The 72,089-nt window shown below is 33.0% G+C and overlaps 4 protein-coding genes and 1 pseudogene across 6 annotated transcripts; 3 read left to right on the top strand and 2 right to left on the bottom strand.

The window, feature by feature from the left end:
- The first annotated feature begins 29,928 nt into the window (after window positions 1-29,928).
- LOC112758141 (mannosylglycoprotein endo-beta-mannosidase) lies at window positions 29,929-35,160 on the top strand. The gene is made up of 11 exons (XM_025806740.3): window positions 29,929-30,224; window positions 30,351-30,489; window positions 30,597-30,824; window positions 30,951-31,009; window positions 31,227-31,275; window positions 31,632-31,862; window positions 32,341-32,510; window positions 32,632-32,836; window positions 33,142-33,810; window positions 33,908-34,135; window positions 34,250-35,160. The coding sequence occupies exons 1-11, from the start codon at window positions 30,076-30,078 to the stop codon at window positions 35,030-35,032; spliced, it is 2,910 nt and encodes a 969-aa protein (XP_025662525.1). The 5' UTR covers window positions 29,929-30,075; the 3' UTR covers window positions 35,033-35,160.
- A 438-nt stretch (window positions 35,161-35,598) lies between these two features.
- LOC112758140 (pentatricopeptide repeat-containing protein At3g05340-like) lies at window positions 35,599-40,252 on the top strand (annotated as a pseudogene).
- Window positions 40,174-45,021, bottom strand: LOC112758139 (mitogen-activated protein kinase kinase kinase NPK1). 2 transcript variants are annotated; one of them, XM_025806738.3, is made up of 17 exons: window positions 44,394-45,021; window positions 44,092-44,133; window positions 43,733-43,798; window positions 43,524-43,634; window positions 43,356-43,436; window positions 43,196-43,273; window positions 43,000-43,082; window positions 42,762-42,846; window positions 42,590-42,690; window positions 42,323-42,362; window positions 42,085-42,141; window positions 41,959-42,005; window positions 41,716-41,869; window positions 41,380-41,613; window positions 40,952-41,283; window positions 40,807-40,886; window positions 40,174-40,639 (listed from the first exon to the last, which is right to left on the bottom strand). In XM_025806738.3, exons 1-17 carry the CDS (start codon window positions 44,697-44,699, stop codon window positions 40,536-40,538), a joined length of 2,001 nt encoding a protein of 666 aa, XP_025662523.1. In that variant the 5' UTR covers window positions 44,700-45,021; the 3' UTR covers window positions 40,174-40,535. The 2 variants fall into 2 exon arrangements, with proteins under 2 accessions (XP_025662523.1, XP_025662524.1); XM_025806739.3 differs by having other exon boundaries at window positions 40,807-40,871.
- A 10,851-nt stretch (window positions 45,022-55,872) lies between these two features.
- LOC112758138 (aminopeptidase P2) lies at window positions 55,873-61,889 on the bottom strand. Of its 2 annotated transcripts, none has more exons than XR_003179509.3 (13): window positions 61,503-61,889; window positions 61,302-61,427; window positions 61,084-61,203; window positions 60,352-60,627; window positions 59,967-60,139; window positions 59,496-59,750; window positions 58,936-59,087; window positions 58,273-58,463; window positions 57,973-58,076; window positions 57,714-57,868; window positions 57,119-57,211; window positions 56,470-56,550; window positions 55,873-56,332 (listed from the first exon to the last, which is right to left on the bottom strand). XR_003179509.3 is itself a non-coding variant. In XM_025806737.3 (13 exons), the coding sequence occupies exons 1-13, from the start codon at window positions 61,854-61,856 to the stop codon at window positions 56,264-56,266; spliced, it is 2,154 nt and encodes a 717-aa protein (XP_025662522.1). In that variant the 5' UTR covers window positions 61,857-61,889; the 3' UTR covers window positions 55,873-56,263. The 2 variants fall into 2 exon arrangements, 1 of the variants encoding a protein (XP_025662522.1); XM_025806737.3 differs by having other exon boundaries at window positions 57,968-58,076.
- Window positions 61,890-66,443: 4,554 nt separating this feature from the next.
- On the top strand, window positions 66,444-69,823 carry LOC112758137 (SUMO-activating enzyme subunit 1A). Its single transcript, XM_025806735.2, has 10 exons — window positions 66,444-66,694; window positions 66,787-66,838; window positions 66,922-67,117; window positions 67,219-67,298; window positions 67,406-67,522; window positions 67,961-68,011; window positions 68,692-68,758; window positions 68,937-69,040; window positions 69,120-69,224; window positions 69,303-69,823. The coding sequence occupies exons 1-10, from the start codon at window positions 66,606-66,608 to the stop codon at window positions 69,411-69,413; spliced, it is 972 nt and encodes a 323-aa protein (XP_025662520.1). The 5' UTR covers window positions 66,444-66,605; the 3' UTR covers window positions 69,414-69,823.
- The last annotated feature ends 2,266 nt before the right edge of the window (window positions 69,824-72,089 follow it).

The following is a 72,089-nucleotide window of genomic DNA, read 5'->3' as shown; positions in this document are numbered from 1 at the left end:
CAGTTTAGCTTGAAGTGTCCAGCCTCCTTGCAGTGATGGCACGTCACTTTGCTCAAGTCGATCTTGTGTTCCTTTGAACTCAAACCCTTGTATTTGTCCTTGTTCTTCATCATCCTTCTAAATCTCCTAGCAAAAAATAAAAGCTCATCATTTGAAATACCATCACTAGACTCACTCTCTTTCGGTTCTATTTGTGACTTGAGGGCTATTCCTTTTTTCTTTGAGTCTGTGTTTGTGTGTGTGGCTTCATAGGCAAGGAGTTTTCCTCTCAACTCATCATAGGTTATGGGACTTATGTTGTTGCTCTCGATTAGGACAGTGGCAGTGTTTTTTCATTCTTTTGTGAGGCTTCTAAGGAGTTTTCTCACCAAGGTTTGTTCTGCATAGTTTGTACCCATAGCATCAAGGTTGTTGATTATGATTGAGAATCTCTCAAACGCTTCATCAATGCTTTCTCCATCCTTCATGCTAAACATCTCGTACTCTTTTCTCAGTATATCAATCCTCGTTTCTTTGACTTGTTTAGTGCCTTTGTGTGTAACCTAGAGTTTTTCCCAGATTTCTTTGGCTGTCTTGCATCTAGACACCTTCCGATACTCTTCAAAGCTGATAGCACAGTGAAGAAGGTTGATTACTTTAGCATTCAGCTCTATCTTCTTCTTATCATCTTCATTCCATTCAGCTTCTTCTTTTGGAGTCACCACTTCATCAGCACTTATTTTTGTTGGGATCTTGGAACCGCTCACAACAATCTTCCATATGTTGTAGTCAATGGATTGGATGAAAATCCTTATCCTTTCTTTCCAGTAGGAGCAGTTCTTCCCGTTGAAGAAAGGTGGCCGGTTGTTTGACTGGCCTTCAGTGAGGGTGTAGGCAACTGTGGTAGTGCCCAAGTTGTTCGCCATTGGATCTTTGCTCCAAGCGGTTAAGCTTGATTCTTGAGACCTTAGCTCCTGATACCAATTGAAGGTTGTGGTAGGCTTAGAGAAGGGGGGTTAAATCTATGCCTTCCTTTTAAGTTTTTGTTATTACCCTTTTAAAGCAAACTTTCAATTTAGGTTCTGTTTGAACTTAGCAGCGAAAATTTATGAGACAATTTATTTTTGTCTCATGAATATCAGAAAACAGAACTCAGCAGAGAAGAGAAAAGCTAACACCAGCATGTATCCTGGTTCGGTTGCCTTGTGCTATGCAACCTACGTCCAGTCTCCTCCACAACAATGGAAGAATTTCACTATAGTTAACAGTATTACATACACCAATTTCACAGGATTGACCCAATCCTTTCACACTCAAGTTCTAACCTAACTTGACATTGGTTATGCTAACACCTAACTATTCCTCTTAGTGCTAACCCAACTAAGAAAGGGATACCTTATAGATACAAGATACAAGACACTTAATGAACCTAAAGAAATCAGAAAATAACTCTAGGCTTTTCTCTCAAGTGTATCACTCGGCCTTTTTTCACTCATGGCTTTTACTTGAGCTTTCTCACAATGCCTTTTCTCACAAGAAATTATAGAAAGATAAACTTAGAAAAGTACATTACAATCAGTAAAACATGAAGGAGATTGACTTCATCAACAGCCTCTGTGCTATGCGAAAAATCAGATTAGCAAGCCTCTGATTCAGTTCTTCATACTGGCAGAATGCACCTTTGACTAGGTTATACTGTCCAGTTAGTTGAACTTCTTCAAAGAGCTCTCTCAGAACAAAACCACTATTCACTGGTTTTCTCTCCTTAGTTTCTGAATGAACAGCAAACCTCTTTTATCTCCTTGCATGTTGCTGGGTTCTTCTTCCAAGGTCAACACCTTGAGCCTTGAGCTTCACCAACCCACAGATTCACTTTTTTTCTTTAATCCCCATAGTAGAAACTCTCCTTCTGACTTCCTCATCTTGACTGAAAGCCATAAAGCAGTAACCACAAGAGTCTTCTAATGGTTAACTTGATCTGAGCCCTTGAAAACTAACTTGGTCCCTAAGACATGTTTGAGACTGTGGATTTACAGCATAGAGGAACATAAATCTTCTTTTCCATATAGCTCAAAACGGAGATACAGAGGGTTGAAGATGAAGAGAAGAAAGTGTGTTGCATGTAAGAGGAAATGGATTACCTTGAGCTTTCTGATCTTTTCTTGATATGGTTGATTAGACCTCATCCTTCTTTGCTTAATCTTCTCTTTCTTTCCTCTTCTTTGAATAGCTTAGGAGCTAAGCACTTTCTCTTACTTCTGTGATTTGACATGGTCAGAGGGAAAAGAACGTTGCTTTGGTAAAAGCAAGTGAGAGGGAATGAAGGCTTCAATCTTGTATGAGAAGCTTTGTGGGATGGACACGGGCTTGGATCGGGTTTCCATTAAGCAACCCGTTTGGCCCATCTAGCTTCTTTCCTTGCTTTTTCTTGGACTTCTATTTTTTGCTTTCAGCCCACCATTCTTGCCATTTGCTTTACATTCTATTTGGGCTATAAAATTAAATTTTGGCCTGCAACATATAATAAATAATTAGTAACATATAATTATTAACACTCAACACTAATTATTTATTTTGCCCAAAAATAATGTTTGTCATCACTAATTAATTTAGTTAATTTCTTAACTCAACAATCTTTATCAAGCATCCTTGAAAAATGATGACAAAAGAAAGGAAACAAATTTTGTTTCAAATGATGAAAATTTCACCACTCATTATGATGTATCTAATTTCTTTAAGGATTCTGAAGGAAATATTGGGTATTTGATAAATGATGGAATAGTTTGATATGTGTATGTGTTTGTTAAATATTCATGTGAATAATTTTATTGTGCATGTACTTCTACTCATTTTATTATTATTATCATTTGTTTTTGAAGAAAAATGGCAAGGACATATTCTGAAGATATTTGCCTTGCGGATAGTGCAAGTTCGCACACTATTCTTAAAAGTACTATATATTTTACCCATCTTGTGCCAAAAGAAGAATATGCTAATACTATTATTGGCTCAGGCAATGTGATAGAAGGCTCCAGAAGAGCTATAATTTTGTTTCCCGGAAGAATAAAATTTATAATAAATAATGCACTATTGTCTACCAAGTCTCGAAGAAACTTGTTGAGCTTTAAAGATATTCGCCGAAATGGATATCATATTGAGACAATGAATGAGGAAAATCATGAGTATTTATGTATTACAACTCATGATTTAAATAAAAAGGTTATATTAGAAAAGTTGCCCTCACTCTCATCTAGATTATATTATACCAAGATTAGTGCAATTGAATCACATGCCATTGTAAACCAGAAGTTTACTAGCCCAAATGAATTCATAACTTGGAACGACCGATTGGGTCATCCGGGAACAACCATGATGCGGAGAATTATTGAAAACTCCCATGGACATTCACTAAAGAACCAGAAGATTCTTAAAACTAGTGAATTTTGTTGTGCTGCATGTTCTCAAGGGAAGTTAATTTTAAGGCCATCACCAGTAAAGATTGGATTTGAGTCCCCTGAATTCCTAGAAAGGATTCAAGGTGATATATGTGGACCTATTCATCCACCATGTGGATCTTTTAGATATTTTATTGTCCTGATAGACGCATCTTCGAGATGGTCACATGTGTGCTTATTATCTTCTCGCAACCTGGCGTTTGCGAGATTACTGGCTCAAATTATTCGATTAAAAGTACAATTTCCAGAAAATCCAATCAAAGCAATTTGTCTTGATAATGCTGGTGAATTTACTTCCCAAGCCTTTGATGCTTATTGTATGGCTAATAGAATAAGTGTTGAACATCCAGTAGCTTATGTTTACACACAAAATGGGTTAGCAGAATCGCTTATTAAACACCTCCAATTAATTGCTAGACCCTTACTTATGAGAAAAATCTCCCAACCTCGATTTGGGGGCATGCTATTTTACATGCCGCAGCACATATTCGTTTGAGGCCAACGAGTTACCATCAGTTCTCTCCTATGCAATTAGCATTTGGTCAGCAGCCAAATGTTTCCCATTTAAGAATATTTGGGTGTGCGATATATGTTTCAATTGCACCACCTATTCGCACCAAAATGGGACCCCAAAGAAAATTGGAGATATATGTTGGATATGATTCTCCCTCTATAGTGAGGTATCTTGAGATACAAATGGAAGATGTATTTAAAGCCCGGTTTGCGGATTGTCATTTTGATGAATCAAAATTTCCAACATTAGGGGGAGAGAATAAGCTTCCTGAAAAGGAACTTAATTGGAATGCATCATCGTTGATGCATTTAGATCCTCGATCAGGGCAATGTGAACTAGAAGTTCAAAAGATTATACATTTGCAAAGAATAGCAAATGAATTGCCTGATGCATTTTTCGATACAAAGAGGATAACCAAATCTTATATACCAGCAGAAAATGCCCCAATTCAAATTGATGTCCCAGTAGAACAAGTAACCACTGAAGCAAATTCACACCAGAAGCGTGACAGGCATGTCGGTTCCAAAGATAAAAATCCTTGAAAGCGAAAAGAGGTAAATACTATTCCTGTTGAAAAAGACATAGTAGAGACACCTGCAGTTGTCCAAAATTATGATATAATGTTAACGCCAGAAGATGTTTAGGTACCTGAAAATTGTGAAAATAACGAGATCTCGACAAATTATGTCTTTACAGGAGAGAAATGGGATCGAAATAAGACAATTGTCAATGAAATATTTGCATATAATGTGGCATTGAATATCATGCATGAAAGTAATGATCTTGAGCCAAGATCAGTCGAAGAATGTCGACAAATGAATGATTGGCCAAAATGGAAAGAAGCCATGAAGGCTGAGTTAGACTCACTTGCAAAACGTGAAGTCTTTGGACCTATAGTCCGTACACCAGAAGATGTAAAACCTATTGGATACCGGTGGGTATTTGTGAGAAAACGAAATGAGAAAGATGAAGTTGTGCGCTACAAAGCCTAACTTGTGGCACAAGATTTTTTACAAAGACCCGATATAGATTATGAAGAAACGTATTCCCCTGTAGTGAATGCGATAACATTGCGTTATTTGGTCATTTTATCTGCATATCATAAACTACATCTGCATTTAATGGATGTGGTAACAGCCTATTTATACGGCTTATTAGATCGGGATATCTATATGAAAGTCCCTGAAGGACTAAAGATATCTAAACCATCCAATGAATATTCGCAAAGGTCATACTCAGTCAAATTGCAAAAATCTTTATATGGTCTAAAGCAATTTGGACGAATGTGGTATAATCATCTTACTGAGTATCTGGCAAAAAACAGATTCAAGAATGATGATATCTGCCCATGTGTTTTCATAAAGAAACCAGCATCTGGGTTCATTATAATTGCTGTGTACGTTGATGATTTAAATATCATTGGAACTCCTGAAGAGATTCCAACAATTATAAAAACTCTAAAACAAGAGTTTGAAATGAAAGATCTTGGAAGGACTAAATTTTTATCTCGGTCTGCAAATCGAACAATAAAAAATGAGATCTTTATTCATCAAACAACATACACAGAAAATATCTTGAAGAGATTTTATATGGATAAGTCATATCCATTAAGTACCCCAATGATCGTAAGATCTCTGGATGTGAAAAAGGATCAATTCTGTCCTAAGGAAGAAAATGAAGATATCCTTGGTCCTGAAGTACCATATCTTAGTGCCATTGAGGCACTAATGTATCTTGCTAATAATACACAACCTGATATATTATTTGCTGAGAATTTACTAGCAAGATATAGTTCCTCTCCAACCAGAAGACATTGGAGTGGAATCAAGCAAATCTTTCGATATCTTCATGGAACGATTGATATGGATTATTTTATCTCTATGGATCCAAGTCATAATTAGTTGGCTATGCAGATGCTCGATATTTGTCTGATCCACATAAAAGGAGATCTCAAACAGGATACCTATTCACATATGGTGGTACAACTATATCATGGAGGTCCACGAAACAGACAATTATAGCAACATCCTCTAATCATGTTGAAATACTAGCGATACATGAAACTAGTCGCGAGTGTTTTTGGCTGAGGAGTTTGATCCAATATATTATGTCATCATATGGACTGATTGATCATAAGATAGCTCCAACTGTCCTGTTTGAAGATAATACAGCATGCATTGCTCAACTTAAAGGCGGATACATCAAGGAACAATTGATATCCAACAGATCCGCTCAATTGACAATCTGGCAGATTTATTCACAAAGTCACTCCCAAATTCCTCTTTTGAAAAATTGGTACATCAGATTGGGATGCATCGATTTCAAGATATTAAATGATGTCGACAAGAGGGGGAGACTGTACTCTTTTTTCCTTGGTCAGGTTTTTTTCCCATTGGGTTTTTCTTGACAAGGTTTTTAATGAGGCAGTCCCCATCACTAAAGGATATTGTACTCTTTTTCCTTCACTAAGATTTTTTTCCCACTGGGTTTTTCTTTAGTAAGGTTTTAACGAGGCAATAATCCTAAATAGGCATCCAAGGGGGAGTGTTGTGATAAGGATGGAATGAATGCCCATTTATTAATATGGGCGGCTGAGTTTTTCAAAGATTAACTTCTGAATACAGATTAAGAATTAATGAAGGTTGATATTTGAATTTTTGTATCTATAAATAGAGGAAAAATTCTCACGTAACATACACAGCAATAAAAACATTCTTCACTCTCTCTTTCTTATACTATTCTCCCTCTTTTATATTCTTTACTACAATATCAATATATTAATTATATTATGATAGTAATTGTGCTGAATAGTAATTCTAGAGTTTTCTATTTACACTTTCTTATTTTATATTTATTATATCTTCCTTAATTATTTATTTTACAATAGCTAATATATTTTCGGAAGATGCAGATTACAATTCGAAAGCAGATGAGGTTGAGTTGTTTGATAACTTTATTGACGACATATTTGCTGCCCAAAAAATCAAAAATCAGAAGGACGACGACAAACACAAGATACATATTATTGAAAAGTTAGTCATTGATAAACTTTGTTTTTCCTATTTTTTTCATATTTTTTAAAGTCTTTTATTTTTATTTTTCTTTTGTGAAAGGATTATCGTCATTATATATATATATATATATATATATATATATATATATATATATATATTATCTTTTATTTTAGAAAGAGTAGAGTAGAATTCACCTTATAGTTGTAGGTACGTTTTCAATTTTTTAAATTAAACGTTTTTTTTTTTGAGTTACTACTTTTTTTCTTTTGTTTTCAATTTTTTATTTTTGATTTTTTAGAAAAGAATTTAAATTTTAAAGAATCTTTTATAAAGTAGATAAGATTTTTTTAATAAATACAAAAATATTTATGTAAATATCAACGATCTTATATTAAAGTAAATAAACTAAAATAATTTGTATTTCTCTTTTAATTTAAGAATATTTTTATATTTCAAAATTTATGTTTTCATAAACAAAATCCCATAAATCAATTTAATTTAATTAAATATATATTATTGGATATTTTGTATATAATAAAAATTTATTTAAAGTATAATTTATAGAACAATATATATCATATAAACAAATAGAAAATTAGTATTTGGCATTCGAATCTCATCTTGTATATGTAACAATTCATTGACTATTGACAAACTGTTAAATAAAACTCCGACCTATAACATATTAATTCTTTACTTGTCGAGTTAAGAAATACCGTTAAAAAAAAACAAAAAATGATAAAGGTATATAAATGAGATATGTTATTTTGTCAATACAAATTTAATTAATTTGTATGTATAATGAATGGACGAACACTTTAAAATGTTTTATGACTTTTTAGTTTAATCTTGATCATCCATATAAAATATTTGATAGCTCAAGGGCTAATGCGAGTTATAATTACAAATTTTAGGATCCAATTTGTGTTTATTTAAATTTTGAGGGTCAAATTGAATCCGAAACAAGAAGACAACCACGAGCACAGGAAGGCGGTGACTGAGTTTGAGACAGTGAGACGCTGAAAACAAGAGTGGCATGAGAGAGGTGAGAGAGCTTGAGGGAGAGAGTGACGAGAACGAGACCCAAGAAAGAGAGACGATGAGCCTTAAGGTTGGTGTGCTAGTTCAGATCAGGAGGGAGAAGGGAAAAACTGGGTTGGAACGAATAAAAATTAATTTTTATATTTTTTAAATCATAAATTTGAGATAAAAAGATTAAAATTTTGTAAATAATAAATTATTAATAAATAAAAATAAAAAAATAAAAAAAATTTAAGTTTTATGAGTTATTTAATTTTTTTAATGTATAGAATAATAAAATTTGAATTAATTTAAGTATAATACTAAAATCATTATGTTATTATTATAGATAACAATCAAAATAAAAAATTTATAAATATTTGTAAATTTGTTGTTTATTTTTTCAATCTTATTTAATTTAAAGCAGATATAAAAATTTAATAATATTTATACATAACTAATCTTTATATAATATTAGTAAGTGTTTATATTGACTTTGTTATACATAATAACACAAAATATTTTTTTAATCTTGTTTTTTAAATTAAATTTATTTATTTTATACATTTTACATATTAAATAACTTAAGGTATTTTATTTTTTTATAATTTATTTTTAATTATTAATATTAAATTTATAATTTTAAAAATAAAAATATAAATTTAATTTCTTAAACTTAATAGAAAAGCGGTTGAACAGGCACGTGAGCCGCTAGTTAAAATAGTAACAGAATAAGGACTAACGTGTTTCCTCACAAATTAGTAGTAACATGAAATAAGTGAGGAAAGTCTATCAGTTGTTAAGCGATTGCTAATTCCTCACTAAATAAGCTTTTGATTAGTGACTCAATTGCGACCAGTTACTTCTAACATTTTCTCTGTGAGCTTTAGATTTGTTATAACTCTGCGACGGATTTCCAACGAGATTAGCGAGTAATTTGTTACAAAATAGGTAGGATATAACTTTTGCTTTGCGACAATATTGTCGTTGCCAAGTCATTCGCTAAATTAAACTTGCGATAACTTAGCGACAAATATATTTCGCCTGCTAATCAGCGACTTGAAATCAGCGAATAAAGTGTGTCAGTTGTTAAACGGTCGCAAATTTCTTGCTACTTAGGTCCTAGGCACTCAATATCCGTATTTCCACTTTAGCGACTAATTAGCAAGGAACACTTCCTGTAACACCCTACCACACAAAGCTTTACGCTTAAGTCGTAAAACAAAGGTGATATGGTATTACGACCTCTAAAATAAAATAAGTACATATAATAGCAGAAGAGTTATAATATGCTAGGAGCCTTGAAGGATAGGGAAAATAAAAATCGCGAGATAAAAGCGCAACGCTCAAGGAACGAGTTAACTTGCATGCTAAGAAAACTGTAACTGTCAAACATAAGATAACAGAAGTAGGAATAGAGTGCCAAAGATACAAAATATCAAGCTCCTAACTCAGCCTGCGAAGTCAAGACTGGCCGGAGAATATTTACACATATATATACCTACATATCCAAAACCCAAAAGTACATATACACAATCCTGCCTCTCCATAAACCTCTAAGAGGATCAAAAAGAATAAGTCATGCGGAGAGAAAACTAAGTACATATATATACATCATAGCATAACAAAATATCCCAGTAACCACTCCGCTTCAAGAGTCCAGACGCCTAACGAGATGCCTCTCGACCTGCATCTGAAAATTAACAACATAGTATGGAATGAGAACCGGAGGTTCTCAGTATGGTAAAGGTGCCACACACATAATATATAAGGTCCTGGGAATGCCAGAGGCAATCCTAGAACGCCGACACTCAGATTGTAGAGCTTAAAGTATTAAACAGAAGCCATAAAAGGTGGTTTCCTAGAAATATTTAATCCTAACTTAACTTAACCTTAAATCTAAGTCCTATACTGCCATTCCTCCATACCTCCAATTCCACCATGCATTTTCACAGACAAATAAACAGATAAAGGCAAACACAAGAAAGTTACAACTACTGCAGGTAACAAATACACATTTAGCATGGCAAATACAGATAGGCACACCCAATTAGAGCACAAGCAAGTAATTCAAGTAATATGCATATGATGCATGCCTGTCCTATGGCTGATGAGGCTCATCTGTCGGTTATCCAGCCAACCCGACAAGTCTGAATTGTCCTTAGACTGTCCCCCGACGTGCATCCCCAAGAGTCTATGCATAGATTTTTCTCAAATAATCAATATTGCTCAATGGGGGTAACATTCCCGGGAATTTATATAGTGACCGGTCACACTTACGTCGTAGGGTCAACAGAGTATCGAGTTTTCAACCTGGTACACGTGGTGGCAAGCCACGGCACTTAATCCAGGGAATCTCGTATCTCAGATTATTCAAATTCATAAGCCATATAAATAATTCAATTATAATTCATCAACATCCACATCATTCCCAATTGCATCTCATTCATCATCATATATTAAACATATTCAATCCTTATCCTTCATTATATCACCTCCCATTCCATCCATCAATAGTTTCAATTCAAAACATAATTCATTCTTTTCTAAGAATCAAACTTCAAACTTAAAACATACTCACTATCTTAATAACTCAAAATCAAACCATATAACCTTTAAATCTAAATCTCTTTTAAATAATCATCTAAATAAAATCTCTAATTTTTTATAAAATTTCGGCAGCATCTCCTCTAAAACTCGGACTTTGCCACCCTTTTCGGGTCCAAACCTGCTTTCTTTTCAATTCAACATACCCTTCCTCATCATCATAACAATCACCACAATAAATCTACTTCAAATCAACAATTAAACTCATACAATATTCAAATCCAACAACCAAAATTCAACTAAGGATCATAGTTCACAAATCCTAGGCTTTTAACACAAAATACCTCATTATCACAACAACCTCCACAATAGTTATACCTCAAATCAATAATTCACCAAATCATTAGTTAATCAACAATAACATTCAACCATAATTCTCTCCAAATTAACATCACAACATTCACCATCCAAAATTAAAAACTAATTATCCAATAAACTTCAACCAAATATATTCATCGATAAATTACTAAACATTAAACATACACCTGCATTCCAACTTATCCAATGGTCATCTAGCCTAAGTTTTCACAGAACATTATATATTAAATGCAAGAAACCTAAACCATACCTTAGCCGATTTCCACGTAACGACCAAAGCTATTTATTCAAAACCAAAACAGCCCATCAAAACTCAACTAATCCGCTTCCTCCAAGTTCCAGTATTCACAATTTCAAGCTCCAATTATTTATTTTCAACCTAATACACATTCATAATACATATATACCCAATTTAATACTCAAAGCTCAAATTTAATGAAATTAAAATAGAATTATCGTATCCTCACCTTACCCAAGCTTCACATAAGCAAGAGTGAACGTTTCTCTCAAGCTAATTGGATCCTAAAACATCAGAAATCAAAGAAATTCAATATTCCCACTTAAAATTCGAAAATTGGGGGAAGATGAAGCTGAGAGTGAAATAGCAAGTTACCTATGAAATTGTTCCGGTAAAAATGTAGAGCTCGACGCGGTGAACGCGTGGCTGCAAACGGTGCGGCGATCGGAGCTCGAACGGAGAAGTTACGGCGTACGGAAGTTAACGTGAGGGTTTACGGGAATGTCTCGTTCTTCTTTTCCCTCTGAAGCTTTCAGCTTCGTTCACGTTGAAATGAGGGGGACAAAGGCTTGGGTTCACTTAAAAGGGCTGGTCCGGTTGGACCGATAGCCCGGTTTAGGTCCGGTTCAACTGGTTCGGTCCTTTCGGTCCATTCTTGGACCGTTTTCTTCAAAATTAGTGTCAAAATTCTCGTTTCGATGAGCTCTACCCTATTTTGATATAATATTTGCATTTCTAATCCTCCTTATTAAAAAATAATTTATTAACTAATTATCTACTAATTTAACCGGGGTTTACATTCTACCCACCTAATAAAGAATTTTGCCCTCAAAATTCAAATATAGTTACCTGAAAAGAGATGTGGATAGTCCTTTCGCATATCTGATTCGAGTTCCCAGGTATGTTCCTCGATACCAGCTCGTCTCCAAGCTACTTTTACCAATGATACTTCCCTTCCTCGTAATCGTTTAACACTGGTGTCATCAATCCTCACCGGAATTACTGGGAGTGTTAGATCTTCTCTCACTTGAATTGGTTCTGGTTCTAGAACATGACTTGCATCAGGATTATACTTCCGAAGCTGTGATACATGAAATACATCGTGCAAATTCGAAAGGTATGGCGGTAAGGCAATTCTATAAGCCACTGGTCCAATTCTTTTCAGAATCTCAAACGGTCCAATATAACGGGGATTCAGTTTCTTGGTCTTAATAGCTCTTCCCACTCCAGTGGTTGGTGTAACTTTCAAAAAGACATGTTCTCCTTCTTCGAACTCCAAAGGCTTTCGCCTCTGGTCAGCATAGCTCTTTTGGCGGCTTTGGGCTATAAGCATTCGACTACGAATCTTCTTTATCTGCTCAGTCGTTTCGGCTATCATCTCAGGCCCTAATAAACTCCTTTCTCCAGTTTCATACCAACACAATGGAGATTGACATTTCCTGCCATACAGAGCCTCATATGGAGCCATTCCGATGCTCGCATGATAGCTATTATTATAAGCAAACTCTACTAATGGCATATACCGGTCCCAGCTCGCCGGTTGGTCCAAAACACAAGCTCTTAGCATATCTTCCAAGGTCTGAATAGTTCTTTCTGACTGACCATCTGTCTGAGGGTGATACGCAGTACTCAAGCTTAACTGAGTCCCAAATGCACGCTGAAAAGCTCCCCAGAACCTTGATGTGAAACGAGGATCTCTGTCAGATATGATAGTAGAAGGCACACCATGCAACCTGACAATCTCTTTGATATACATTCGAGCCAATTCCTCCATTGTGCAACTTATTCGGATAGGAAGAAAGTGAGCTGATTTTGTCAGTCGATCCACAACCACCCAAATAGCGTCACAATCAGATCGGGTTCTAGGCAAACCTATCACAAAATCCATTGCGATACTCTCCCATTTCCATTGTGGAATCTCCAAAGGCTGAAGGGTCCCTGATGGTCTCTGATGCTCAATCTTAACCTTCTGACACGTTAAACATTTAGATACATGCAATGCCACATCATTCTTCATACCTGGCCACCAGAACATCGCTTTCAGATCCTGATACATTTTAGTGCTCCCTGGGTGAATTGAAAACCCGCTCTTGTGAGCTTCCTTCAAGATACTTTGTCGTAGGTCTCCAACATCAGGCACAATAATCCGGTTCTTGAACCTCCATAAACCATCCTGACCTTTTGACATTCTCCACTGTTTTCCCTGTTCAACTGCTGGTAATACCTTACGTAACGCTTCACTATCTTGATGAGCCTTCAGAAGTTCTGATTTAAAATCACTTGAAATCTGTAACTGACTCAAACATAAAATTCCAAATTCTTCTCTAACTCCCAAATTCAAACCTTGAAATGCCTTTAGTAACTCTTCCTCCCGTAGCATCATCCAAGCTGCATATAAAGACTTCCGACTCAAAGCGTCCGCCACAACGTTCGCTTTTCCTGGATGATAATTCAATTCAAAATCATAATCTTTCAGAAGCTCCATCCACCTCCTCTGACGCATATTCAACTCTTTCTGCTCAAAAAGATACTTCAAACTCTTATGGTCTGAGAAAACATGAAACTTAACGCCATAGAGGTAGTGCCTCCAAATCTTTAAAGCAAACACAACAGCAGCAAGTTCTAAATCATGTGTCGGGTAGTTCATCTCATGCGGCCTTAACTGCCGTGAGGCGTATGCTACAACATTCTGGTGCTGCATCAAAACACACCCCAACCCTTTCAGAGATGCATCACAATACACTTCAAACGATTCACTTGGTTCAGGTAATACCAATACAGGTGCAGTAGTCAACCTGTGCTTCAATGCCTGGAAACTCTCTTCACATTCCGGAGTCCAGATAAAAGGTGTATCCTTCCTAGTCAACTTAGTTAAAGGTAAGGCGAGCTGTGAAAATCCCTTAATGAATCTGCGATAATACCCTGCCAAACCTAAGAAACTCCTGATCTCTGTCACTGAAGTTGGTCGCTCCCAATTCATCACTGCTTCCACCTTAGCAGGATCCACAGCTACCCCCTGCTTACTCACCACGTGGCCAAGAAACTTCACTTCACTCTTCCAGAACTCACATTTAGATAGCTTAGCATATAACTTCCTGTCTCTCAGAATTTGCAGCACAGTTCGCAAATGATCAGCATGTTCCTCTTCAGTCTTAGAATAAACAAGAATGTCATCAATGAAGACAATAACAAACTTGTCCAGATACGGTCGAAAAATCCTGTTCATATAATCCATAAATACTGCCGGGGCATTAGTTAACCCGAAAGACATCACTGTATACTCATAATGACCATAACGGGTTCTGAAAGCAGTTTTCGGAATATCCTCGTCTCTAACCCTTATCTGATGATATCCGGATCGCAAATCAATCTTAGAAAATACACCGGCACCCTGTAACTGATCCATTAGATCATCGATTCTAGGCAACGGATATTTATTCTTCACAGTAATCTTATTCAATTGCCGATAATCGACACACAGCCGCATACTCCCATCCTTCTTCTTTACCAGTAACACTGGCGCTCCCCACGGAGAAACACTTGGTCGGATAAAATGCTTACCCAACAGATCTTCCAGCTGAGCTTTCAGTTCAGCCATTTCTAAAGGCGACATCCTATAAGGAGTAATTGAAATTGGACCGGATCCAGGTACCAACTCAATTGCAAATTCAACCTCTCGGTTAGGTGGGAATTCATTAATATCATCCGGAAACACATCTGGAAATTCACATACAACCGGAATTTGCTCTAAACTCTGATCATCACCTGATACTCCCGCAGTTAATAACATAATACCCTGACATTCGGTTCCAGAACAGTTTACTATCATAGAGTTCAAATAGTAACTATTCACCACAACCGGTGCTTCTGACCCTTCTGGCATAAACTGTACTGACTTCTCAGAACAATCAAGCAAAACATGATTCTTGGATAACCAATCCAATTCCAAAATGAGATCAAGACCAGTCATAGGCAAACAAATCAAATCATGCACAAATTCACGCTGTTGTACTTGAAAGGGAACTTGTGGACATTCTATCCTAGTCACCATAGCTTCATGAGTAGCATTATATACTTTCAAATCATAACCTAGAACCACCATTCTCAATCTTAATTCATGGGCCTTTTCAAATGCAATAAATGAATGACTTGCTCCTGAATCAAATAAAGCATTTAAGATTTTACCAGCCATTTCACAATTACCTCTAATCAGTGTCTCAGATCCCTCAGCACCAATGGTAGAAGTGGTGTATACTCTCCCCGGCTGCTGCACCCTACCAGTCTCATACTTCTTCTTCTCAGGGCAATTACTGGCTATATGCCCGGGATGTCCACAGGAATAGCACACTCCAAGTCCTAATCTACACGGAACTCCAGGATGATATTTTCCACACTTCTGACAATTCAGATCCTGCTGTGGCTGCTTCCCAAACCTTTTTCCTTGATTAGCAGTAATATTCGGCCTTCTGTAATTACCTTGACCCTGAGTCTGCTGCGAAACAAAACCTCCACGTTTGAAATTCCTACCTCTCGGAGCAAAGTTCCTCCCTGAAGGCCTCTGAAAAGGCATCCTCAAACTCCCTTTCTCTGCTGCCGCCTTCCTCACACAATCCTCAGCCACCCTACTCTTATTCACTAATTCAGAAAACACCCTGATCTCCATTGGGGCAACGAAGCTCAGAATATCGCTCCGAAGACCTCCCTCATATTTAATACACTTCCATTCAGCAAAATCTTCAGGCGCACCTTGACAGATACGAGAAAAGCGACATAACTCCTCAAATTTGCTGGTATACTCAGCAACAGTCATTTGTCCCTGCTTTAACTGCATTAATTCAAGTTCCTTGGCATTTCTAGCTGAATTAGGAAAGTATTTCTTATAGAACTCTGTCCGGAAAACCTCCCAAGGAATCGCAGCACCATCAGGCTGCAGGATACGTCGTGTTCCCTGCCACCAATACTGAGCTTCACCTTGCAACTGATAAGTCCCAAATTCAACCCATTGCTCTTCAGGAACCTGTTGTGCCTGTAACGCCCTTTCCATAGCCTGAATCCAATTATCTGCATCAGTTGGATTTGAGGTTCCCCTAAAAGTCGGAGGGCGAACTTTCAGAAATGTAGCAAGTGTCATAGGACCGTCCTCATCATTATTGTTCCCATGATTACCCTGATTTATCTGATTACCCAGTGCCTCAGCTGTTGCCTGCATAGCTGCAGCCATATTTCCCAAGGCAGCCATAAAGTCTACTGGATCAGTCCCTGTGGGTACAGGAGTAACGGTGCCTGTCCTACCTCTACCTCGCCCGCGACCGCGTCCGCGAGTCGACATCTGGTCCCTATACACACCAAACAAGTGATATTAAGTTGATCAGTCTCAATATCGCAGGTCTAATGCTTTAAGTTCCAAATGCATGCTCACAAACGTTTATGCCATATATATCAATCAGATATCCTAATAGCACATAAACACATATACAGAGAATGCACAGAAGCACAATCAGTCCGTCTTTCAGGCTCTATAGGAACGAACTGCTCTGATACCATTAATGTAACACCCTACCACACAAAGCTTTACGCTTAAGTCGTAAAACAAAGGTGATATGGTATTACGACCTCTAAAATAAAATAAGTACATATAATAGCAGAAGAGTTATAATATGCTAGGAGCCTTGAAGGATAGGGAAAATAAAAATCGCGAGATAAAAGCGCAACGCTCAAGGAACGAGTTAACTTGCATGCTAAGAAAACTGTAACTGTCAAACATAAGATAACAGAAGTAGGAATAGAGTGCCAAAGATACAAAATATCAAGCTCCTAACTCAGCCTGCGAAGTCAAGACTGGCCGGAGAATATTTACACATATATATACCTACATATCCAAAACCCAAAAGTACATATACACAATCCTGCCTCTCCATAAACCTCTAAGAGGATCAAAAAGAATAAGTCATGCGGAGAGAAAACTAAGTACATATATATACATCATAGCATAACAAAATATCCCAGTAACCACTCCGCTTCAAGAGTCCAGACGCCTAACGAGATGCCTCTCGACCTGCATCTGAAAATTAACAACATAGTATGGAATGAGAACCGGAGGTTCTCAGTATGGTAAAGGTGCCACACACATAATATATAAGGTCCTGGGAATGCCAGAGGCAATCCTAGAACGCCGACACTCAGATTGTAGAGCTTAAAGTATTAAACAGAAGCCATAAAAGGTGGTTTCCTAGAAATATTTAATCCTAACTTAACTTAACCTTAAATCTAAGTCCTATACTGCCATTCCTCCATACCTCCAATTCCACCATGCATTTTCACAGACAAATAAACAGATAAAGGCAAACACAAGAAAGTTACAACTACTGCAGGTAACAAATACACATTTAGCATGGCAAATACAGATAGGCACACCCAATTAGAGCACAAGCAAGTAATTCAAGTAATATGCATATGATGCATGCCTGTCCTATGGCTGATGAGGCTCATCTGTCGGTTATCCAGCCAACCCGACAAGTCTGAATTGTCCTTAGACTGTCCCCCGACGTGCATCCCCAAGAGTCTATGCATAGATTTTTCTCAAATAATCAATATTGCTCAATGGGGGTAACATTCCCGGGAATTTATATAGTGACCGGTCACACTTACGTCGTAGGGTCAACAGAGTATCGAGTTTTCAACCTGGTACACGTGGTGGCAAGCCACGGCACTTAATCCAGGGAATCTCGTATCTCAGATTATTCAAATTCATAAGCCATATAAATAATTCAATTATAATTCATCAACATCCACATCATTCCCAATTGCATCTCATTCATCATCATATATTAAACATATTCAATCCTTATCCTTCATTATATCACCTCCCATTCCATCCATCAATAGTTTCAATTCAAAACATAATTCATTCTTTTCTAAGAATCAAACTTCAAACTTAAAACATACTCACTATCTTAATAACTCAAAATCAAACCATATAACCTTTAAATCTAAATCTCTTTTAAATAATCATCTAAATAAAATCTCTAATTTTTTATAAAATTTCGGCAGCATCTCCTCTAAAACTCGGACTTTGCCACCCTTTTCGGGTCCAAACCTGCTTTCTTTTCAATTCAACATACCCTTCCTCATCATCATAACAATCACCACAATAAATCTACTTCAAATCAACAATTAAACTCATACAATATTCAAATCCAACAACCAAAATTCAACTAAGGATCATAGTTCACAAATCCTAGGCTTTTAACACAAAATACCTCATTATCACAACAACCTCCACAATAGTTATACCTCAAATCAATAATTCACCAAATCATTAGTTAATCAACAATAACATTCAACCATAATTCTCTCCAAATTAACATCACAACATTCACCATCCAAAATTAAAAACTAATTATCCAATAAACTTCAACCAAATATATTCATCGATAAATTACTAAACATTAAACATACACCTGCATTCCAACTTATCCAATGGTCATCTAGCCTAAGTTTTCACAGAACATTATATATTAAATGCAAGAAACCTAAACCATACCTTAGCCGATTTCCACGTAACGACCAAAGCTATTTATTCAAAACCAAAACAGCCCCTCAAAACTCAACTAATCCGCTTCCTCCAAGTTCCAGTATTCACAATTTCAAGCTCCAATTATTTATTTTCAACCTAATACACATTCATAATACATATATACCCAATTTAATACTCAAAGCTCAAATTTAATGAAATTAAAATAGAATTATCGTATCCTCACCTTACCCAAGCTTCACATAAGCAAGAGTGAACGTTTCTCTCAAGCTAATTGGATCCTAAAACATCAGAAATCAAAGAAATTCAATATTCCCACTTAAAATTCGAAAATTGGGGGAAGATGAAGCTGAGAGTGAAATAGCAAGTTACCTATGAAATTGTTCCGGTAAAAATGTAGAGCTCGACGCGGTGAACGCGTGGCCGCAAACGGTGCGGCGATCGGAGCTCGAACGGAGAAGTTACGGCGTACGGAAGTTAACGTGAGGGTTTACAGGAATGTCTCGTTCTTCTTTTCCCTCTGAAGCTTTCAGCTTCGTTCACGTTGAAATGAGGGGGACAAAGGCTTGGGTTCACTTAAAAGGGCTGGTCCGGTTGGACCGATAGCCCGGTTTAGGTCCGGTTCAACTGGTTCGGTCCTTTCGGTCCATTCTTGGACCGTTTTCTTCAAAATTAGTGTCAAAATTCTCGTTTCGATGAGCTCTACCCTATTTTGATATAATATTTGCATTTCTAATCCTCCTTATTAAAAAATAATTTATTAACTAATTATCTACTAATTTAACCGGGGTTTACACTTCCCTAGCTGAATAATTTATCCGTTGCGACGAGTTAGCAACAACTGTTTTCTGTCGCTACCCTAATTTTGAATTTTTATTATATTATGCGACAAATTAGCGAGAAACTAGTTGCTCGCTAAAAATAAAAACTTTGGTGACAAATTAGCTAGGAATTTGTCCATCGCAAAATGCATTTCAAGTCTTTATGACGGATTAGCTAGTAACACTGTTCCTCACTAATTAGTCTTTTCGCACAAAGTTTATTTAGCGACGAACTAGTGTGTGAATTGTTTCTCGCTAATTGTATATCAAACACTTGCGACGGAATAGTGACAATAATATCACTCACTACTTTACTTTTATTCGATTGAACCGCTAAGTGACTGATTTGCTAGAACATTGTCACTAGTTAATTAATTGGTGACAAATTAACGAGAAAATTTTTCCCGCTCTTTTTTTAGCTACAAAAGTCAATCTGCGAGAAACAAACTTACACATGAATCTCTCGCTAATCAGTCGTTTTTCTCAAGTTCGGATATTTTGTGACCGCTCATTAATTTTGTCGTTAATGTATCACTAATTTCTCACAAGTTAGTGACGGATTAATGACAAAAAATATTTCATCGCAAATTTGTGAAATTCTTGTAGTGTACTCACACTACTGTTATTTTTGAGAGGATAAAATTCAAACTGAATTGTTCCAAGGCCAAACTCGAATTTGAGAGGGTTGTGAAGAAAAGTACTAACTTAGTTGGATTAAATAGTAAAATAAATAAAAAAAATCAAGACTCAAGTAATAAATAGTTAGTTTTCTGTTACATCAATTTCTAATATCTGTAACTGAGTGTTAGTTAGTACTTTAGACTATAAATAACTTACTTTATATATGTAAATGATAAAGAGTGACATTCTATTTTTTTGAGTAATAGTTTTGTCTAATTTTTTTGCAAATTATCTATTTTTACTTGTACATTATTTTTGTTTTTCATTTCTATTTATCTGTTCTTCGTTCTTTATTTCTTCATTGTGATTCTGGTTCTTGACATTTCTTTGGGTTGTATGAGAAAGTTTTCAGAAGCAGTGCAACCCACATAACAAGAAAGATCTCCTTCAGATGATTTCATGGAACCCTGACGAAGATTGTACCTTGACAGTATCAATTCAATCTCAGTTTATTTGAATTTATCTAATATTTATGAATCGTTGTTCACTGATATAAAAGAACAGAATCGCGTGTTTTCTTTTTTTGAGATTATTAAGTTAAGATTTGATTTTAATTATTTATTGTAAAAGAATTTTAATCATGATAATAAAAAGAGGTTATTTAATTTTTTAATAAAACTGATCATAAGAATATATATCTACTTATGATTATTTATAAAGGTATTTTGGTATATTTATTAACGTAATTTTTTTATAAAATAAATTAATAATAAATAATAATTAAAAAAAGTTAATCTACATGGCAATATTTTTTTGCTTATATTTCCTATTATATGATACATATAAAATTATAAATTAATCACCATATCAAAACAAACACTTTTAAATTTTCATTATAAGATAACAATCTATGGATGTAAATAAACTAAAAAAAAATGTAATAGATCTTAAATCTAAATTGAACGATAACCAATTAACCATAAATGCTGACAAACCAAATTAGTAAACATCTTGCACAAATCAACAATATTTAAGCATGCAAAAAGTACTATTATTTTGATATTTATATCTACTTAATATACTAAAATCGGATTTTCCCCCAACTAATGAAGGTGAGGTGTCGATCCCTCATGATTTCGTTTTTCCTCCAAAATGAATGTACTTTTTTTTATTCTAAATTATTTTATTAAAAAAATCTTTATTATAATTAATATTTAATGTATAATACATAATTATACTAATTTAGAATCATATCTTTATTATAATTATATCAAATCAATATTTAATGCATTATTAAACTACTTATCAATTATATATCAATTGAAAATACTTTTAATTATTTTAATAATAATAATAATAATAATAATAATAATAATAATAATAATAACTTGAAAAACCCGTATATAAACTATTTCAATTATCCGTGTATTATTATTAATTCAATCAATTATTTCAACTAATTAATTCAATCAATTATTTCTTAATTTATTTTTTTGAATTCAATAAATCAAATAAAATCAATTATATTAATTATTTTTATCAACTAATTGATTTGATTAATTCTTTAAAATATTTTTATTTTATTTATTTAAATACATGAATTATAACTAATTAGTTATTTAATTTTATTAGGATAAATATCAAATTCTATTCCTAATATAAAAATACAAAATTTTATTCCTTCCATTTTTATTTCACCACTATAAAAGATCATATATGCTAGAAGAAAATATCATTTGTTTACCAATTACTCTTTCATTGGGTAGCTTTTACAACCAATCTTTTTCTTCCTGTGAGGCGTCGTCGCAAGAAGGCAACTATTGTGAACACAAACCACCACACACTCTCCAACTTCCGTACTCATCATTCAGAGCAATATATGATATGTTATCCATGAGGCATTTATAAACCATAGTGTTATCATGTATGCATAAATAAAAAAAATTGTATTTAAACTTAAGTCATTTACCTGTTTGTGTGGTATATTGTAGTGTAAAATTACTTTCAATTTGTGTTGTGCAACGATATTATGGTCTAATTTAAGCTTTTACTTTAGAACTGTGTTATGATTTTATTTCATCATTTTCTCTTAGATATCAAGTTGACGTATTTTTATTTATTATTATTGAAACGGATGTGATATGAAATTTATAAAAAAAAATCTCACTAAATTTATTTTATTGTAATCATCTATCTCTTCTATTTCATTTTGTTTTCTTCTTATTCATTTTATTTTTTTAAATATCATATAATTTATTATAATTTATACCAATTAATTAATTATAATTCATTATATCAGTTAGTTTGATTCATTAATTTATAATATGCATAATAAAATAGATCATTTGTTACTTATAACGTTAATTCTTCTAAAATCTAAATCTGAATAATTATATTTTTACTTTTTGTTATGAACAAAATATTATTAATAATTAACCACTCATACTTTTAATCAAAGTGTTTGGATGATTTTTATATTTATTAATATTAACTGTTGATTATTTTTTCGTAAATATATTGTATTATAATTTTATGTTAGTTCATAATTGATTAACGATTAATGTTCATGAAGTTATGTTACTCTAAATTTTATATTTTATAAATATTTTATTTAAATATAATTTTTTAAACATAAAAATATATTATTTTTAATAATATAATATGTTTACTTTTTTTTAATTATTCTAAATGAATATTTTATCGAATACTAATTAAAGTCATCCTTCCATTTGCTTTTACTAATCTATTATCTAACTATTATATAAAATTAAAATCGTATTAATAAATTTAATATTAAAGTTAATTTGGCTTTTTATTTAAAGCATTTTTTGATTTTTTTAGTCTAATCAACTAAAACTATTCAATTATGAATAGTCACTTCTATCTTATTTTAAATTATTGACTAATTAAAATTACTAAAATTTAATAATACAATTCTGTTTTATATTTTTATATTTAGTCCAATCCATCTAAGCTATATAATAATACTTAAATTTTTATATTTTAAAATGTAATACTACATACAGTAATAATAAAATAACATAGTAAATTGTCATGTTTTAATATTAAATATAAAATTATTACGTAAAAAAATCTACTTAATATACTAAAATTGAGTTTTTTTTCAACTAATGAAAGTGAGGTGTCAATTTCTCATGAATTTATTTTTCCTCCAAAATAAAAGTATTATTCTCTCTTCTAAATTTATTTTATAAAAATATTTTTATTATAATTATATTACAATTAACATTTAATGAATAATGTATGATTATACTAATTTAGGAAACTATTTTTATTATAATTATATAAAATTAATATTTAATACATTATCAACTAATAAAAGTGAGGTATCAAATGCATTATTAAACTAATTATCAATCATTAATATTTTTAATTATTCTAATTGTATTAATTGATATAGTTCTAATTCTCATTCATGTGCAACAATTTTATTAATTAGTAGATAGTTAGTGCACACATTAATGATGACTCATTTAATTTGATATCAATTAGATAATAATAATAATAATAATAGAAAAGGTATAGACGGTATATGCATTGTATTTTAAAAAAATAAAATATATTTTAAAAATGATTAAAGTATCAATAATAAATTGTGATTGATATCAATATTAATAATTAATTTTTATAATTATTTTTATCTACTAAAAACTATATATAGTATTTCTTTTATGGTATAAAAAGGTTGCGATTCATAACATTTTTGTGAAATTATATGCATGGACACAAAATCAATTATTTAACAAATTGAATTTTAATTAATATATTTTATTTTTTATTCCTATTTTTATTCATTAATTATTTTACTTTTTATATTTACAGTAAATATTGAATATAAAAAAATATTGATTGTTATATATTTTATTTATTTAGAGTCATAATAAAATTTGATATAATTGTAGCAAGTATCTACAATTAATAATAGCATGATACTATAATTTTAAGTTATATAATATAATAAAAAAGAACGTAGCAATTTATATCTGCTTCCTATATAGTAATAATATTATATATATATATATATATTTATATATCTCCTCTTTTAGCTCTTTTCTAAAAATATTGGCATATAATTAATGTAGACAACATATATATTGAGTAAGTATTTCAATTGAATTAATCATAAAGGTTAATAAAATATAACAGTATAATTTTTACCTAATTGTAGCAAGTATCTCTATTAAAAATATTGGCTAATTATTATTGTGTATAATTAATGTATGAGTGTATATATATAGTAATAGTGAATGTTTACAATTATTTATCATTTAGAGAATTCATAATTCAAACATTGTTCTTTTTCTATTTTTTATTTTTCATACCTAATGGCTGCTAGCTACGATTCTATCAATAGTATTACCTATGGTAGATTATGTGATGAAAAAGTTTCGAAAATAAAGGCAAGAATTATAAGGTTATGGAAAGCCTCATTCAATTTTGACAAGAGCAAGACGACTTACATATATAGAAATGGTTCTAATGGATATTAAAGTTAGTTGATTATTTTTCATGATTCTTTCAAGTGATGTTAGGTCCAATTTATAAATATTTTTTTGTTCGTATTTTAAATTTATTTGATAAGTAAACCATTGCAATCAAAGACAGTGCCATTTAATAGCTTTATAAGTGCTAATAGTTTTTATCTTTAATTTGTTTTACAGTGTGATAAAATTCATTCTTCAATCAAGAATTATTTGGCAAAGATGTTTGAGAATGAATTGATTGAGGGCAAGGTCTATGTCTTCTCAAATTTTGTGATTGAGGAATCAAGCGAAATATATATTCCGACTGCACACGTATATAGAATAACTTTTAAGAAAGAGTCACGTATAATAAATACGGTCGATGATCGTAAAATTCCTGACAATCATTTTAATTTTCTTGCTCATGCTGATATATTGAAACAAACAAATGAACAATCCAACTTATTTGTTACGTAGTTAATTTGTATTAATCTACACAAAACTATTTTTTTATTTTAATTTTTGCAAATAAATCATATAATAGCATCATTTTATCAATAACATAAATTTTAATAGTTTATTTATGCAAATGTTTAAAATTGTATTGCGACTTTTTTAAAGGTATATCCTTTTATTAATATATTGTTAGTTTTATTGTTTAATATAAAATAAATTGGTAAAAAAAATTTAATTTATAAGTAATTTATTATGTTATTCATTTATTTGTCCTTAATTTAATACTTTTAATTCAATTTTTTTTCAATTAGATATTATTGGACTCTTGACCGAAAAAGAAGAGCTTATATCATGATCAAAAATAGGAAGAAGTGACCATTACACTGTGGTTGATCTTCATGATTTGGAGTATGTAAAATTTTAATATTTCACAATAATATTTTATTTTGTAACAATTATCTATACATATGCAAAATATTTTATCTTTTTCATTATATATTACTGCTTATTTCACTTAATTCTTACTTTTATTTAAAAATAAAAAAAAATAAGGTGCACACTATGAGATCAATTTACAACTCAATTATTCAATTATCTATGTGATCACCAAACAACCAAATACATACTTATTTTTCAATTTGCAAAATTTAATAAAGGCATTGGTAAGCATATTAGTTTAATTTTTTATTTAACATATTTGTTTATGTTATATTTGTAATCATATTATATCTATTTTTACGAATATATCTTTTTAAAAAATACTCTCAGTATTAACATATGGTGTATTAAATAAATATTAGTAGTTTTAAATTATTTATTATTTATTAGAGAATTTTGTGCATTAGAATTCTCTAATAATTTGTTATTCATTTTAAGCTGATTTTGATATGTTCTTACTTCACAGTAAATTAACATATAAAAATTTGTTGGTGAAAAGTATTACTAGGTTATTTATGGTCACATTAAGTATATATGTTTGATTTATTGAAAAAAATTACTAAAACTGATTAATAATTATTTTAGAGTTGATATACTTAACACTAGATTAAGAGAAAACGAACAATGCATAACATGTTACTTTTTTATTAATCAAATTATTATAATTCAAATTAATTTTAATAAAACAACTTAAAATTATAATTTCAATCTTATCACGTGCGGGACACAAGTTACTTTTTATTAATCAAATTATTATAATTCAAATTAATTTTAATAAAACAACTTAAAATTATAATTTCAATCTTATCACGTGCGGGGCATAAGTTATTACACTTGTCATCATTTAAAATTGGGAAAATACTTATTTCGATTCCTGATAATTTTTTTAAAAAATTGAGGCTCCGACAACAAATATCATTCCGGTCATTGATATTTAACTAACGAGCAATGCTAGGAACCAAAAGGGTATTAGCCAAAAACCAGCCAAATACTTTTGGATGAATCCAAAATTTTTATGAGTTAATATATATGGATGTTTCTTTTACTAAGTATCAGAATGTTTCTTTTTCATACTAAATGGATGTTTTTTTATATATTTTTTGAATTTTTTTGTATTGCAAATGTGAATGTCTCTATTTTTTTAAGAATTTTATTTTTTTTTAATTTTATAGATATTTAATTATTTTTGCTAAAATATAATTGGATGTTTCTTTTGTTAAGTATTAGAATGTTTTTTTCATATTAAATGAATGTTTTTTTATAATTTTGTAATTGTGTAGTTTGTAGTCTCTTTAATCATTAAAACGGCACATAATATTCCAAAACGCAGAGAGCAACATCTGCAACAAACCCCTAATTACAAACATGTGTGTTGAATACAAAATAAGAACTCCATCGTCCACCATCCTGCACTCTAACATGTCCCTACACACTTCGAATACAAGTCAATCAAACCACATCCTACATAAGTATTCCTATGAAACCCACTCTTAATCATCTTGGCATGAAACTGCATTCCCCCTGCCAAATCCTTGAGGGAAGTAAAGGCAGTCAAAACACTATCCATAGTGAACATGTCCACCTCCAATCCCATCCTAACCATCTCATAGAATAGTGCCAGCGCCTCCGATCCCTCGCGGTGTTGCCCGCACACCACAATCATCAAGTTCCAAAAAACCTCATCCCTCCCACCAAGCCCCATCTCATGAAACAGCTTTTTCGCCTCACACAAGAATCCCTCCTTGCTATAACTCGTGAGCATGGCATTGTTAACAGAAGCATAAGAATCAAACCCACCCATCACCACGAAGCACAGCAATATTGGTGAGAGAGAGATCTGTGTGTTGATTGTTGGAAGTGGGTAGGTTAATATGAGAAAGAAGAAGAATGCTTTTATAGGTTTTAATTAGGTTTACTTAATTAATTTTAATTTTTTTAATTTTGAATTTAAAAAATTAAAAATTAATTATTAATATAAATTAATGTGGTTTTGTTTAATTTTTAGCTGATAACCTCTTAGTTCCATATACTTTTTCTTAACTTTATGAGATTGATTAGTCCATTGTTAATGATTTCTTTTCAAAACATACTCATCTGATACGTTAATCACTAATATATATATATATATATATATATATATATATATATATATATATATATATTAGTGATTAACGTATCACATAAGTATTCACGTATATATACTCCATTTAATTTTTATAGATAAAAATAATTTAAAAATATTAATATTTCTTAGTTTTACACTGTAAATTTAGCTAATATATTTGAAAAAATAACAAAAAATATAGAAAAATTTAAACAACATTGACAATTATCCTTAAAAGACTACAAAATTTTCAACAAAAAAGAATTTATCAATCCTAATTAATTCTTAATGAATAAATCAACAGTTTAATAGGCCATATAGACTTATTTTGTTAATATAGAAAGAAAATATTAATAGTTAGTCTCATAAAAATAAAAATCAGGAATAAAAAATAGTATTTTTTTATTAAAGATCTCTTGTCTTTCGAGATAATTGTCAAGAGTCGTTTAGAATTTTTTCTCTTTAAAACCATAAAATATGTCATAGGTAACAAGAAAATATAAAAGAAGAAAATAATAAAAACAATCATAATATAAAAAGTATATATATATATATATATATTTCATTCTTTTAATAAGTTGTTTGGATTTGTGGAAAATAAAAAAAATATATAAAAAAATAAAATTTTTATTGTTTGAATAAAAATAACAATTAAATAAAAAAATTATATAAATTTAATATAATTTATTTTTTCAAAAATAAGATAAAAATAAAAAAATAAATTAAAATTGATAAAATTATAAATTTAATTTTTGATTAATAAAAAAAAATATCTAAATTTTTTTTTTTTTAATTTTCTTTCCACTTATTTTCTCTCTTTCATCCACACACTGTGTTAACGATCTTACGCGGGATGTAACTTTTGTAGATTAACTATTAAGTGAAAGTGTGAAGGATCAACCACTCTCCCATGTTTGGTAAGTAGTTATATGTGGCATTTAGAACTTAGAAGTGAACAATGGAGATTGTGTTACTATAATCCGAAAGAGAAAAGATTAATTATGGCGGCGTTTAATTTCATGCGTCTTATATTTACAGAATTCCACGTGTTGTGTTTTATAATTGGGCAAATCATCGTAACATCTCAATCACCATGACACGCACGTATCAAGAAGAAAGCACTATGCCACATACCAAGAAGAAAACAGAAGGACTTTATTCTTTTTCTTTTTATCTTTGCATAAAGTATGTACATATATGTTTGATACGTATTCTAAAATTATTTATAACATTTAATTTATATTGTTTGAATCAATTTTATTTTTATTTATATCTTCTAAATTCATTAAAATTTTAAGGTTTTTTAATTTTGTCATTTTTATCTCATTTTTGCTATTCCACCTTCTTTCATCTTTTTTCTTTTTCTGTAGTGAGAGGCAGTAGGTGATAGTGGCATTGGTTTTGTTGGTAGTGTTGATAAAGGAATTAGATGAGATAAAAAAGGATAAAGCTTGAGGAAAAAAGATGGAATGGGCAAAATTGAAATATAAAAAATAGAATTAGTAATAATAAAACGAATTTAGAAAATTAAAACACATTTTTAATAATAAGGCTAAAATTATGTTAATAATTTAAAAATAATAAATATCTAAATTGGTCGTAAAAAATTATAGATCAGACATTTTAATTTTAATAAATTTTTATTTATTCTCATCAAATAAATTAGTTTATTTGCTTTTAATTAAGTTTTAATTATGTACGTTCAATAAATAAACTTTTAACAAATTCTTTTATAAAATAATTAATTAAATTAAAAAAATATTATTATAAAATAAATTAGTCTTATTAAAAAAATTCATTTATATGATAAAAGTATTTTTTTTAAGATTCATACAAATAAATGTTAGATAATTATTAAAATTGAAAAGGTGGATAAAAATACACATAAATTTTTATATGATGAATAAATGTATATTTTAATATTTTAAGGAGTTATCTGTACCAATAATATCAAATTTTGTTATCATTTCTATCATTCTATGGCTTGAATAATTTTTTTGGTGGTAGCAATCGCCTAAATGACACCTTATTGTGTGATGTAGCACCTTCAATTGTCTTTAAAAAATTGAAATGTATATTTATCCATCTTGTAAAAATACATGTATACTTTTATTATTTTTTAAATTTATTAATTTTGTTTATTACTTTTAATTATTAACTCAATTTTTTTAATATAATAATTTAATAATATATTTTTATTTATATTTTTAAATATTAATAAATTAATTGGCAAAAATTAATAAATTTTAATAATCTTGGAATAAAAATTTATTGAGACAAAAAAAAATCTCCAACTTAAAATTCCTTAAGCACAATGCTGGTTATTCTTTTAAAATTTACAGCAACCATAAAAAAAAAAAAAAAAAACCACACACACACACACAAAAAGTTACCCTTTTTCTTTCCATTTCTGTTCTCATTTCTCTGACTCGTGTCGGTTCAGCGATCTAATTATTCTCAACTCCGGCGACTATGGCGGAGCAACACCGCAAGACGGTGCTTGATTCCGGGTGGCTGGCAGCCAGGTCCACCGAAGTCCAATTCACTGGAATCCAGCTCACCACTACTCACCCCCCTACTTCCCCCACTTCACCATGGATGCAAGCTCTCGTCCCTGGAACGTAATCTCTCTCTCTCTCTCTCTTGATTGTGACAAACACAGCATTATTAGCTTTTAATTACTATCCATTCATGCATTTCCTTTCAGTCTTGTCTTTGTGGTAGTTTACTATCTATTGAATTGACAGTGTTCTGGGGACCTTAGTGAAGAACAAAGTGGTGCCTGATCCCTTTTATGGACTTCAAAATGAAGACATTGTAGATATTGCTGATTCTGGAAGAGATTATTATACCTTCTGGTTTTTTACCACCTTTAACTGTAAGCTGGTACGTTGATGCTCTGTTGTTGTGGTTCTTTATTTGATATTTGTTTCTTTATTGTTTTGATGGATCATGGATTGACATAAGTTAACTAATTACTGAATCCTTTGCAGTCTATCAATCAACACTGTGATCTGAACTTCCGTGGAATCAATTACTATGCTGATGTGTATTTGAATGGGCACGAAATCACATTGCCAAAAGGAATGTTTCGAAGGCATGCAATTGATGTCACCGATATTCTTCACCCTGATGGCAGTAATCTTCTAGCTATTCTTGTTCACCCTCCCGATCATCCTGGGAGAATTCCTCCTGAAGGGGGACAGGGTGGTGATCACGAGGTCAGGATACGGTTTAGAGCTTATTAAATCAGTTAGGGCTTTGGAATTGAGAGCCTGACGAGGGTTAGAGAGGAAGTGATTGATTATTGTAGTGTGTCTAAGTCATTCTCTTTTGTTGCTCTGCAGATAGGCAAGGATGTTGCCACACAATATGTGGAAGGCTGGGATTGGATAGCTCCAATAAGGTCACTTACTTGATTAATGTTCCATGGACAATGTATTTCCTTTTATTTTCCCTTAATTATGTCAAATAATATATAAAAACCATCATTCTTTTAAATATAGTGCATTTTGAGCATTACATGTTGACTGCTTAAAATTTGAAGAGAATGTGCACTACAGAGTGGGTCATGTAAAACAAAATGCATCTTTATCTAATGCTAGTGTTGAATTTGATTGCAGAGATAGGAATACTGGAATATGGGATGAAGTTTCCATTTCTGTTACTGGGGTGAGTTATATACTTATATTAAATATTTTAGTTCACTATCCCAAATTCTTTTCATGCATGAGAATTTGTCATTGAGACCATTTAAGTTAGCCTTTTTTCTCCTGATCGTCCTTTTCGGTTCGGTGCATTGCCTTCCTCTCCCTTCCGTATTCATGGTTAAATATAAAGAACTGCTAGTCCTGTCATATACTGGTTTTTTTGTAGTTCACAATTAGAGAAATGCTATGATACCTTTTTCCATACAGCTAATGAATTTGATTGAGCATTCTTTAGAGTTTACTTCTTGATAGTTGATAGTGCTTCTAAGTTCTAACCATTACTTGGGAGGATGATTTCAGTATCTTTGTTTTGTGCAGCCAGTAAAAATAATTGATCCGCACTTGGTGTCATCATTTTTTGACAATTATGAAAGAGCTTATCTACACACAACTACTGAGTTGGAAAATAAGAGCTCCTGGACTGCTGAGTGTTCTTTGAGTATCCAAGTGATCATGGAACTTGAGGATAACATTTGCCTAGTGGAGCATGTGGAAACTCAATATCTCTCAGTTCCAGCAAATTCAAGGGTGCAGTATACATTTCCTGAGGTCAGTGACAACATTCAATTGCTTTTGACAAAGTTTAGTCCACTGTGTGGATGTATCTTATTCTCACTCTTAAACTGCTCTAATCCTATTATTATAATTGTTGAAATCAACTTTCATATCCTGAACCTGAAGTCCTAAATGACTATTATGACCATACAGTCTTTGATATACTGCTGCTAGTTTTTAGGTTCAAGATACCATAAATAATAAGTGGTTCTCTGTGTTTCTTTGTTTGGGAAAAGGAAATAAAAGGTTCAGGTATGAGGGGACATATTTGATGAGGTGATGTTTAGCAATTTCCAAGATATTGGGATTCATAAGTTGTAATTATTACTTGATGTTCCTCTGAAGTGGTTATACTGATGGTGTGATCCAAAGAAACAAAACTGACAGCAAGAGAGTATATAAAGATTTTTAAGTAGTCAAAGTGATCATAGCCATTGTTGTAGCTTATTTTCTTCTGCATCTTCTTCCCCAGCTTTTCTTCTATAAGCCCAATTTATGGTGGCCAAATGGAATGGGAAAGCAGTCTTTGTACAATGTTATCATTAACATTGATGTTAAAGAATATGGTGAGTCTGATTCATGGAGCCATCTCTTTGGGTTCCGCAAAATTGAGAGCCATATTGATGATGCTACTGGAGGGAGGTACGATGAATTTCTTATTTGATGTTTCTTCAATGTGGTATTCTGTACCTTTTTCTTAGTAGACTTAATTCAATCTTAATCTGTTTCTGTATATGTCTGTTGCATGTTTTTTATCTTTTAGGTTGTTTAAAGTCAACGGAGAACCAATTTTTATTCGAGGGGGAAACTGGATATTGTCTGATGGGCTACTGAGGCTTTCTAAGAAGCGGTATAATGCAGATATAAAATTTCATGCAGATATGAATTTAAACATGATTCGTTGCTGGGGTGGTGGACTTGCAGAAAGGCCAGAGTTTTATCATTATTGTGACTATTATGGCCTTCTGGTAAGCCATATTGCTGATATATCTACTTGTCATCCTTTTTCTTAAGCTATATTTTTTGAAGATATTTATTGAATAATGCTGCTCTGTCAAAACCCATACAAACTTGAATGACTCAATTGTCATTATTAAAAACAGTGTTATGTATTTCTCTTCATTGTCTGTGTTGAACATGACTTTGTTATGAGCGTACTTTTGGAGGTCTTTTGTTGCGTCCCAGTATCTGTATCTTAATAGTTTATTTTTATATTACATCAATGCCACCATTGGTTTTGAAAATGGTCATACTTCTGGTTTAAATCTTCCAGGTATGGCAAGAGTTCTGGATAACTGGGGATGTTGATGGACGTGGCGATCCAATATCAAATCCAAATGGACCTCTAGACCATGATCTTTTCTTGTTTTGTGCAAGAGACACGGTGAAACTTCTCAGAAATCATCCTAGTCTTGCTCTCTGGGTGGGTGGAAATGAACAAACTCCACCAGATGATATAAATACTGCTTTGAAAAATGATCTGAGGCTTCATCCTTGGTTTGAAGCTGTAGATGAAACTAACAAATCTGTAGGACACTTGTCTCCGGAGCTGACCGATCCCAGTCAGTACCTTGATGGCACACGCATATACATAGAAGGATCATTGTGGGATGGGTTTGCTGATGGAAAGGGGAACTTCACTGATGGTCCTTATGAAATTCAAAATCCGGAAGACTTCTTCAAGGATAATTATTATGATTATGGATTTAATCCAGAGGTTGGCTCCGTAGGAGTGCCAGTTGCATCTACCATAAGAGCCACAATGCCTCCGGAAGGATGGAAGATACCAGTGTTTAAGAAACTTTCCAATGGTTATGTAGAAGAAGTTCCGAACCCCATATGGGAGTACCATAAATACATTCCTTATTCAAAACCAAGCAATGTTCATGATCAAATTCAACTTTATGGTGATGCAAAAGATCTTGATGATTTTTGTTTGAAGGTAAGAGAAGTCTTCATATCTTTGGCCATTCCTGATTTTCCTTCCTTTGTTCTTTCATTGAAGCTGGTGTAAAATTTTTATTCTATTATCCTGTCAGGCTCAACTTGTCAATTACGTACAATATAGAGCTCTTCTCGAAGGATGGAGCTCTCGAATGTGGAGCAAATATACCGGTGTATTGATTTGGAAGACGCAAAATCCTTGGACGGGTCTGAGAGGTCAGTTTTATGATCATCTCCTTGACCAAACCGCAGGCTTCTATGGTTGTCGATGTGCTGCCGAGCCAATTCACATACAACTTAATCTGGCTACATATTCTATAGAGGTAATTGTGTATGAAATGAAGCTCAGTTATATGAATTAGAAATAAAATTAGACACGTCATTTTACAAATATGATAACTTCAATTGATTTTATAATTTATCTTTTCCCAACACAGGTCGTTAATACTACGTTGAAAGAATTATCTAATGTGGGTATGGAAGCTTCAGTGTGGAATCTGGAAGGAACATGTTCGTACTATAAGATTCTTGAAAATCTCTCTTTGCTGCCAAAGAAAGTTGCATCTATTTCTGAGATGGATTATCCGAAGTCAAAAAATTCAGAACTAGTTTATTTTCTTCTTCTCAAACTATACAGCATGTCAGATCACACAACCATCTCTAGAAACTTTTATTGGTTACATATTTCTGGTGGAGATTACAAGCTATTGGAGCAATATAGGAAGAAGAAAATACCTCTCAGGATAACATCCCAGACTTCCAATGAAGGGTCCACTTACAAAATTCAAATTCAAGTGAAGAACACATCAAAAGAACCATACTCTAAAAGTTCAACAAGTAGGCTCAGCTATGTTGATGGTAAGGACTCACTGGAAACAGCAGATTCCTTGGTTGACAAGGAACATGAAGTTGGTTGGTTTAAGAGGTTACAGAGATGTTTTGCTGGGAAAAGTGATGGTTTGAAAGTTTATGAGATAAATGGGGAGGACGTTGGTGTTGCTTTCTTTCTTCATTTTTCTGTTCATACCTCAAAGAAGGACAATAAGGAAGGGGAAGACACCAGAATTCTTCCGGTTCATTATTCAGATAACTACATTTCAGTGATCCCAGGAGAGGTGATGCATATTGAGTTGACTTTTGAAGTCACTGACCCTGAGGGTGTCACTCCTTGTGTTGCTCTGCATGCTTGGAATTACGATGAAGCACACTTCATTCTATGAAGTTGTATGATAATCACACTCAACACAACAGCCTTGTGAAATGCTCATGTATTTTAGATTTAAAAGTAATATTACATGACTAACAAAGTTTATTATTTTTTACCAAAATCAAATACTAAATTATAAAATATTAGGCTCAAAGTGTTGGCTAATATTGATAAAAAAAAAAAAAAAAAGTATTGGTTTTTTACCTCTCTTAAATTTAACAAAGGAAGGGTAAACATAAGGAAAATTTTAGTTGATTTTTTTAGCTAGAAAAATCATTAGCAACCGTCTCCTTTTAATGTATGAACTTGAACTCAAGACTATATTAAAAGATGAACTAATTTATTTAATGTTTCTGACTAAATTAACACAATACTAGTATTAGCATTTTGTTTATGCGAGTAGAATATCTACTTGTTAACAAATACTTTAAAGATATTAGTTTAAAATATTATAACAAAATGTTTTAATAAAAAATTATTAAAAAATAAATTCCTTATATTTTCAATACATTAAAAGACATCAAAACTTCGAATTTCTGTTTTAAGAAGTCTTTTAGAGCACATTGTACTTGGATTTTTTTTTTTTTTTTTTTTTGACATGAGTGCTAATTTTCACTTAAGCCAGATACTGTGGTGAGACGTAGTTATGTTTTGTGTAATGTGGTTTTCATTGAACCACTGTATTGTTATGATCCATTTCATGGATGAAATCCAGATGGAAATTCAATGTTTATATCCCTTCGTTGGTGGATTCTCTCAGTTCCCCCTTCAATCTGAAGAACCCACCATTACCAACTTCTCAAAACCCATTTTCTGCACCAACCTCAGCTTCTCTTCTCTCCCTTTGCGGCAGAGATGGAAACCTTCGCCTTGGTTCTTCCATCCATGCCCATCTCATCAAACAACCTCAATCATTCGATTTTGATAGGTTCCCACGTAATGCCCTTTTTGTTTGGAACTCTCTCTTGTCGATGTACTCGAAATGTGGTGAACTGCAGGATGCCCTTAAGGTGTTTGATCGAATGCCCGTGAGAGATACGGTGTCATGGAACACTATGATTTCTGGGTTTTTAAGAAACAGGGATTTTGATTCGGGTTTAATGTTCTTTAAGAAGCAAAGGAGTGAGTCAGGGACAGGGTGTTGTGGATTTGATAAAGCAACTCTGACTACAGTGCTGTCAGCTTGTGATGGAGCTGGATTCTCTAGTTTAACCAAAATGATCCATGGTTTGGTGTTTCTTGGTGGCTTTGAGAAGGAAATTACGGTGGGAAATGCTCTCATAACTTCATACTTTAAGTGTGGGTGTTTTAGTGAATGGAGGCAGGTTTTTGATGAGATGCTTGAGAGGAATGTTGTGACTTGGACAGCAGTGATTTCTGGCCTTGCGCAAAATGAATTTTATGAGGATAGTTTGAATTTGTTTGCTCAAATGCGTTGCGGGGCAGTGAGTCCTAATATTTTGACCTATTTGAGCTCACTTATGGCTTGTTCAGGTTTACAGGCACTGAGGGAAGGTTGTAAAATTCATGCCCTGCTTTGGAAGTTAGGAATGCAGTCGGATTTATGCATTGAAAGTGCTTTGATGGATTTTTATTCAAAGTGCGGAAGTTTAGAAGAAGCATGGAAAATTTTTGAGTCTGCGGAGGAGCTAGATGAAATTTCCTTAACTGTAATCCTTGTAGCCTTTGCTCAAAATGGATTTGAGGAGGAGGCTATCCAGATATTCATGAGAATGTTGAAATTGGGTATTGAAGTGGATCCCAACATGGTTTCTGCTATTCTTGGCGTATTTGGTATTGACACGTCTTTGTCTCTTGGTAAGCAGATTCACTCTTTGGTTATTAAGAAGAACTTCATTCAGAATCCTTTTGTAAGTAATGGCCTTGTAAACATGTATTCCAAGTGCGGTGATTTGAATGACTCACTCCAAGTCTTTCACGGAATGAGTCAAAAGAACTCGGTTTCATGGAACTCTATTATTGCGGCTTTCGCTCGCCATGGAGATGGTTTTAGAGCACTTGAATTTTATGAAGAGATGAGAATGGAGGGTGTAGCACCAACAGATGTTACATTTTTGTCACTACTACACGCGTGCAGCCATGCAGGCTTTGTCGACAAGGGCATGGAGTTCTTAGAATCCATGACTAGAGATCACAGCATAAGTCCTCGCTCGGAACATTACGCCTGTGTTGTTGACATGTTGGGCAGGGCAGGACTTCTTGAGGAAGCTAAAAAGTTCATTGAGGGATTCCCTGAGAATCCGGGTGTACTAATTTGGCAAGCATTGCTTGGTGCTTGTAGCATCCATGGTGATTCTGAGATGGGTAAATATGCCGCGGATCAATTATTTTTAGCTACACCAGAGAGGCCAGCTCCTTATGTTTTGATGGCAAACATATACTCCATTGAAGGGAAATGGAAAGAAAGAGCAGGTGCCATTAAGAGAATGAAAGAGATGGGAGTAGCAAAGGAAGTAGGCATAAGTTGCATTGAGATTGATAAGAAGGTTAACAGTTTCGTTGTTGGGGACAAGTTGCATCCAAAAGCTGACATTATATACTGGGTTTTGTGTGGGTTATTGGAACACCTGAAAGATGAAGGTTATCTACCTGATAAAAAGTGTATTCTCTATTACTTGGGCCAAGAAAAAAAGGATTATTAGCTTCTTTTATTCTCACCATTGAATTTCTAGTGATAATCCAATTCAATTTTTGTCCAGAAAATTATCCAGCCTTGGATTTGTTTCTTTAAATAGAGGACACTCAGCAGTATAATGGATTTAGGGCATTTGTTAATCATTATTTTGTATACTTAGTTCAAATATTTACTAATAATATTATGAGTATAATTCAACTAAATTTTCTTCCCTTTCTTTTTTTGGTCGATAATTTTCCTCCCTTTCAAATACAACAATTTTACGATAATTGTGTTTTGTGTAGGATCCAACTAACTGACTAACTGTGTGCACAATAAATTGAATTATTATGTGCACAATAACTTCTGATTTACAGTATAAATATTGAACTTCTAAATATAAGTGAGAAAACAAATATGAGATTCTTTTTTGTGTAAATTAATGCATCTATATTTTTCATTTTAATTCATGTCTTTAGGCCCTTGTTTTAGGGATTGATCCTTTCAAATTTTTTTCTCATTTGAGAAAGTACTCACCATATATTTTGTAAGTGAGATTAAGAGAAAATATAAAAAAATATTAAAAATTAAAAATTACAGTCTACACCTTGAAAAAAAAAATGTAAGAGTCACGAAAAAAAGTGTAAGAGTCACGAAAAAAAAATGTAAGAGGATCTATTTTCTGTTTTACGTAAAACTTTAGAATTGTTGTTGAACACGAATTTAGTCCAAAGTTAGTTTCACGAATCTTGTAGACCATAACAAATCTAAATTTTAAGAAAGTGGATGGAACTATTGTGGCCACAAGAGTAATTGAGAATAATGGGTTCGTGGTTGTTGAGTGGCTTAACATTAACAGCAACCCCGACCTCAATTACCATTTTACCCTTTCGGAAACACAGTTCTCCGTTCATTCCGAGGAAGCAAGCAAGAAGAATTAGTTACAGTTGCAGTTGCAGAAGCAGAGATGTTCCTCTTTCCACTGCTTCAGCTTATGCAGTTCTTGGACTTCAACCTGATTGCTCCACCACCGAGATCAAAGCTGCTTTTCGATCCAAAGTACAAAACACCAGCATCAATTCTCAGAAACTAAAAAATATTTTGCATTCTTATCATAATTCTATTACTCACTCATGTTTTTCTGATTTCTCTTCTTTAAAAAAGGTTAAGCAGTTCCATCCAGATGTTAACAAAGACGGTGATTCCATGATTCGCCGTGTAATTGAGGCGTACCAGGTGCTACTACAATTTTCCGCATGATACTCACGTATTCATAGTATTCATTTTTCTAACTTCATATTGCTGCAGATACTTTCCAACTGCACCCGATCAGAAATTATTGAAAGGTGATTCTTCTTTACCTCCGTTTCCATAATTTCAGATTCCGCTATATGCATTCAGCTTGTAATGCTAACGTTTGGAATTGCATTTTGTAGGGAATGCTTAGATCCATTTGATGCACCAGAGTGTGAAGCTTTTGATATTTTTGTTAATGAGCTTCTCTGTGTTGGCAAAGGTAAGGTGCTCGTACAAATCATAACTCATCCTCCTAATTATCTTCTTAATTTTTAAATAAGGAAGATTTGGAAAAATAACATATATATTTGAATTTTTACTCGTTAGAAGAATAATAAGATGATTAGGACTCCTAATCATTACTCCATGCAGTAATATTTAGCATCTTATGAACAATTTTTGTGCAGCATGTTCAAGTTCATGTGTGCAAAGAGCACCTCATGCATTTTCGTTTGTCTCTTCAACTGGAACAGCGCGTGCATCTTCTCAAGGTTGGCTTCTTCTACTGTTCATTCTTCTAGTTTCAAAATGTCTTTGGGTAAACAACATTATTTTCATAATTTTGTAAAATCCATTTTACTCTACAATAATTTAGGTCATGGTGATGATTATCAAGTTCAATGTGCTGTCGGACAATGCCCTAGAAATTGCATTCATTACGTTACCCCATCACAAAGAATTCTCTTGGAGGAGCTACTTGACAGGTAATTAAGCTTAGTCGTCCAACAAAAACTGTTCTTGGCGATACTCTCTAGCACACGTTTCCATTAACGTGCTTCAAATGGTATATAGGTTCTAGGCTTTATTGTATCCATTCCATTAATTTCTCATACATTTATGTTTGATGTTGCAGTATACTAGAAGCACCCTACGATATATCGGCTGAGGCAGACTTACTTTACTCACTTATCACTAAAGCTAAGTTTGAGAATAACCGATTTCAAAAACCTAAGAAGCAACCCAAAACCTCAACCCAGCATGTTGAGTGGTTTTAAATTTCAGCAGCAACTCTGTCTAGGGTGTGATTATGAGTTGAGCTCTTGAAGGGAAAGGGAACGAGAAAGAAGAGAGACTTCAAAGAGTAGAAAGCATTCTCATTCCGCTTCTTCCTTTCAAGATTCCAACTTGCAAATGCATTTTCATTCCCCTAAGCTATGAGTCTATCAGTCTATGACAGTGGATTTGGTTATAGTTGATTCGTCTCAAATAGTGAATACTACTACTACCGATAGAAGGCATTAGTTCTGATTATTTCTATATTCATATTAATAATACAATTGGGCATAAAACTTGAGACGAGCATCCATCTCTCTCGACCCCAAAAATAAAGTAAAATTTTCAAGCAACACTTCTATAAAAAGCTTTACATGCCAGAACAACACGGACAAGCTCAAGAGCACTTGGGAGAGCAATCGAAGCTTCTCAGACACAAAAGGATCTCAGCATGTGTAGAATGGCAAAAAGACATATATAACTACAGCATTAGTAACCGCAACAAAACTGCAGCAACACTTGCATTTGCAAGCACAGTGATTTTATAAGAAGCATTCACGGAGGCAGCATGAACGCTCTTAACACAACAATCTTATTTGCTGGGAGAAGCAAATCGTGTCCGCTCTCTCTGCCGATGTAAAGCTCTATCCTTTGGTGAAGAAGTCTTTGACCCCACCCCTGCTTGGCGCCTCCATTCTGCAATCATGTCCCAGTAAATAAATAGATTAGATATAAATTAAAACATAGCCTCTTTTGTTTGTTTGGTTCATCCAAATTACTTTTCAATTATGCACGATTGACAAATTGCACAAATACTAGATAATAGCAAAATCTTCTAACAACAAAGTTAATAAACTTCTAACCTCGTTTTCTTTCAAGCTCCTGGTCGAGCTCTTCTTTCCACTCTCTCTGTTTCGAAAAGCTTAAACTGAAAGTAAAATGTCTAGAACTGAAATTACTTATTTATGAAAATTATTGAAGCTAACAAAAGCAAAGCAAAGTATTAACCTTGGGCTACCAGGTTCCTGCTGGGAGTCAACTATCAGCCCTTTAAATTCATTAAGGGGAGAAGATGGAAGGTCCTGTGAACTATGATCATTTACATTGCCAACAGTTGATGCGGACCTGCCATTACTTCCAGGACTTCCAGTATTGTCAGCTGCTTTAGATGGAGTGCTTGGTACCCGACTTGGTGACCTACTCTTAGGAGGTAATTTCAAAAACTTCCGAGAAGCAGTTTCATCACTTGTTCCATCAATCACACTTGGTGAACAAGACATATTTAAACTGTTGTAGAACTCCTCATATAAAGGTGTCTGCAGCTTCTTCAGTTCAAGAGCCTGCCATAAAAGCAAACAGTCATCACTCAGCACAGCATTTACTGTAGAAAAGATAGAGTGCAGAAGGACTAACTAGATTCCAACCAGAAACAATACCTTCTCATCCAAAAAAGCTTGAATTTTTGACTCCGTGAGCTCATCATCTTCCTCTGATAGAGATGGCACGCTTGGAAAGGAAAAATCTTTCTGCTCCTTGTTATAATCCCCTAAGTGACCAAGTGACTTATCATTTTCATCTGTGCCAAAACTGACTCCTTTATGTTCCAATTCCGGACTTCCATCAAACTTACACACCCAATCATCAGAGGGATCTGACATCAGGTTGAAGCTCTACATTTATTTTTTCAGGAAAAAAGGTTACTTAGGTTATGACTTTCATGGGAAATAAATACTATCAACTACAAGAAGTGACATGGATCTGAAAGTATTCACCTCAATATTTTCTGAGATCAAAGGTTCGTGTTTGACATCATTCTGAGAGAACTCCTCGTCGTCATCAATCATACACATGTCATCATCATCGTTGCTAATTCCCCATAACTCTTTATTTCCTGAGTCCTCAAGATTCAAATTTGAGCAACGAAGGCTAATTGAAAAAATAAAAATGGTCAACATGGGCCAAAGAAGCAACTGCAATCTTACAAGTCCAGAGAAGAATATCATTTCACTACTTACAAGGATTCAACATTTGGAGCACAAGAAGATGAAGCTTCCAAATTTTTCTATGAGAAGAAAAAGTAGTTTAATTGGATTAACAAATATACATAGTGTTTATACCCAACAGTCATGCATAATACATACCACGACAGTAGATGAAACAGGAAGAGAATCCATAGGTTCACCAGTAACAAAGGGATGCTGCACCCAGTAAGAAACTCAGTTAATCTTATCGAGAACTGAATATTTGAATGCAAAACATTGATATTAATACAACACATTCCACTAGTTATAGATAACAGTAACTTAAATGAATCAAATGTCCACTTCAATAGTGCAGCTTTCTTGGGCGCATTCAGAAGAGAAATGCTCATAGAATTACCTGCAGTAGTTCTGATGCCGATGGCCTCAAATATGGTTCCCTGCAAAAGGATAATGTATTTATCACAACCCAAAAACTAACATTTAGAAAGGAAACCAAATAAAACACCTTTATCACTGAGAATGTATTCTTTTTTTTTTTTTCCCAGGTGATAAAACCCAGCAAGTACATTTTGAGAATAAAGAATTTATTAGTCATTCACACTAAGAAATAAAGTAGAATTAATTTGGATAGAGAGAAAGCAGAGAAGAATAAAAATAAACATACTTCTGCAAACATTTTAGCAGAAAATCTTTGGCTGCAACAGAGAGATGATCAGGGATTGGCGGATGAGACTTAGTTGTCCCTATATGGAAGAGAGCAGCAACCTGGTCCAATTTTTCAGTAGATGTTCAGAGAGCACCTCAAACAGAATATAATGAGTCAAAATTTGGGATACCTCTTGTTGGTATTGTTGGCTCCAGGGAGGCTTTCCAGTGGCCATCTCAATCACAGTGCAACCCACACTCCATATGTCAGCAGAGCTGAAAAGGCATCAATATCAATATACACTTGCATAGAAAAACTGAAAAATTATATATATATATGACCAAGGACCTTAGTACGGTATATAGGAACAAGGAAGTTCCTAATAGTATATCAAAGGTAAAAAAAAATAAAAATAAACTCGGCCTTACAAGCTATGTCCAGTCTGGAGAATAACCTCAGGAGCCATCCAATATGGAGTACCCTTCATAGACTTGGCACCCGAAATAGTAGCCTAAATCAAACAAAGACGCTTCTTCAACAAATACGCAGATACAAGATCCTTACAAAGTCAAAATAGTATATCTAATAGAACTATAGTAGAGAAATAGAGAAGACTTGGATTACCAGCTCAACAACTTGTTTGGAGGCCCCAAAATCTGCAAGTTTAATGCAACCTTTATTATCTACAAGAATGTTGGCCCCCTGAAATTGATTACAAGTGAACATTAGTCACTCAAAAAAGGAGATCTGACATGCTAATCAATGATACTACAAGAAAAATCACCTTAATATCTCTGTGCATTATTCCATTTTTGTGCAAGTACTCAAGTCCAAGCAGCAACTGCTTTGTGTAAGTTCTTATGACCTGTTAAATGAATTAGTGGAAATATAATATCATATACGTATGGCATATAAAATTACCCAGTACACTAGTTTGGTAGATACAACTTACTGCCTCAGGGAAAGCTCCGAATTTCCCCAACAGTGATGATATGGATCCACCAGGGACAAACTCCAGGAGAATATTTAAGGTGTCCTCCTCTCTAACTGTACCCAAATATCTCTACAGCACAAAAAGAAGTTATTCAGTCAAGAAAAGAAATAGTTTGGGTTAACTAACTGATTTATCAATTTCTTCCACCAATAGAATATCATACTCACAACAATGTTGGGATGTGAAAGATCTTTAAGAAGCTTAACTTCTTCCTCGAGCTCTTTTACATGAGCCTGTTAGCATGCAAAAGGTTAATCAAACAACAGCACAAGGAGTCAGCTAATTTATCAGGATCTCAAATAGTATGACATCCCAAAATATTATGATTTATGAGAAAACAAATTTGTTTTCCCATTACTTCAGGTTAATACCGGTATTGAACCATAGTAGTAAATAAATAAACATCTATAACTCTCAAAATTTTATGTTTATTATTTGGAAATGTATAACAATTGAGTCGCATCAAATTGCTTTAGTTGATGCAATCAGAATCCGTGGCAAATGGAACTCAATCAAGACAACGAACCTGTGCCTTCTCCTTCGAAGCACTACTCGCTGCAATCAAAACCTGAAAACCCAGACAGGAAAACGAAATCAATTCAAGTGTTAAATCTAAAAAATGAAACGAGTTCAAATAGAAGTGCCGACAATTTCAAGAAGTGATTGAAACAAAATATCAGTTCCTAAGAAACAGAGAGCTAATCATAAGACAAAATGAAAATCCACTTTAAAATCAACAAGATGCTAGCAAAGTAAAAATAAAAAACAAAAACCGAAATTAGCAACAAAGCGAAAAAGCAAAGGAAGAATGAAGGAAAAGGAAGCGACCTGTTTAACTGCTAAAAGTTCTCCAGAATCGAGATTCATTCCAACATAAACTTGGCCAAAGGCGCCGCAACCGATCAACTCGCCCTTGCGCCATCGGATCGTAGGCGGCGGCGGAGCAGCAGCAGCAACGTCCTTGGGAATCGGCGGCAAGGACGGTGGCGACAGTGAGGGCTTAGAGAAGACTCTGGAATTGCGTATACAGTAACCGATCTTATCAACTAGGGTTCCTCTCAGCGAGTGCTCTTCGTTCTCAGGCGAAGCACGGAACACCAGCGATCGCCGAACTGATCCGAATATATCTTGCATTTGTGTGATCTCTTCTCTCTGTCTCTCTGTCTCTAAATCGGCGGTGATGAGTGATGAGTGAGAAGTGAATGCGGTGAAGGGTGAAGAGTGAAGAGTGAAGAACGAGAGACGTTGGCTCCGGCGAAGAGAGAGAGAAGAGCATAGAGAGAGGAGGGAAAAGGGGTTGCGGATTTCTCTTTTCAAATTTTAGTGACTTGCGAATGGAATAACGTCAATCTTTTGGGGCCGTTTTGTTAAGTGTAGAGTGCTACTTGGACTTGTTTGTTAATTTGTACAACTTCTTTTACCTTTTCAGAACTTTTTGTAAAATTCATCATTGTTTTTGACTTAGATTGTCTATTTTTACTCATTTACTGCTTTTAAATTTTAATACTTGAGTATTAAACTAATTTGAATTAGTTAAATGATAAATTTATTCATCTACTTAAGTAAGTATTGAAGGTTCGAATTTCACTTTATGTATGCAATAATTTATTAGCCAACGACAAACTCTTAAATAAAAACATAAAATTTAGATCCACGATGAATTAATTTTTGGCCTATTAAACTAAAAAATATTATAAACGATGAAAAAAAATAATACTCGAGTATTGATGAGGTTTTTTTTAATGGATTTATTAATTTGTATGTAAATCCGTATATTTAAATATAAATTGTTATTTGTAATTATATAATCAGAATTGTTTTCAGTAGAAAATGAAATACGATATCTGATGTTAAGAAAATTACCTCTACACAATAGTTAATCACTAAATTATGATTAATTTTGTGTTTTTATCTCGTATTGAATAAAAATATCTAATCCACAGGTTAAGACGAGACGCTAGTATTAGTAATAATATTCGATTTAATTATATTTTTTATGATATATAGTTTCTCAAGAATGACTATATTTAATATGAAGTTAAAAAAGTTACTTCATATATCTATATAAATAGAGGCTTAACAATTACACAGAAAAAACATTCCTCTTTCCTCTCCTCTTTTCTCTCTTTATTATAATACTCTTTTTATACACTACTAACACTTCTCTCTCTTTTAATATAGATACATAAATTATTCCTATTATAATGAGATTATTATTGGCTAATATTAATACTTGTGTTTTCTACTTCCACTTTTATTTTATATTTATTATATCTTTATTATTTATTTTACAACACGTTATTAGCACGAGATTCTAATCAAATTTTTAGGAAGACCCAGGTAACAAATTTTCATTATGTCGAAGTTCTCTCATCTTAAATTCAATGCTCTTGATATATCTGGAAACAATTATTTATCATGGATATTAGATGCTGAAATTCATCTTGATTCAATGGATCTTGGAGATACCATTAAGGCTGAAAATAATGCATTCCAGAAGGATAAAGCTAAAGCCATGCTTTTTCTTCGTCGTCATCTTGACAAAGGATTGAAAAATGAATATCTCACATTAAAAGATACAGCAGATCTTTGGAAAGACCTTGAAGAAAGGTATAATCATCAAAAAATGGTGATACTTCCTCAAGCCCGATATAAATGGACGCACTTGCGTCTGCATGATTTTAAATCCATAAATAAATATAATTCTGCAATGTTTCAAATCACCTCATGAATGAAATTATGTGGGGAAAAGATAACTCATCATGATATGTTGGAGAAAACTTTCTCAACCTTCCATGTCTCGAATGTACTCCTACAGTAGCAGTATCGAGAAAAAGGGTTTAAAAAATATTCAGAGTTAATTTCTTGTCTTCTTGTTGCTGAACGCAACAATGAGTTGCTCTTGAAAAATCATGAAACGCGCCCAGCTGGCGCTGCCCCATTTCCTGAAGTAAATGCGGCAAATTACCCCAGAAGCGGTAAATGACAAGGTTTTAATAACAAGAAAAATTATGGAATGAAAAGAAATTATATTCAAAAGAGAGGATCTCACCAAAAGTGGGATAAAGAAAGAAATATTGGGTAAAATAAATCAACAGAAAATAAGTATTTCCGTTATGGTGGAAAGGGCTATTAGTCACGTACCTGTCGTACTCCAAGGCATCTAGTCGATCTTTACTAGGCATCTTTGAAAAAGGATGACAAAGGAAGGAATCAAATTTTGTTTCAAATGATGCTGAAAATTCCACCACTCATTATGATGTATCTGATTTCTTTGAGGACCCTGAAGGAAATATTGGTCATTTGATCAATGATGGAATAGTTTAATATGTAGGATTGTTAAGTATCTATGTAAATAAATAATGTAAAGAACTTATTGTTAAGTTTTATTTAAGTTTTAAATATGATGTATATAAATAATGAAATATTAATGTTTATGAATTTTGAAATCATTAAATGTGTCAACTTTTAAAATAAAATTTTAGTATATGACATTATGTGCAGTGTTTCTTAGAAAAATAATTCCAATCAAGAATTCAATTTGACTGTGCATGTATTGCTACTCATTTTATTATTATTTATCTTTGAAGAAAATGACAAAGATATATAATGAAGATGTATGCCTTGCGGATAGTGCAAGTTCGCACGTCATTATCAAAAGTGATATATATTTTACTCATCTTGTGCCAAAAGAAGAATATGTTAATACTATTATTGGCTCAGGCAATGTGATTGAAGGCTCCGGAAGAGCTATAATTTTGTTTCCCGGAGGAACAAAATTCATAATAAATAATGCACTATTGTCTACTAAGTCTCTGAGGAACTTATTGAGTTTCAAAGATATTCACCGAAATGGATATCATGTTGAGACAATGAATGAGGGAAATCATGAGTATTTATGTATCACAACTCATGATTTAAATAAAAAGGTTATATTAGAAAAGTTGCCCTCACTTTCATCTGGGTTATATTATACCAAGATTAGTACAATTGAATCACATGCCACTGTAAACCAGAAGTTTACTAGCCCAAATGAATTCATAACTTGGCACGACCGATTGGGTCATTCGGGAACAACTATGATGCGGAGAATTATTGAAAACTCCCATGGACATTCACTAAAGAACCAGAAGATTCTTAAATCTAGTGAATTTTGTTGTGCTGCATGTTCTCAGGGAAAGTTAATTTTAAGGCCATCACCAGTAAAAATTGGATTTGAGTCCCCTGAATTCCTAGAAAGGACTCAAGGTGATATATGTTGACCTATTCATCCACCATGTGAATCTTTTATATATTTTATGGCCCTAATAGACGCATCTTCGATATGGTCACATGTGTGCTTATTGTCTTCTTGCAACCTGGCGTTTGCGAGATTACTGGCTCAAATTATTCGATTAAAAGCACAGTTTCTAGAAAATCCAATTAAAGCAATTCATCTTGATAATGCTGGTGAATTTACTTCCCAAGCATTTGATACTTATTGTATGGCTAATGGAATAAATGTTGAACATCTAGTAGCTTATGTTCACACACAAAATGGGTTAGTAGAATCACTTATTAAACGCCTCCAATTAATTGCTAGACCCTTACTTATGAGAACAAATCTCCCAACCTCGGTTTGGGGCATGCTATTTTACATGCCACAACACTTATTTGTTTGAGAGCAACGAGTTACCATCAGTTCTCTCCTATGCAATTAGCTTTTGGCCAGTAGCCAAATGTTTTCTATTTAAGAATATTTGGATGTGCGATATATGTTCCCATTGCACCACCTAATCGCACCAAAATGGGACCCCAAAAAAATTGGGGATATATGTTGGATATGATTCTCCCTCTATAGTGAGGTATCTTAAGATACAAACTGGAGATGTATTTAAATCCCGATTTGCGGATTGTCATTTTGATGAATCAAAATTTCCAATATTAGGGGGAGAGAATAAGCTTCCTAAAAAGGAACTTAATTGGAATGCATCATCATTGATGCATTTAGATCCTCGATCAGGGCAATGTAAACTAGAAGTTCAAAAGATTAGACATTTGCAAAGAATAGCAAATGAATTGCCTGATGCATTTTCTGATACAAAAAGGATATCCAAGTCTTATATACCAGCGGAAAATGCCCCAATTCAAATTGATGTCCCAATTGGACAAATTGCCACCGAAGCAAATACACGCCAAAAGTGAGCAGGCCTATCGGTTCCAAAGACAAAAATCTTCGAAAGAGAAAAGAGGTAAATACTATTCCTGTTGAAAAAGACATAGTAAAGACACCTGCAGTTGTCCAAAATTCTGATATAGTTTTAATGCCAGAAGACGTTCAGGTACCTGAAAATTGTGAAAATAACGAGATCTCGATAAATTATGTCTTTACAGGAGAGAAATGGGACCGAAATAAAACAATTGTCAATGAAATATTTGCATATAATGTGGCATTGAATATAATGTATGAAAATAAGGATCTTGAGCCAAGATCAGTCGAAGAATGTCGATAAAGAAATGATTGGCCAAAATGGAAAGAAGCAATGAAGGCTGAATTAGACTCACTTGCAAAATGTAAAGTCTTTGGACCTGTAGTCCGTACACCTGAAGATGTAAAACCTGTTGGATACCGATGGGTATTTGTGAGAAAACGGAATGAGAAAAATGAAGTTGTGCGCTACAAAGTCTGACTTGTGGCACAAGATTTTTCACAAAGGCCCGGTATAGATTATGAAGAAACGTATTCCCCTGTAGTGGATGCAATAACATTGCGCTATTTGGTCAGTTTATCTGCATATCATAAACTGCATATGCATTTAATGGATGTGGTAACAGCCTATTTATACGGCTCATTAGATCGGGATATCTATATATGAAAGTCCCTGAAGGACTAAAGATATCTAAACCATCCAATGAATATTCGCAACGGTTATACTCAGTCAAATTGCAAAGATCTTTATATGGTCTAAAGCAATCTGGACGAATGTGGTATAATCGTCTTACTGAGTATCTGGCCAAAAATGGATTCAAGAATGATGATATCTGTCCATGTGTTTTCATAAAGAAATCTGCATCTGGATTCATTATAATTGCTGTGTACGTTGATGATTTAAATATCATTGGGACTCTTGAAGAGATTCCAACAATTATAAAAACTCTAAAAGAAGAGTTTGAGATGAAAGATCTTGGAAGGACTAAATTTTGTCTCGGCCTGCAGATCGAGCATATAAAAAATGGGATCTTTATTCATCAAACAACATACACAGAGAAGATCTTGAAAAGATTTTATATGGATAAGTCACATCCCTTGAATACCCCAATGATCGTAAGATCTTTGGATGTGGAAAAGGATTAATTCCGTCCTAACTCCTAAAGAAGAAAATGAAGATATCCTTGGTCTTGAATTACCATATCTTAGTGCCATTGGAGTACTAATATACCTTGTTAATAATACACGACCTGATATATCATTTGCTGTGAATTTATTAGCAAGGTATAATTCATCTCCAACCAAAAGAAACTGGAGTGGAATCAAACAAATCTTTTGATATCTTCATGGAACGGTTGATATGGGGTTGTTTTATCCCTATGGATCCAAGTCACCATTAGTTGGCTATGCAGATGCTGGATACTTGTCTAATCCATATAAAGGGAGATCCCAAACATGATATCTGTTCACATATGGTGGTACAGCTATATCATGGAGGTCCACGAAACAGACAATTGCAGCAACATCCTCTAATCATGCTGAAATACTAGCGATTCATGAAGCAAATCGCGAGTGTTTTTGGTTCAGGAGTTTGATCCAATATATTCTGTTATCATGTGGACTGATTGATCATAAGATAGCTCCAACTGTCCTGTTTGAAGATAATACAGCATGCATTGCTCAACTTAATTGTGAATATATCAAAGGTGATAGAACAAAGCATATTTCTCCCAAATTCTTCTTCACTTGTGATCTTCAAAATCAAGGGACAATTGATGTCCAACAGATCCGCTCAAGTGACAATCTGGCAGATTTATTCACAAAGTCACTCCCAAAATCCTCCTTTAAAAGATTGGTACATGAGATTGGGATGCGTCGATTTCGAGACATCAACTGATGTCGACAAGAGGGGGAGACTGTACTCTTTTTTTCTTGGTTAGGTTTTTTTTTCCTTGGGTTTTTCTTTACAAGATTTTTAATCAGGCAGTCCATGTCACAAAGGATATTGTACTCTTTTTCCTTCACTAAGATTTTTTTCCATTGGATCTTTCTTTAGTAATGTTTTAACGAGGTATAATCCTAAATGGTCATCCAAGGAAGAGTGTTGTGATAAGGATACTTTATCACACCTTACGTGGATGCCCATTTTTCATGATATATAGTTTCTCAAAGATGACTACATTTAATATGAAGTTGAAAAAACTACCTCATGTACGTATATAAATAGAGGCTTAAGCCTCCAACAATTACATAGAAAAAGCATTCCTCTCTCCTCTCTTTACTATAATACTCTTCTTATATATTGCTAACACTTCTCTCTCTTTTAATATAGATACATAAATTATTCCTATTATAGTGAGATTATTATTAGCTAATATTAATACTTGTGTTTTCTACTTCCACTTTTATTTTATATTTATTATATCTTTATTATTTATTTTACAACATCCTTAGAATTTTGTTTACCATTATATTTCATCTTGTGCGCATCTTTATAAATAATTAACAATTAGATTAAGATTCGCACTATACGCGAAAAGGATTAATCTTATTTAGGAATATATTAGATAATATATAAATTAATATTAAATTTAAAAGTTAATTTATAAAAAATATTTTACAATACATTTATTTAATATAATAATTTATATATAATTTAATAATATTATTATTCAAAAAAAGATATATAAAAAAAACGTTTTAATATAAATAATAATTATCTTTAACCGTTATTTTATAATTTAATTAAATAATAATATAAATTAAATTTAATTGATTACAAAATTTAAATTTTGTCTAATAATATATAATTATTAATTTAAATTTTATAATAGTTGATGATAAATGATAATTTAAAATAAATAAAAATATTCAATTGAAATTTATTCACCTGATTTTATATCATTATTTTTTGTTTTTATTTTTTAAATAGTTACTTTTGTTTTTTTATATCTTGTTTTAGGTTATATTTAAATATTATGGTACAATAATAAAATTATTAGATAAAATACAAGTATGAATATTATTAAAATTTTGATAATCAAAAACAATATTTAATTTTTTAATTTTATTTTTTATGAATCATGATAACATGTATTTTCAACAATATTGTTACAACTAAATTATATTAAAAAAATATAAATTGTTGAAAGAAAAAAAAAGTGATATATAGACGACAAAGACATTATATAACTTATGAATACAATTACAGAAAGAAATAGAAAAATTAATGAATACAATCACACAATCACCTAATACATACGTTTAGCAAATTAAAAAAAAAAAAAAAACTATGGTCATAAACCAAATTCTAGTTGTGCAAAAAAATAGCAAGAATGGAAAGGGAGAAAGAGAAAGAGGTATGAAATTATGTGAGAAGAGATAAAGAAAATGTGTGAAGTGGATGTTGATTTATATAGTAAATATAAAGGTTAAGTACAATTTCGGTCCCCTAAGGTAGGGGCTGAAAATTCTTTTCGTCCCCAACCTTTTTTTGCTTAAAAAATCGTCCCTAAGGTTTAACTTGATTTTAAAATTGTCCTTCGCACTAAAATACCCTTCCCCTTCCCCTTCCTCACCAAAATCAAGCAAAAGCAACAATAAAACAACAACACCAGCAGCAACAATAATAAAATCAGAAGCATAAAAATCAATGTAATCAGAAGCATAAAAATCAATGTAATCAGAAGCATAAACAGAAATTAGAATCAGAATGAAATAGAAGCATAAACAGAATCAGAATGAAATAGAAAAATAGAAGTAGAAGAACAATCAAAAGCAAAACAAATCAAAATCAGAAGAACAATGAAATCAAAGAACAGAATCAGAATCAAAAGCACAAAAATAATGAAATCAAAATCAAAATCAGAAGAAACAGAAGCAGCAAGGCTTTTCAAGGGATTTGTCAATGAAAAATTAATTAGAGGGATTTGTTGCTGGATTTCATTGGTCCAATCCTGTCCTCTTGAACAACAACAACAAAAGGCGACTGGCAATCGAGCGAGAAGGAGAAGCAGAAACGGCGAGTGGCACGCGATGTCCACCCTTGTGGATCTGCTGGCGTCGACGTCGAGGAGCAGCGGCAAGATCCAGCGACTGAATGACGGCGAGCAGCGACGGCGAGCAGCGACGGCGAATGTCCTTCCCCTTCCCATCCCCACCTCCTTCCCTGAAACCCCCCCGGCGTGATTCCCTTCCCCTGTTGCCCAGCCCTTTAACTCGTTTTTCTTTTTTTTATATATTTTTTTAATTAGGAGTAATTTAGTAATAAAAAATTAAAATTTTGGTAAAAATGACGATTTTAAAACTATGTTAAATTTTAGGGACAATTTTGTAAGAAAAAAATATTGGGGACGAAAAAATTTTTTATCCCCTACCTTAGAGACCAAAATCGTACTTAAAGGAGAAGAGAAGGAATTAGATTTTAATTAAATTTATACCTATTAAAAAGAATTAACATTAACATTGAAAGTAATAGTGTAACCTACATAAAAATAAAGGGTAAAAAAAATATGAAAAGTTAATATTAAGAACGAATCCTATAATATTATAAAAAGACGGGTTATTATGATGAGATAAAAGTAACATGAGAATCCTATGTCATAATGCAAGATAGAAGGTTATGTCACCTAGAGAAAAAAAAAATCTTATGTGGTAATAGAGAGTAAAATCAAATGTTTAAGAATAATTGTGAAACTACTTTGTGCTCTTTTTTAATATATTATAATAAATAATAAAAAATTTGATTGAAGTTTTTTCACTTGATTTCATATAATTATTTTTTATTTTTTAAATAGTTAATTTTGTTTATTTTTTTTATCTTTTTTAGTTTATATTTAAATACTATAGTACAATGATAAAACTATTAGATAAAATACAAGTATGAATATTATTAATGTTTTGATAATAAAAAATGATATCTAATTTTTTTATTTTATTTTTCATGAATCATGACAACATGTATTTTCAACGATATTATTACAATTAAATGATATTAAAAATTTAAATTTTTGAAAGGAAAAAGAAGTGATATATAAGCGACAAAGATAATACATAACTCATGAATACAATTACACAAAGAAATAAAAAAAACTAATTAATACAATCACACAATCATCTAATATATACGTTTAGTAAATTAAAAAAAATAAAAATAAAAACTATGGCTATTAACCAAATTCTAGTTGTGCAAAAAATTAGCAAGAATTGAGAGAGATAACGAGAAAGAGAAAGAGGTATGAGATTATATGAGAGGAGATAAAAAAAAATATGTAAAATGAATGTTGATTTATATAGTAAATATAAGAATGAGTGATGAGTATGAAAGGAGAAGCGAAGAAATTAGTTTTGAACTAAATTTGTACCTATTAAAAAGAATTAACATTAACATTGAAAACAATAGTATAACCTATATAAAAATAAAGGGTAAGAGAATATAAAAAATTAAGGTTAAAAATGAATCCTATAATATTATATAAAGATAGATTATAATGAAAAGATAAAAATACAATAAAAATTCTATAGCATAATACAAAGATAGAAATTATTATTTGTAACCATTAAAACGACCGTTATAATTACCGTTGTAATATTTGATTACATAAAAGAAATTAAATATATGTATTTAGATGTACATGTATTTATATTGATCTTTGTTTGTTATCGTTAAAGTGACCGTTGTAATATCTGATTATATAATATATAATTATGTTATTTTTAATTATATTTAAAAATTCATTAATTACTTTTTAAAACTAATATTACAATTGATTGCATTTAAAATAAATTAGTTATCCTAACTTTAGTAGAAGCTTAAAAGAATTTATACGTTTATTTTTTATTTCTTATAACATTTGATCATTTTAGTGTGATCTTAACAATAAATTAATTTTTTCTTGTATATTGAATTTTATTAAGTGTAACGTTTCATAATTTTAATAGGAACTTAAAGTGGAATTTACATTGATTTTAGTGAGACCTTTATTAGGTATAACATTTCATAATTTTAATGGGATTTTATGATAGAATTGACATTAATTTTATTCTTTATAACGTCTGATAAATTTAATGGGACATTAAGGTGTAAAAAATAAATAATAAGACATATGAAAAAAGAGGAATAAAAACGCATCATGTTAAAAATCTAAAAAACTAAAAATGAATCTAAAATCTACTTTTACCTCTCTTTTAACATATTATTAATAGTAGTGGACCTATACTATCATAATTCATAAGTTTTGTTCTATGTATTTTTACATTTTTGTCGGATATCCGCCGAGGTCAACAATATCTCTATGGGTAAAGTACTAAATTGGTCTCCTATGTTTGGACGTAATTTTGTTTTGATCTTTAAGATTTAAAGTGTTCTATTTGAATTTTAAAATGTTTCATTTAGCATCATTTTAGTCCTACAATGAGGTCAAAGTTAAATAATTAACGAAATGTCCTACATAATAACAGTACAAGAACAAAATCGATAATCTGGAGAACATGTACAAGCTCCAGAGGTACAAAATCAACCGTTGATGCATCAATACATTTATTTATTATTTTTCTTATAATATAAATAAAATATTTTCTATAGAACTAAAGAGAATGATAAATAAATGTATTGATGCATAAACGGTTGATTTTGTGCCTTTGGAACTTGTACTTGTTCTCCAGATTATTGATTTTGTTCTTGTAACTGTTATTATGTAGGACATTCCGTTAATTATTTAAGTTTGACCTCACTGTGGAACTAAATTGATGCTAAATGAAACTTTTTTGGATTCAAATAGGACACTTTAAACCTTAAGGACTAAATCAGAATTACGCCCAAACATAGGGACCAATTTAGTACTTTACCCTATCTTTATTATATTAAAAATGTCAAATGCCAACCAGTACATATGCCACCAACATAAACAACATGCAATCAACTTCGAATGCCAAAATTTCTCTGAGATCATTATATGATTTAACTCATTAAAGGATCCATAGAAATATGAACAAAACCAAAATGGCAAAATATTGATAATTATGACACAGAAAATCATTTCTTCATTTGCGGCCAAAGTAGATTAGAATGTGTTTGGATAAACCCATCTAAAGACCAAAGCCAACACACACCATTAGTCATTAGATAACAATGATAAGTTATTTTAATTATTCCATTCAAAGTTTCTTCTTCAAATACAAAGTGTTGATAAATGATGATGTTCGATTCAATAAGAGTATTGTAAAAAGAAATCTATATAAAGAATATAAAATTGTAACTGCTGAGTTGCAACCGCAAATGGCTAAATTGCTCGTCTTACCCAACTAAAATCCAATGAATATGATCTGGAGTTGACTTGAGATATCTACAGCCTCTAATTCTCACTCTTTTATTATACACATAGTTTGCTATATGAATTATGCAGATTGATTAGAGACAAAGGAGAAAGGAGTAAGAATACGCCAGAATGTGAACCTGAAGCACGAGTGGCATGGGACCTTAACATGAAAATCCATTAGCTTCTGTCAAGTCTCATCGCATAATAGGCCTTGTGTTGTCCCAAAGCCACTGTCGAGCAGAGCCATCCAGCAATCGCGACACCTGAAAGCGTTATGAAACATCCAATCATACAAAATAGAAATTAAGTGTAGTTACAAAAGGAATAATCTTGCATTGCATGGATTGCCTATACATGATATTGCAGACTGTCTCAAAAGGGTCAACCACAAATATTATACCTTTTCCCAGACTTGTGAGTGGTAGTTGTTAAGCCAATCAATCTCTGCAGCTGATAGCAGGGACAAATCAAGCAATTTAATCTGCAAGATACATCATTGTTAAAAACTAGTGTGAGAATAATATATAATATCTATAGCTCAGAACAAGACACATTAAAGTTCACTAGAAACTGAGAAGATTGAACTAAAACTGAAAGCAATAACATTCTAGATCCTCATGATTCCTGAAGTATATCTAAAAAATAAACAAGTTTCAAAATGGGATATGTGGTCAGTTCAAATGAATTATGTATTTGCCAAGAATACTATCTGCAAATAGATCAGTTAGAATTTCTGAATAGAATTTCTGCTAGGCTTGCATTTTAAGCATTAATATGCCTCATAATGTTTCATGTTATTTGGTAAAACATCATTACAATGGAGTTCCAACCATCATATAAACCTCACGGACCTCCATGACTTGGAAATTAATTCATTTATTTCAGAAACATGATAGTTTAAGATCCAACTTTTACACGAGATAGGCTACTTTACTGCCTTCTGCACAATAGAAATATCCCCGGTTTTATGATTAACAACAACGGAGCTTCCATAAGTCACGAAAAGAAAAAAAGAAGACAATTATATCAGTCATGACCAACAGGCATACCTGAATGGGTACATAAGTCAGTTTTTCAAATCCCAGGTATTCAATACCTCCAAAACGATTTGGTGTCTCTGCGCTTCTCACATACAGAAGATTCTGCAAGCAAAAAGAGTGTCGTCACCACACAAGCCAGGATAGAGCATTGACAAAATGCTATTTTAACAGTTATGCAGAGCATAAGGAAAAACATAATGATGAATATATGTGATGATCAAGTAGGACACTATCCAGTCATTTTCTTTTCATTAATAAGGGATGCCATGAATATTGTGCATTATGAAAATCCCAGGTATTCAAATCCTCTATCTTAGTTGTCTGACTGTGCCAGTACAGACCATAGGTTTGGGCATGACATGGAAATGTCAACCGAGCTTCAATTAATCTCGAGAGTAGAGACTTAAGATTCTCTTCAGAGATTCCAAATACACTTTACATCAATGTACTTTATATTATGTGCAAAGGGTGAGATTTTTAAAGGGGATTAAATTAATACACCTACAGCAATACCTAAACAAATCAGTTGTCACAAATACAAACAAGAAAACCTGAAGCTAAAGTTCAAACTCAGAAAATGTGAGATAGCTTAAGAAAATATTACCTCAATCCGAATACCAAAAGCATGGTCTTCATAATAGCCAGGCTCATTGCTAACAATCATGCCATTTACTAAAGGGGTCAAATTTCCATAGCGATAACTAATACTTTGAGGGCCTTCATGAACATTCAATGCTGCTCCTACACCATGCCCAGTCCCTAATAGATCATGGTTAAGCAGTAGTGCTCAATCAATCACTAAATCCATTTGGTTTAAAATAAATAAATAACAGACCTCCAACAGAATTGGAAATATACCATGCCTGTAGTCAAGTCCAACTTTCCAAAGAGAAGAACGGGCAAATGCATCCATCACAAAACCAGGGGTATTTTCTGGGAAAACCAACTGATCAAGAGCTATATGACCCTGACATAAGGGTTAAGATAATTATTTAAGATCAATTGCCAACGAGAGTTGTTGAATGTTAATAACAAGGACATTATACATAGACTTGAAAAACGTGTGGATTTGCATTATTGACACATTAATATATGAGGTATACCTTATTCTCAATAAACAAAATGCAGAAATAAACTCAATAAGAAACATAAAAGCGATATACCTGCAAAACTCGGGTGAAACATTCTTTCTCTCTTGATGTAGGCTCCCCAAAATGAACTGTTCGTGTTATATCGGTTGTCCCATCAACATATTGAGCACCACTATCCAATAAGAATAACTTATTCGCATCTACAATACTACAACTCTCTGGTTCTGGTCTGTAGTGTATGATAGCGCCATTGGGACCAGAGCCTAACCCATGATATAAACACATTACAGATCAGCACAAAGTGGACAAAAGAAGAAAACTGGAAAAATGCCAGTACATATGCTTACTAAGGAGGAATAATGAACATCTTTTGATAGAAATACATTCTTTTGGCATGGAATTAGTTCATTTTCTTTTTCTACAATAAATTTTAAGAAACTTGTTCTTTACTAAAATGGAAAAAAAAAAAAAGAAAAATTTAACATACATGAATTAAGCGAAAAACCCAGGCGAGTTTTCAAAATAAAGCTAAAACCTATAATTAAAAAAAATTAACTTCTCAACAAGCTAAAAACAGCTTCTGAAAAATAAGTAAATAAATAATTTTTCCCCCTCTCCCCACTAAGCTTTTGTAATTTTTGCTGAACTAAATGAAATTTGTGGAAAAACTATAGCAACATATCTTTTCATGTTAGTATAACAATCAATAAATCAGATGTTAATCTATCACTGTACCACTTATGGTGTCGAAGCTGGTATCCAAAAAACCAACTTGTTTTGAACGAAACTGGAGGAGTTTGTCTGAAACATCTACTTCTGTTAATGTCCTATTGTTAGAAATTTCTGTCTCTAGCCAGTCCCAGAACTGGCAAATGGCAGCAGCATCCCTGTAAATAATATGCATTTGTGCTGAATGTTAACTCCTACATGTGAGTTTTAACACAAATTCAAGAGTATCTAATATTTACAAGGGTAGCAACATGTTTTTTGTTTAAATAAATACGAATATATTAACACGTGAAAACCAAATTTGCACAGTAAAAATGGACAATAAGGCATCACCCCCCGCCCCCCAACAAATTAAAAAAAAAAAGTTAACCACTTAAAGTTCTTCAATGATGATTTTCCCAAAATACAGACAGAAATTTTCAATTACAGAGAGTGCATCACGTAGCTTATCCAAGGCATTCTATTTACAATAACTCTGATTTAAAAAATATGAACAAAATATAGAGATCTATGTTAACATGCAAGAGCATCAACTATTCGTTATCACCGAGATAAGATATGGCAACCTTAAATGACAACTTTTCATTCCTTCTAACTCTTGTTCATTCTTTATAGCCTTTGCCAGAGAAACAGGGGAGCATCTGTGTAGGGTAGTGGGTCCATTCAATTGCTCGTTGGATCCATCAAAACCTTGTGTCCTAGTTTTGTGTTTCTTCTCATGGTTCTGACCATATCTGTCGCAGGCAGCTTTGTACGCATTCACAATAGCAGCATTAACAGAAGAAGTGTCCAGCCAAAGGGCAGCACCCTGTGCTGCCAAACTAGCAAAACACAATCAAGCTTAGTTCCCAAAGATGTGCTGCTCTTACGAGCAAAACAAATATGTATGGACATTTGGCAGAATGAAAGCTACTATTTACAGTTAGAAAACAATCCTGGGTCATCTACAATAATATTCTTAGACATCATTTCCATTATAAAAATGTAATTGGAGGGTCGTTGGAAGAGGAAGAAAAAAAAAGACTCTCGGCAATTACCTTTCAATTTCAGATATGATTGAACTATATGGCCTCAACTCTACACCTGCTTTCTTCAAGTGATCACTCACCTCTTCAGTGACTTTTGAATCATCTATAAATAGTTTTGCACCATCAATTTCCACAATCAAGTATGCATACACAACAGGTGAATGTGGAATGTCACTGCCTCTCTTCAAAAGAAAAACGTAAATAGTTACTCTCACTGATTGCAACATTAACATTGAACAATGCCGGAAACAAAAATAAAGAATAGAATAAATCGAATTAGCTAGTTACGTTATACTCAAAACAATATGAATTAGAAGAAGGTTTACAAGGTCATGAGATCGTACATAAACGACTATCAATACATCTAGCTAAAGAAGCCACCGAGATACATTACCAAGTTCAACAACCACGCAATTTCATCAAGCATGGAGATGACAATAGCCGAAGAACCAGCACCAGCAAGTTCTGTCCTCAAGTTTGACAATTTCGATGATACATCCAAACCAGCATACTTCAAGTCATGCACTCTAACTGGCTTATTTGGAGGCTGTGGCCTATTATCTTTCCATATTTCATCAACAAGATTTGAATTGTATAAGTAGACAAGCTCATGGTTATTGTAGGAGATGACCTGCTTAAGTTCTTCCGCAGCATCCGAGGTAAAAAGAAACTGCTTCCTTAACATTATAGAAGAAAATGATATATCAGGCACCAAAATAACGAAACGTGCTTGCAATCTAAAAAAGGGTACAATTAAAAGAATGTCTAGGATTTAGGTCATCAACTATTTATATCAACTCCATGAGCTAAGTGTTATTGAGTTTTAGTGTAGTTAACGGTTGGTAGATATTTATAGCAAGTTGGCACTGTTAGTTGAAGATGGTGAATAAACTACTTCTAGTTGGCATAGTTAGTTAGAGATTAGTTCAGTGATTATTTAGTTAGTTCATTTAGTTAATTAGCTAGTTATATATCTCACTAATTGTAGCTAGAGCATTTGAGATCTTTCATTCTATTTAATCAGAAATGGCAAGCTCTCTGCTTTGCCTCAATCCCCTTCTTCACCCTAACTACCTCCCCTCTTGTTTTTCTCTGCAAATTCTATTGAAATGATAAAGGTACTGACAGGATCAATGCCGACTCTGCCGCCGGGAGGAAGGACATCGTTGAGCCATTGGCTGGTGGTGGGAACTCCCGGGTTTCCGGCTCGCATGAGAATCCAGCTGGAGGTCAGTTGCTTCTCTGCCTAAAACAACAGAGTGAAAGAACAAGGTGATTATTTCTTTGTGCGAAGACCATAATTGAGAACCGTTAGATACAACGAGAGCGAATGAATTGAGGAACCTGAAGAAAATATCTGCCATCAGTCCAAAGAGCAGCTTTGTCCTTGATAACAACGGCAGTTCCGGCGCTACCGGTAAAGCCTGATATGTACGCTCTCCTCATGTAACATTCGGCAATGAACTCGCTCTAAAGATGAAAAAGGGATGAAACCACGGAATGAATTCAATTGTGTTTGGAATGAAGGGTTAGCAATAGGGATACCTGATGAGCATCGTGAGAAGGGATGATGTAAGCGTCGATGGCGATTCCGGGGTTGGAGAAGAGGCGGCGGAGAGCGGTGAGCTTAGGGTCCGGTTGGGAATCAGTGGACGAAGAGGCTTTTGTGTTTCTGAGCTCAGAAGAGGTCTTCACTTTGAAGGTGGAGGAGTTGCTGCTGCAATTGCAAACAGAGAAGGAAGGGGGTTTCGCAGTCCTAGATTGTGGGAGAACCCTGCGAATTTGGCGGCATGAGAAGGCGGAGAGAGGAGTCGGAAGGAGGAGTGGGTGGGTTGAGGCAAGGAGGAGTCGCTGCATTGCTGATTGATTTCCATTTCCGATTCCGAGACTCAACACCATAAATACCACCAATTCCCTTCATTCATTTTATCCAAAATTCCAAATAAAATGCTAATATTTATTAAAAATTCAATTATTTTAATAAAATTATTTAAAAGGTCAGTATTGAATTAATTTATACCATCTATAATTGAGTAAATAGCCAAAATCGTTCCTGAAAAATATCCCTATCTTTATTTTGGTCCTCGAAAGATAAAGTTAATCGAAATCGTCCCCGAACGATATACGATTGGTCACGTTAGTCCTTCCGTCAGTTGGATGATGACGTGTCACGTTAAGTGCCACGTGGCATATGATGACGTGGGGGCTAATGCCATGTGTCATAAGATGATTGGTTGACGTGTCAGCTCAGTGACATATGGTATGCCACGTGTCAGGTCAGTGACACCTGGCATGCCACGTGGCAGTTGACATGTAAAAAAGTTATTTATAATCAAAATAGTTCTTGAAAGTTTAGACGTAAGTCATTTTCATCCCTGAAATTTTAAAAATTAATCAAATTAGTCTTTATATAATTTTTTTATTTTTTTATAATATTAAATTTTAAATATTTTTTGATACTACTAATTTTAATAGAAATGTAATTGACAATAAAAAAATTTGTAATTGTATCTTTTCTTCTTAAAATTTTTTTTAATAAAATTATCTCTCTCCTTTAATTCTTGTCAAAATCTCTCTTATTCTTTTCAATTCTAAAACTTTTTTCTTACATTATTACATTTTGCTGGAATATATATACTCAAAATTGAAATGTATGTATTTGTTAACCTAAACAAAGTTATATGCTCAAAATCAAAATTTATGTATCTTAACCTAAACAAAGTTAATAAAAATTTATACATCTTTTTTTTTCACTACGGTATTACTTTCATTTAAGTTAACATACATAAATTTTGATATTGAGCATATAACTTTGTTTAGGTTAACAAATACCTACATTTCAATTTTGATTATATATATATATTCCAGTAAAATGTAATAATGTAAGAAAAATGTTTTTGAATAGAAAAGAATAAGAGACATGTTGACAACAATTAAAGGAGAGAGATAATTTTATTAAAAAGAATTTTAAGAAGAAAAGATACAATTACTAATTTTTTGATTGTCAATTACATTTCTATTAAAATTAGTAGTATCAAAAAATATTTTAAATTTAATATTATCAAGAAAAAATATAAAAAATTATATAAGGACTAATTTGATTAACTTTTAAAATTTCAAGGATGAAAATGACTTACGTCTGAACTTTCAAGGACTATTTTGATTATAAATAACTTTTTTACATGTCAACTGCCACGTGGCATGCCACGTGTCACTGACCTAACACGTGGCATGCCAAGTGTCACTGAGCTGACACGTCAACCAATCATCTTGTGACACATGACATTAGCCCCACGTCATCATCCAACTGACGGAAGGACTAACGTGACCAATTGTATATCTTTTGGGGACGATTTCGATTAACTTTTTCTTTTGAGGACCAAAATGAAAATCAAAATATCTTTCAGAGACGATTTTAGCTATTTACTCATCTATAATTAGAATAGTCATTCGTCAATATTTAAATATTTCTTAGTTGAAAATAATTTTCTACTCATATAATTATATGTCAATTTCTCTTTCTTGCAAGTTTCACTAAAGACCTTTATGTATGAAAAAATCGTCAATACAGGCATGTAGCATTGACTCTTAAACGAAAACATATATACTCTTTCGAATAATCTTGGCATACAAGCGATTAACATTTACAAGTCTTACAAGTTCTTTATCCTCAAACGCATTTATTGTAGTATGTGTGTTTCACGCGTCTCCTTAACAGGCTTTTAAATCAATTAACGCGCGAATATATAACTTCATTTTCTTAAAGGATTTCGTTTCTTTTTTTGAATTTCTTGCCTTCTTTGTTTGATCTCGTTCGTGCGTTTCTCTTTACCTTTTCATTTGTTGTTTACGTGTGTTTTTCACTGGTTTCTTCTTCGTCATTTACGTGTATTTCTCTCTCTGTTTTTTTGCTTTGTTTTCTCAATTTTCATGGTTTTTGAAATCAAACTTTAAAATCGTTTTAAAGATAATGGATGATTCAACTTCAGATTGTCAGCTGAACCAGGACGAAGTGAATTTTGAATTTCAATCAAATGAAGTTCCTGAGGTGTGATTTAGTTTCAATTAATTATTGAATCTGAATTTGATGCAGTTAGTCGTTTATGATTGTCTAGCTGAATAATGCGTGAACATTGACTATGAAATTAATGCGTGAACATTGACTGTTAATTGAATCTAATGTACTAGTTTTGATTAATTTTGTGCATTTTATTTCAGACGTTCGAGTGTAGATCAGAACTATTTGGGTGTATTTACAGTTTATGACTTTTCTGAATATTTTAGTTGAGTTGTTGTAGTTCGGGTGTAGATCAGAAATATTTGGATGTATTTTAGTTGAATTGTTGTGTTTTATGACGTGTAGAAACTCTATAGTATATCCTTGTTTTTAACATGGTGTATTTTGCAGCCCTTCTGTGTTGTTGATGACCAGTTTGTTCTCAAAATTGGAATAACTTTTAACACCCTTGAAGATGCTGCAAAATTTTACAAGGACTATGCGAAGACTGCAGGTTTTTCTACAAGAGTTCGGAGCACAAATAAGAAGGGAAACGAAATTAAGAACCAATTGATTACATGTAGCAGAGAGGAAAAATGAAAATCTAAAATATCTCCAACCGAGAAGACAAATTCCACAGCTAGTTTAAATTGTCCTGCAAAAATTTATATATACGTATTGAAGGATGTTGGTGTTTGGATCATTTCGAAGGTCGTGTTGCATCATTCACATCCTTGCTGTTCAGATCAAGCACAGATACTCAAACAGCACAAGAAAATAAGCATGTCCGTGCGTCGTACAATAGAGAATAACGAGGAAGTCGGTATCAGACTTAGTAAAACTTTCCAATCATTTGTTGCAGTAGCCAGGGCTCACCGCGAGTTAAATTTTATCGAAAAAGACGTGAGAAATTACATCATTAGAGAAGTGCAGAATGTTTCGGAACAAGAATGTCTTATTAGATGGATATCTCCTCCAAAACAATTTATTATATTCAACACAATTTAGATTTTTTTTCTTTCTAATTTTATGTCAACTTTATCTTTTAATTTGTTTGGATCTCTCAAATTGAGAGGATCTTGATTGTTTTTGTTTTTTTGGGATTTATGATCCTCATTGATTCACTAAAATAAAAGTTATCAGAACACATTTGAATGGAATTAAAGTTTATAGATGATGGAAAATTTTTACCATTATAGTTGATAATTCGATTTTTTAAATATGCCAAATCTTCTTTCATGATGTCTTAGTTTAAGTTTTGGTCACTTTCCTTTTCTTTTTGCATTTACTGTGGTCCTTGCCTTCTTGTGGTTAGAACTTAGAAAAGGGTCTCCTCTTGTCCAATTATGGGTCAGACCTCCATCATATTGAGCCCGCAAATAATTAGACAATTACAATTCATAATAAAAATGTCCCAGGACTGGCACTAAATCTTTTATAATTGTTCGATAATAGTAGAAGCCAGGCCAAAATTCTTTCATGTAATTATAATTAAGGCTTGGCCATTTTGTGGCAAATGCAACCTTAGCTTCTCAATTCTTTTCTCGTATACATGCTCTGTTGTATTAGCTTTTAGCTGTAACATATAAGTGTTTTGAGAGGGTTGCTTCTTTTGCCAATGAATTTTTTGTGTAATTTTAATTTTGAGTTGTTGGCCATCAGACATAAGGAAATGGCGACTTTCTTTGCATCTGGATTTTCGGCCCGTGGATTATTTTAGCTTGTGGATTTTGCAATGATTTTTTATTTGTAAAATAGAAAGAAAAAAAAAATTATGACAATTTGATAAATGTGCTATTGATTTATGTTAGTCTACATTAAAAAATTCCAGACACCCTTGACCATTTTGAAATAAAAATAAAGTGGGATGCCTCGCTCACAAAATCATTTTCCAAGAACATTCTCGAAAATGAAATGATCAAAAGATTTAGCCATCTAACCAAGCGTAAACCTTTTGTTTTTATAAATACGTAAATGGATTGTAATGTACCGTAAAGCAATAGTTTTTTGGCTTTTTGCAAGGATAAATTTTATATAGCTGAAAAATTTTTTCGTCTATAACTTTTTTTTTTATACAAAATCGTGTATAAAATTTAAAATCAAATTTTAAAATTATTTTTTTATTTAAATTTTAAAATTTTAGACTAAATTATTTATAACAAAAAATTATAAAATAAAAAATAAAAAAAAGAGTATTTCTGCTCCTATAAATAGAAAAAGAAAAAAAAAAGATAAAGAAAGTAAAATAAATAGTTGTTCACGATCTATCTTTACTTTAAATCTTAGAGACGATTTTAAAACCAAGTTAAATGTTTGGACAATTTTTTGTATGAAAACAAAAATTGAGTATCTTTAAGAAAACAAAATTGTAATTAATCCTTTTTAGATATATTATTTTGTGTAGTTAACACACGATTATTTTTGTGATAGTTAACAAAAACTGTTCCACTCCTTTTTTTTCACGTTAATGGGCCAAGGAAAGCCCAATTAACGAAGGCAGATTGTTGTGACTTGTGAGGCAGTGAGCAAGAAGATTACGAACTTGGTCGCTCTGGGGAAGAAGCGTGTAGTCAACAGTAGCACTGCTGTTGCTTGTTGGAGTTTCGGTTAACATTCTGACTTCTCTTTCCACAATTCACATTCTCGTGTGAATGGACGGCGACGGCGAGGAGTTGACGGCGCAGGAGACGGCCTTGTATGACCGTCAGATTCGCGTTTGGGGAGCTGATGCTCAACGAAGGTCCTTTCTTCACCTTCCTCCTCTGTTAACCTAATTTAAATTCTGCTCCCCTGAATTTCTCTACCTGCTGTTTTGTTATGCTTTTATTTCAGACTGAGCAAAGCTCATGTCCTAGTCTATGGCATGAAAGGAACCATAGCGGAGGTAAACCTTCCCCAAAATAAATAAATAATTATTTTTCCATGTTGGTGGTGTCTTAGAAGAGTTTGTGTTTTCTTGTTGTTTAGTTTTGTAAGAATATTGTTCTTGCTGGGGTGGGGAGTCTTACCTTAATAGATGATCGGATTGCCTCTGAAGAAGCCTTCTCATCCAACTTTCTCATCCCTCTGGATGAGAATGTCTATGGTGGCAAGACCCTTGCTCAGCTTTGTTGTGATTCCCTTAAAGACTTCAATCCTATGGTTCGTGTTTCCGTCCAGAAAGGTTTTTCTCAAACCCTGCTTCTTGCCTTACTCTCTCCGCATTGATTTATTTTTATTTGCCTTTTTCTGGCTATAATTTTCTTTTGTTTGCATTGCCTTTAGGTGATTTGTCAAGTTTCGATGTAGAATTCTTCAACAACTTCGATGTTGTTGTTGTCAGTTCTTGCTCGCTTCCAGCCAAGGTAATGTACGTCTTTAAGAATTCTAAATTAGTAATTGCAGTATTATGCAGACGCAATTTTTCTATTTGCCATTAATGCTCTTGTTTGCATTTATCCCTTTGTTGTAGAAATTGGCCAACGAGAAATGCCGCAAGATATCGAAACGAGTAGCATTTTATACGGTTGACTGTAGGGATTCTTGTGGTGAAATATTTGTTGATCTGCAGGACTATAAGTATTCGAAGGTATTGCTTTTCCGGATATAGTTTCACAGCTAGTTTTCTGTCTGAGTCTTAATTTTATCTTCGTTCCATTATATTTTATTTCTATGTTTGTAAATGATCTATATGGCAAAAGATGGCTGTATGCGTTTTGTCTTGGATTTGGTGATAGACAAACAATAATAACAACAATTAAACCTTATCATACTTGGTGGGATTGGCTATATTAGATGATACCATAATATCCTATCATAAGCATATGATCATAATGACTGAAACTAAAACCTAGACCAAATGTATGTTGGGATGAATGAAACCTGTATGACTGCTGTTTGTTGACTGTTTGATTATTACATCCAATTACAGAATTTCTAGAAAATGCTAGTGTTACACCAGAGGATACTGTTCTTCACTTCTAAAGCAGTGTTATATTCTTATTTATGCTTCATTTTTCTTTGGCAGAAAAAACTGGAGGAAACTATTGAATGCCACCTACGATATCCATCTTTTGAGGTATGCTGGTTTAAAATTTTTTATTACTGCATTGCTTTCTTTGCATTTCTTCATACTGAGTTAAAAAAATTTCCATTTGTACTTGTTAAATTAGCATTTACTTGCATTAGATTGATGGCTTTGATCAAATGCCCATTTGGTGACTTCTCGTGCTCAATTTTAACTTAAGTGAGCCTAAAATAGTTATCAAGATATCAGTAGCTGCAAAACAAGTGTTCTCCGATAACCTTCTTATCATGTATCGAATTGTCATGAGGAATGCTAGAGGGCCCTCAGAATTTATTGTTTTTAGCCATCAATTAGCCATTAATGCTTAAAAGTGTGGGTTAAAGTATGTTGTTGGATAACTAGACTAAAGGAATTGGATTGATGGCTAAAAGTGATGGCTAAAAACAATAAATTCTGATGATCCTCGAGCATTTCTCTTATCATATTACACCTATGATTTCCTTATAGGATTTTTTTTTTTGTGGCTTTGGAGGGAAGAAATCGAAAAAAAAAAAAAGAGATAATGGCCTTTAAGATGCTTACTAACTTTGGCATATGCTTGTCAATTCCGTCTCGGTCCTATGCTATTGGGAGTTTTCACATTTATTGCATAACTTGCTATGCTTTACCATGACCGGCATGTGGTTGAATGCTTCATTCTCCTGAGTTTTCCTATCTGATTTCTGTTGCAGGAAGCATTATCAGTACCTTGGAGGGAACTTCCTAGGAAAACATCAAAGCTGTACTTTGCTATGAGAGGTGTGTTAAATTGTAAAAAACATATGTTGTTAGTAATATATATGATATAAAAGCAAAAATTATTTAAATTAGTTCAGTATTGGAACGTTTAGTCAATAGTATCTAGCCTCTTTGATTCGTTCCTTAGACATTAAACCTTGGTAACAATCAAACAATAAAATCAAATTGTCTGTTGCAGTAATTGAAAAGTTTGAAGAGGCTGAAGGCCGTAGTGCAGGAGAAGTTTCTGTTGCAGATCTTCCTGGAGTTCTGAAGTTGAAAAAAGAGCTTTGTACTGAGCAAGTATGCTACTTGACTTTATTTTCTCTTTGTAGTGGAGATCATTAGCTCATCTAATTTTTCTGTGATGAACTGTTGACAGTCTCTGAATGAATCTCATGTACCTGATACACTTCTAGAAAGATTGGTAACAAGTACACTAGAGTTTCCACCAGTCTGTGCTATTATTGGGGGAATCCTTGGGCAGGTATTTTATTCAACCATATTTCTTTCAAGTTTCCATAATATTTCTAGCTGACTAATTTGAGTATTCTTACAATCACAGGAGGTTATCAAGGCAATATCTGGGAAAGGAGATCCTCTCAAGAATTTTTTCTTTTTTGATGCTTTTGATGGGAAGGGAATTATAGAGAACATTTCCAATTCAAATGCTTGAAGGTGAATATGACATATACTGGTAATTTATGACTGAAACACCACAAATCCTAAGAGGGGAAGGTTAACACTGTCTGCAAGAAACTGACCCTTTAAGTGAACAATATTCTGACTGTTGTTAACTATTAATTTACATTTTTAGTTGCAAATTTATTCAGGCTAATTTTCAATTTACAGTTAAGAGTTCTCAGAAGAGTGCATTAGTGTGATCCATTCTCAGATAGAATTAGTGCTAATTGTCTCATGTGATATCTTGTGAAACTTATTATGTGGTCTAAGATGATGTTTTGGAACTTAGTTAGGTGGATTTAAGAGTTACAATGTTCAAGTACTTATTAGGTGAAACATTTTATAACTTGTTAAGCATGTCCAAGCTGTTATTATTAGGTGAAACCTACTATTACTTGTGAATTTGTAGTGTTGAAGTACTCAATCTGTCAAACTCATAGTTTCCTACCACATTTGGTTTACTTACACTATATTGCAGCCATCTAGCAATAAGAATTAATTAGCATCAATAATGTCCTGCTCCCCTAATTTTATTTATAAGCAATAAGAATTAATATGCAATGTAGTTCAATTTATTTGGCAGAAGCCTAGCATGGACACACATATCCTGCAGTCATTTCATTCAATTTATTTGTGCAAGCATAAATCTCCAAAACAGTCAATCTAATTTCATTCAATTTAGACAACTTTGCACAATCATATGTTTGAACAATTTCCAACAAACCAGCCAATATATCATTCACTAAAACCATCACAACATTTTATTTAGAAGTAAAGATGTTCAACAAACCAGCCAATCTAATTTCATTCATATAATTGCTTTTACAATATGTTCATATGCTTAATACAATCCAATGCTCCTACTAGAATTTAAAAAGCAACACTGGAACTTAATCTATTGCGTCTTTTGCTTCCTTTGCTTTCTGTGATGCATAATCTGTGTATTCACCAGCTTTCTTACTTGTTAGCATCGTTAGCCTACGTGGCTTTTTTTGGGATGCATTATCTCATTATCTGAGTATTCACCAGCCTTCTTAATGGCATTCTAGCATCTTTTGTTTCCTCTGGCCTTTTCAGCTGCGTAATCTAATAAAGGAAGAAGAGAAACCAGTTTTATAAATTGCAATTGAACTTTTAAAGAGGTTTGACTCATCAAAGAACGGCAAGATCAATTAAATTATGTGAATGCACATGTGTGTGTTTGTCAAAAGCATATCAAGTCAGATGAATAGTTAATTGAAATAATGAGAAGTATTCTGACCAATAGATATTTTACATTAATGGGTCAAAAATAAAGTGCAAGAATCTTCAAGAAAATTATTCACTTAGATGCCAAATGGCACCTTTTAGAAACGAGTGAACTAAAGCAAACATCCAGCAATCTCCCCTCTAATCAAATGAACTCTCAAAATTCAAGAATTCTGAAGATGCATCTACCCTCGGGATACTTAGATCAGAAAAGTTGGGCATGAAGTTATCAAAAATTGTAATGTCCCATTACATGCCAACTAAAGAGAGGCAGCTAACCCATGAACCCTCAATTCTATACTCATTTAAATGACTAAAAGGAGAAGCACCAATGCTACAAAAGGACATCATGGCTGCTATAGTGCTACTTGATGCATGAGAATTACATAGCCACGCGTACCATTTTTCTCAATGCTGTCAAAAAGCTTCAGTATATCATGTTTTACAGTATTGACCTGCCGATATGGAACTAGCATAAGATATTGATGGATGTGACAGAACAGATTATGTTACCAAGATGTAACAACGTGAAGGAAAGCATATCTACTTCTCTACAATATATAAAGGGCATTCTACTATATATAATGGGGATTGGGAGAGCTTTGGTGCACAATCTTACCCCCCCCCCCCCCCCCCCAAAAATGCTCTCCATCCTGTAAAGAAAGTGATAAAATTATGAGAGAATAAGTGATTCGGGTGAGTTTTGTGAAAAATAGATTAAGTGAAAAATAATAGTTAAGATGAGAGATTCAGGGTAAGTATACTTGTGAGGAAAACACTTCTATTAATGACGAATAAGCAATACAAGAACTAATAATGAGGAATAGAGGTGGAGAACAAGTGTTGAGACCTCCATTAATGTCACAAGAGGATGAATGAACTTTGTTTAAAGTGGACAGGGGTTGGTTAATGGTTGTTGAGTGTTCTGATGGAACAGCCAAATGCCAGTTTTTACTCGTGAGGGTGATGAATGGAAATGATGAACAATGAGAAGAAATTTGGAGAGAGAAAAAGATGGGTTTTTTAGCTTCTCAGCTTCAGAAGTGAAAAAGAAAGTTAAGGTACTTTAAAGAGGTGGCTTAAGGTCCTTTTATAGTATAAAACCATTTTGAAAAGAAAATCTACTGTCCAATGGTTTTAGTCTGATATTTGGTTTACTCCTTTTATCCCAAATATCTTTAGGTATTCCTGTCACCTCAAGTCTTTTCAATTGGAAAGGTAATATCACCTCAAGTCTTTTCAACTGTAAAGGTAAGAAGTTGATTTCCACAAGTTAAACTAAAACTCATGACATGTGACATTAGTGAAGGGACATCTAGTTTAGTTTTCTTTTAACTAGATGACACATTTACACTCCAAATCCAACCAATTCACTTCCACCAATATAGTTCCCACTGAAGAGAAATTCAACTCCTCAAGG

The sequence above is a fragment of the Arachis hypogaea genome, chromosome 16, assembly GCF_003086295.3.
Source record: "Arachis hypogaea cultivar Tifrunner chromosome 16, arahy.Tifrunner.gnm2.J5K5, whole genome shotgun sequence".
In the NCBI taxonomy this organism is placed as follows: domain Eukaryota; kingdom Viridiplantae; phylum Streptophyta; class Magnoliopsida; order Fabales; family Fabaceae; genus Arachis; species Arachis hypogaea.
The sequence above is the reverse complement of the archived record's forward strand: the minus strand, read 5'-3'. Positions and strand labels throughout refer to the sequence as shown.

What these genes read in the sequence shown, in the direction of transcription:
- LOC112758141 (XM_025806740.3), top strand. Translation starts at nt 30,076, where the DNA reads ATGGCGGAGCAACACCGCAAGACGGTGCTTGATTCCGGGTGGCTGGCA. An exon ending in TTTCCATTTCTGTTACTGGG is followed by an intron (nt 31,276 to 31,631) that starts GTGAGTTATATA and finishes TGTTTTGTGCAG; the next exon opens with CCAGTAAAAATAATTGATCC. An exon ending in GATGATGCTACTGGAGGGAG is followed by an intron (nt 32,511 to 32,631) that starts GTACGATGAATT and finishes TTTATCTTTTAG; the next exon opens with GTTGTTTAAAGTCAACGGAG.
- LOC112758139 (XM_025806738.3), bottom strand. Translation starts at nt 44,699, where the DNA reads ATGCAAGATATATTCGGATCAGTTCGGCGATCGCTGGTGTTCCGTGCT. An exon ending in CTGCTAAAATGTTTGCAGAA is followed by an intron (nt 42,363 to 42,589) that starts GTATGTTTATTT and finishes ATCCTTTTGCAG; the next exon opens with GGAACCATATTTGAGGCCAT. An exon ending in GGAGCTTGAAAGAAAACGAG is followed by an intron (nt 40,640 to 40,806) that starts GTTAGAAGTTTA and finishes ACATGATTGCAG; the next exon opens with AATGGAGGCGCCAAGCAGGG.
- LOC112758138 (XM_025806737.3), bottom strand. Translation starts at nt 61,856, where the DNA reads ATGGTGTTGAGTCTCGGAATCGGAAATGGAAATCAATCAGCAATGCAG. An exon ending in ATCATATCTGAAATTGAAAG is followed by an intron (nt 59,751 to 59,966) that starts GTAATTGCCGAG and finishes GTGTTTTGCTAG; the next exon opens with TTTGGCAGCACAGGGTGCTG. An exon ending in CAGCTTCGACACCATAAGTG is followed by an intron (nt 58,464 to 58,935) that starts GTACAGTGATAG and finishes ATCATGGGTTAG; the next exon opens with GCTCTGGTCCCAATGGCGCT.
- LOC112758137 (XM_025806735.2), top strand. Translation starts at nt 66,606, where the DNA reads ATGGACGGCGACGGCGAGGAGTTGACGGCGCAGGAGACGGCCTTGTAT. An exon ending in CTTGCTCGCTTCCAGCCAAG is followed by an intron (nt 67,299 to 67,405) that starts GTAATGTACGTC and finishes CCTTTGTTGTAG; the next exon opens with AAATTGGCCAACGAGAAATG. An exon ending in AGGACTATAAGTATTCGAAG is followed by an intron (nt 67,523 to 67,960) that starts GTATTGCTTTTC and finishes TTTCTTTGGCAG; the next exon opens with AAAAAACTGGAGGAAACTAT.